This window comes from Tasmannia lanceolata, unplaced genomic scaffold (assembly GCF_043159265.1).
Source record: "Tasmannia lanceolata isolate RefF3 unplaced genomic scaffold, GAP_Taslan_0.1 ptg000013l, whole genome shotgun sequence".
Lineage (NCBI taxonomy): Eukaryota > Viridiplantae > Streptophyta > Magnoliopsida > Canellales > Winteraceae > Tasmannia > Tasmannia lanceolata.
Genome location: NW_027518690.1, coordinates 9,200,086 through 9,272,174, shown reverse-complemented (window position 1 = coordinate 9,272,174; position 72,089 = coordinate 9,200,086). Strand labels below are relative to the sequence as shown.

General features: G+C 38.3%; 1 protein-coding gene across 4 annotated transcripts; it reads left to right on the top strand.

The window, feature by feature from the left end:
• The first annotated feature begins 14,684 nt into the window (after positions 1-14,684).
• LOC143889724 (protein neprosin-like) lies at positions 14,685-46,163 on the top strand. 4 transcript variants are annotated; one of them, XM_077394036.1, is made up of 7 exons: positions 14,685-15,507; positions 18,514-18,575; positions 25,463-25,592; positions 43,668-43,817; positions 44,015-44,068; positions 44,182-44,319; positions 45,681-46,163. In XM_077394036.1, the coding sequence occupies exons 2-7, from the start codon at positions 18,571-18,573 to the stop codon at positions 46,056-46,058; spliced, it is 855 nt and encodes a 284-aa protein (XP_077250151.1). In that variant the 5' UTR covers positions 14,685-15,507; positions 18,514-18,570; the 3' UTR covers positions 46,059-46,163. The 4 variants fall into 4 exon arrangements, with proteins under 4 accessions (XP_077250151.1, XP_077250152.1, XP_077250150.1 ...); XM_077394037.1 differs by lacking the exon at positions 14,685-15,507 and adding an exon at positions 15,770-16,021; XM_077394034.1 differs by lacking the exons at positions 14,685-15,507; positions 18,514-18,575; positions 25,463-25,592 and adding exons at positions 39,854-40,139; positions 41,530-41,616; positions 41,761-41,982.
• The last annotated feature ends 25,926 nt before the right edge of the window (positions 46,164-72,089 follow it).

The window sequence follows — 72,089 nt, the reverse complement described above, 5'->3', positions numbered from 1 at the left end:
AAGACAAGAACTATAGAGAAAGACGGCTTTCACAACACCGGAAAATCCTCTTCTCAAATAGTGAAACCAAAGTTTACACTAGCCCAAGAACAACAACCAAAGTAGAAGAAGAACAATGCCCAAAAAAGATGTGCTTCAATATATGAGAGAACAACAAAACGTACAAGATAAAGAACACAAAAAGAAGAAAGTTTCAAGAGGAAAGCTTGCACACAAGAGAGCTTCAATGAAGCTTCAATGAAGGTCTAGGTGGTGGAGAATCTCTACAAAAGTGAAGTAATGAGAATAAGCTTGGTCAAGGAAAGTAAAGAGAAGTAATAGCTTTGGTAGGTGGTAGTGGGTATGGGAAAGTGGTGTCTTAAATGCTTAGGGAAGTAGTGGGTTTGGAGTTCCAAGTAAGGGTTTGAATTTGAAATAGGTAGGTAGTAGGAAAAGTTGTAGCAAACATGTGTGACTCACACATGTGCAAGTTAGGCAAAAAGACCAACATGCCCATGGACACAAAAGTACAATTTTGTCCTCACTACATCACTCAAAATAAAAATAAAATAAAGCTACCCAAAAAATACACTTTAAAATTTAACACTCCCCCTTAAAGTGATTTTTTGGAAACTACTACAAGCTTACCCCGAAGTAGCTGAAATGGTCCTTTGGAAAGTGACTTGGTAAAGATGTCGGCAATGTTCTCTTTGCTCCTCACTTCCGCTACACCAATTGTACCATCTAACACCTTTTCACGAATAAAATGATGCTTGATCTCAATATGCTTTGTTTTTGCATGACAAACCGGATTTGTGGCAAGTTTGAGTGCACTTTGGTTGTCACCAAGAATAGTCATCGCCTTGTGAATAGGTAAATGAACATCTTCAATTAACCGCCCCAACCAAACACATTCTTGAGACGCAAGAGCGGTGACCTTATATTCCGCTTCCGTTGTTGAAAGAGACACCGAATCTTGTTTCTTACTACACCAAGAAACCCCGCCGATTCACACAAAAACACATAACCGGAAGTAAATCTCCGATCATCCAAGTTCCCTCCATAATCGGCATCGGTAAATCCATTCAACATAAAATCAACTCCTCTCTTGTAAAGTAACCCAAAGTCAAGGGCAGAATTCACATACTTCAAAATCCTCTTTGCCGCCTCCAAGTGTGGTTTCCGTGGCGCTTGCATATAGCGATTAACAAGCCCAACGGAAAAAAAAATATCGGGTCTTGTGATAGTCAAGTAGATAAGACTACCCACAAGAGCACGATATGGCCGTGCATCCGGAAGAAGCTTGCCTTCTCCCCGCCTTACCTTTATGTTGGGATCAAGAGGAGTAGATGATCTTTTACTTTGATTCATCCCAAATCTTCCAACTAATTTCTCCGCATAGCCTTTTTGAGAAACTAGCACATCATCCTTCAAGATCTCCACCTCCAAGCCAAGAAAGTGACTTAGCTCTCCCAAGTCCTTCATCTCAAAACGAATAGATAGCTCCACCCTTAGCTTTGCAACCTCAACATCATTGTTGCCGGTAACTATCATGTCGTTGACGTAAAGAAGCACAATAACAAGCAAGCATTTGTCTTTCTTCACAAATAAACTAGAATCGGAGTTAGATACAAAATAACCACAAAATTGTAAGTATTCGACAATCTTACCATATGTGGACCCCGATCCGAGGACAAGTGCGAAGGACACGAGATCCTCTGCAATCCTCAAAGATCTCCATAATGTGAAGGAGAGCTCTACCAAGGAACTCTCGAAACGGTGCCACCCTCATAGCATAGCACGAGTGGCGATATAAAAAGAAAGAGATATGTCTTGATCCGGAGCCAAAGCTCGAAACCAAGACATACCCAAAATGAACTCAGAGTCGCCATCCATGGATAGGCCATGGAACCCCAAAGTCAACTCCTCTGTGCAATGGATAACCAGAAATATATATGGGCTCGTGCCTGATTATGAATGGGGAAGGTCCGAAGAACACCCCCAATTCGCCCTAGTGCGAACACTTGGTCTCTTATGCCATTTTTTATTAACTCCAAAGAATTTTGGGTGAAAATCATCTAAAATGGAAACAAAATATCTCCTGAAAGACGTCTACCTAATCATGCATGACCAGGGGATGAAATAATAAGCACATACCAAATAAATGGAAGAAGTGTCACCTAGTCACAACTAGGTTATGAGTGACATGCCTAATGGGTGTCTAAGTTCTGGTGGACAAACACATGCATGCTACAGCTAAAGGTATAAAGTCTGTACAAGAAAGTAAGAAAACATAGCAAAACACACAATCATAACAAATCCTAAGACTCTAATGATTAAGCCCGAGTCCTCGGATGGTCTGATGTTCATCTAAAGAAGCCTACGTATCCCCGCCTCCGCAAGAATCAGAGCAACGTAGTTCTTCGCGCCTATTCTAAGCTATGATGCCTAAGACACCTAGACCTCTATCCTAGACTCGATCTAAAAAACCGGACCAGTTATTAAAGTTTCTTGTACGATTATTTAAATTCCAGTGAATTGTGGATTTTAGGACACCCTATATGCCCTAACTAAATGCAGATTAGCCCTAAGCTAATGCAGGTGGTTCCTACAACCTATGTGTAACTAGGCTGTGTTTCCTAAGGAAAATAAAGGGTGGACTAACGTATCCTACTCTAGTCATCACTCGGCGATGTGGATCGCCGACTGACCGGACAGAGGCGTTCCTATAACTCTAGGACAGACCCTAACTCTAAAACAAGCACACAACAAACAAACAATCAAACACCCTATAAAAAAGAAACTCCTAACTCTAAAACTCTCTATCTAGGAGAAACTCCTAACTTTAGAGGAAGATCTTTTGAAAACAAGGTTTTAAAGGTTTTTGAAGAAGGTTTAAAATATTATTTATAAAAAGTTTGGCTGGACTTGGGATATAAATCCCAAGCTGCACTACGTACATCGTGGAAGAGGATCAAGCCAACGTAGTTCGAAGTCGAACACTCCTAACTACCATTAAAACTTAACACTTTAGATTTTTTTTAAAGTTTTCGAATGTTTTTTATGTTTTAAATTTCTAAAGTTTTTGAGTTTTAAGTATTTTAACATGTTTTTGGGATTTTTAAATGTTTCAAATGATTTTTAGATTTTAAAAGCTTTTCTAGAGCTTTTGGATTTTAAATTTCTGATTTCACCCTTTTGGTCAAAGACCTAAGGGAAAATGCGAAGCAACACCCTAGGGCCAAACCCTAGGGCCAACAGGGGAAACCCCTAAACCGAAAAAGCTAATGTCAAAGATACCGAAAACAATCTAAGGTTCTAAACAAACAAAGCTCTAGTGAGACTATGCCAGTCTCTAATAAAGAAGAGGTAACAACTCTTAAAGGAGAAATTCCTAACTAATAATGCCAAGGAGATGAACAAAAAAGTCTAAGGCTATCTAATAATACCATGAAAAGATGAATGAGTCAAAGACTCTCTGATAATATCGCTAAAGGACGAGTGAGTAAAAGACTCCATAACAAGGACAAATGAGTCAAAGACTCTCTAATAATACTGCTAAGCAGGACAACTGAGTCAAAGACTCCCTACTAAGGACAAATGAGTCAAAGACTCTCTAATAACTGTCTGAACAAGACAACTGAGTCAAAGACTCCCTAATAAGGACAAATGAGTCAAAGACTTTCTAATAACCACCTAAAGACAACTGAGTCAAAGACTCTCTAATAACACTACCTGAAGGATGGATGAGTCGACGACTCTCTAATAAAAACCACTAAAGAAGACAAATGAGCCAAAGGCTCTCTAATACTACAACTTAAAGGGAGAATGAGTCAAAGACTCTCTAAAATGAGCTGCTCTAATATAAGACTGGGTAAGCCTTCTAAAAATGGAAACCCTCTAAATGAGACAAGGCTTGTCTCCAAATAGGGGCTCCATAAATGAGGCAAGGCATGCCTCCTATGGGTACACTATCTGTCAAAATCAAGGCAACTTCCCTGAGGGTAGGCTCTAAATGAGGCTTAGTTCCAAAAGAGCATGGCCTAATGAGACAAAACATGTCTCCTAATGGAACTTGCTAATGAGACCACAATGGTCCCCTAAATGAGGAAAAATAATCTATCTAAAGGTGTCTAAAAGACTCGGAAAGTCCACCAAGTAAAGAGGGGAGACTCAACTCGGATTAAGCAAGTCTTCAAAGGATGGGCTTGGGCTAGCGCCTTCATCGCCCTTAAAGAGGAAGGGAGCATAAAATCAAAGTGATATTTTCAGATCATAACAACAAATCACGTGCTAAGCAAAGTATGAATCACAATTACTGGGTGTACAACTTATAAGAACAGTAGTTATACCATAATAGACAGCAAATATATGCTCTTTAGCTCAATCCAAATCGCAATTATAAAGCCTATAAAATATAGGGCAGCAGCTATGCAGCAGTCACGTACTTTTTAAAATCAAACAAAAATCACAATTATACAACATAGGACTATTGGGCAGCAGTTATGCACTTGCTGATAGCAGATATATGTCTTTTAACATCAACCAAGTCATTATTATAAAGCATAGAAACCATAATACACAGTTATGTATCTTTAACCTAGCCAAAATCACAACTGCCAAGTTTATGACCATATAAGACAGCAACTGTATTTTCCTTTGCTCGCCAAGTTTACAGATGAGGATACAACAACAAAATGCAATGCATCCCCTAGAGTGATATAACTTCCATTGTTTTCTTCTTCTCTTTTTTTTTTATTTTTTATAGCGATACAATGACCATATGGAATACTCAGGTTGAGCTTATTTAATCATGGCCAAACTAGTATCTTTTTCTATATGCTAGATAACAAAGGAGACAACTTGGAATTAATCAAATATCAAGACATTCAGTGAAGGAAGGATTCTCTTGCCATAAAACAGTATAAAAGTCTATTGTTTGTAAAATGAGCGATCCAAAGACAACATTCCAAAGAAAGAATCCAATCATATACTCTAGATACTTTCAACACAAACCTCTTCCTGTATCTATATAATGCATTTCATTGCAAAAATGAAATAACACTGCACTCTAATGCCTCCTGATTAAACACAAAGCCCATAATATACACATCAAAACATAAGGAATCAGCTAGTGCTATTACACATCTCTCTAAAATTCAATTTTCTGCACACTTATCAAGCTCCGTGAAGCTCTCTCTCAATACCTATTCTCTGCTCTTAACAATGACGCCAATAAGTGAGCCCAATGTCTAAGAAAAACATGTACACACGTATATTCATGTACATGGATCTATATAAAAAATTCACCTGCATATGTACAATAATACAATAAAACTGGAAATTGAATGAGCCGATTTTGTAAAATTTACCAGACAGAAATTGAACCATAAATGGAATTGGACCAATGATGGTGGATTAAAGTCGCTGTAAATCACCTTCTTTTTATAGCATATTTGAAATAAAACCACCCAACTTGATATAAAGCATCTCATAAATCCTAACTTACACATCCAGCCACGACACTATTTACTCCTAAGTTAACTTGAATAAAGGAGAAACTTCCTGAAAATGAATCATCACAGTTGAAAATACAGAAATGACACAACATTAGCATATCTATGGCTGTGGGGGGCATTCACCCACAGCCACATGTATTTTCGTAATCACATGTATTCTTTCTTATATGCATGGATACACACACTCACTCCCACAAGTACACATTCGTTTACTCGTGAATACACATATACAGCTGTTTATATTCACACACTCTTATGCATATATATGCACACGTAATGCCTTATATGCAGCTGCACACAGACTCAAACACAGTTTTTCATAATCTATGAAATTTATTTACAATATGCAAATCCAAAGCTGAACTAAAAGAATATGAGCTGAAAATTGAGCTAATAAGGCTGATCCTTGGACTGTATTGTGTACCAAATAAGGAGTAATTTTGGGGCTGCAATTGGTGCTGACAAAGAGTGATTTTCAGAATGCAGTTGGTGCAAAAACTAGGGTCAAGTTTTAAATGGAATTTAAACTATACCAGCACCCTCACGTCCATGCAATAGCGAATCCAATTAGCCTTAATTGCCAATGCTTTCCTTAAGTCAATCACAAAAATCTCCACAGACTTGACATTTTTCAATTAATACCAACAAGAAATATGCTGGCCGAACTATATATGCGAGACATGATAAATCCCATACCATTACACATTCGGCATCGAAACACCAACTGCTTGTTTTATGCTTTGGGATGGGCCGGTCAAATGAAGAACCATGGCCTTGAGTATCAGGCATTTTAATAAGCTCAATGATTTGGAGCATTTCATTTAAATAAGCATGTACGGGCAGAGGTCATGCTTTTGTAGTTGGGATCATAGTGCGATCTAGTTAACGAAGCTTAACTAATTCCACCATACCCATAAAAAAAAACTAATTCCACCGTATGATTTTATATAATCTTTTACTTTATTAAAGCTGAGTCATTGCTCCCCCCTCTCACTCAACAGTGTTGAGAAATCGGTCGAGCAAAATCTGATCCCATCTTTTTTTTTGAAATGGCAATAATAATATATAGCAAATTTAGGAGGCCGAGATGGACCACCCATATCTACAATAGGAAGCAAGAAAGAAACAGGAACAAAGAAAAAACAAAATACAGAGAAAACCCCTTTCAGGGAGGAAGGTGGTCGAACCACAGAATAGAACCACCGGAGACACCACGCTTAGCTAGCGCATCCGCCTTATCATTTGCCGATCTTCTAACATGTTGAAAGCCGATAGCGGACCCCGCAGTTAAGTCCTCAATCTCATCAAAAATGGAAAGAAATCTCCACGGAGGAGCCACCCCACCTTTCAACCAACGAATCACATTTAACGAATCTCCCTCAACAATGGTTTGATCCATCAACCTTCTATCAATATTCAAAATGCCAAAATGTGCCGCCCTTACTTTCGCATCCGAGGAATCAGACACACCAATAGAGCCGTAGTATGCCCACATAACATCCCCCTTATCATTGTGACAAACCCCTCCCACTCCTGCCGGACCCGGATTGCCGGAACTCGCACCATCGAAATTAACCTTATACATGTTTTGAGCAGGGGGCTTCCACCTATGCAAAATAAGATCTCTGCGCTCAACACTAAAGCACACCTCCCGCCAACCTTCCCAAAGATCAAAAGCCGATACAAACCGAAAGGATGGGAGGCATCTCACCCAAGATATAACCAAGGTGATGATCTTCAAGTAAATCCAATGAGGATTCATGGCTTTCCCCTCAAAGACTCTAGAGTTCCTCTCCTTCCATATAGACCACCACGTAGCAAGTAAACAAAAATTCCACAAGGTTTTTTCTTTTTCCTTCCAAGGAACCCCTCCCCATTGGTGCAAAAGTGACGGAATAGATTTTGGAAAAACCCAACAAATCCCAAATCTCATGAAGATGAATTGCCATATGAGCCTAGTGAACGAACAATGCATAAACAAGTGATCCACAGATTCCCCATCATGCAGACATAGTGGGCAATGATCAATAAGCCACATACCACGGTTTCTCAGAAAATTAATAGTTTGTATTCTATCACGACAAACCGCCCAACCAAAGATACAAACTCTAGGTGGGCAATGAAATTTCCATACCTTTGCCGAACATGAAGGGTTAGAAATGGGCATAATACTTTTATAGAAAGATTTAACCGAGAAAGTCCCAGAAGGTTCCTCAATCCAAAGCCTTTTATCCTCCCCATTCCTTTTAATGTAACAACCCTCAAGAAGGGCCCGCAGGCTAGAGATCAATTCCACCTCCCACTCAAAAAATGATCTTCTAAACCCAGGGTTCCACACAAGAACACCATCATTCCACTCAAAGCAATCGCTAACAAAAGCCTCCCTATTTGAAGCCATATTGAATAATCTTGGAAAACGACACTTAAAGGACACATCCCCACACCACACATCCTGCCAGAAAGATATTCTATCACCCCTATACACTCTAAATCTAACCTTTGACTTGAAAAGAGAAGAGATTTTTAGAATGTCTCTCCAAACCGACAACCCTTTTTTTTCAAACAAGTCCAAGGATTCCCATCTCCCCATATCACATCCATACTTACTTCTAATGACCTTGACCCACCAACGATCATGCTCATCCCCAAATCTCCATAACCATTTACCCAAGAGTGCATGATTAAAATCTCTAATTCTCCTGATACCCAAACCACCCAACTTAATGGGGACACAAACCTCCTCCCATTTGACCAAAGCAATTCCTCTCTTATCCTCATTCCCACCCCACAAAATCTGATCCCATCATGCACAAATAAAGGGAAAAGTAGAAATAAAAGCAAACCACAAGATAAAAACAGAGTTTTTACATGGTTCAGCCAAGATGCCTACATCCATGGGTGAGAAAAATATTTCAGTATAACAAACAAAATTACAAAAATTACAATGGGATTAACCCAAAACCCACAAACCGTAATCCTTTCCCTCTGCTTCTCAACCAATACCATGCTCAGAGAAACCCAACAGAATCTCTCTCTCTCTCTCTCTCTCTCTCTCTCTCTCTCTCTCTCTCTCATCCCAAGAGAACCCCCACACACCTGCGCACTAAGAGAAAACCCACCCTTTTCTCCCCTTTAGCAGCATTTTCCCTCCCACAATTAGGTCGGAAGATTTTGGGAGACTTTCATCTAAAGATTTCCCAAAAACCTAATGATAGATATGAAATTCTCTAGCTTTTTTTTTTTTTTTTAAATTGACATTTTATTGAATAGTGGTTGGGACAAGTTGTCCCCGCCATTATACAAAAGTGGGAACAAAGTCCAAGTACATTTCTAAAAGGAAATTTTCTAGCTTTTCGAAGTCCCTATCCCTCTCTCATCGAAGAACTCCAAGGCTAGCCTGACAACTCCATCTTTAGCGAAAACAGATCAGCCTCACTGTTGGTCACCCTCCAAACATGATGAAACCTGGCCCCAAATTCTGCTAATTTATCTGCCCTATAGTTGAATTTGAAAGAGAAGGTTTTGAACAATTGAAAAACCTATTTTTCATACCATGAAGAGACTTATCTTCTAGGCCATCGCAAAAGCTCTACCACCCCCTCAACACACTAACATTCGTATCCTCCAATTTGTTGCCTTCGAAATTCATCACGAAAGCCTCAAAAAATTAATAGCTTAAATAGATCTGTCCCTTGTGCTGGCTTAGCACTTTCATATTGAAAAACTCCCTCACTTGTGTGGAACAACTAGTTACTCCAAAAGCCCCCTCACGTGTGACCCCTCTTTTGGGTTTGGCCATTGCATGTGGAATTTTACTATCAAGGAGAGGACCTTTGGCTCTGATACCATGTGAAACAACCAGTTACTCTAAAATCTTAAGCTGCTGGAGAAGGCGTTATTTATTCTTTTATACTTTAAAAACTTGTAAGTTTTCCGTCTCATATTTTCTTTAGAAAAAATGAATACATGCGGCATCATATAATTGCTCCTTTATGCTATAAGAAGGAATTGATTCTACGGGCCCACCCACTCGATGTGTCAGTATAACTTTTATTCTTGGTTATTTATATATCACAAGACATTGACGATCAGTTAGCCCTAAATTCAAGATGTCAACATGGCCATTTCATTTGTGTCATTTGTGGGACAAATGGTGGAGACACAATAGCTTAAAGGGATTTTCCACTATTATAGAGTGACAATGAGTTGTATCTTGTGAATCATTCCTTCTGACTTCAGATATTGATTCTTTTATTTTAATTACTTTTTTGTTTAATGTTGTATTTCTGCCGTAGGATCCCGTGAGTAAAGATTGGTGGTTATTATATGAAAACGATAATAAACCACTTTCCTAGTGGAGGTTATCCTATCACTGATTCTTTCTTTTTGGGGGGACCTGGGGAAAATTGCTAGAATCGGTTGGATCGCTTCTTTGGAGGACTACCTATGTCCATGTCCGTATTTATTATATGAAAACGATAATAAAAAGGTGGGTTACTAGCCAACTGCTCTCTTCACTTCTACGTTCGCCAATTATGCTAGTGTTATTCAATGGGGAGAGGGAGTTTACAACCCTGGCAGTGAACCATGGCCTCAGATGGGGAGTGGCCATTTTGCAGATGAAGGATTTAAGTATGCAAGTTATGCTGGAAACTTGAAGATTATAAGGGAAGGTGGTGATTCTCGAGATGTCGACCCTGATCAGGTTTCCTTTGATGTTGATGCCCCCAAATGCTACACTATTAACCACTTTCCTAGTGGATGTTATCCTATCACTGATTCTTTCTGTTTTGGGGGACCCGGGGGAAATTGCTAGAATCGGTTGGATCGCTTCTTTGGAGGATTACCTATGTCCATGTCCGTATTTATACTCATGCATTCCGACATTTTAAGCAAATAATAACATGAGCTTTGTTACTATACTCGTCATTGCTTATTGTCATATTGGCCTCTTAGCGTGTAGTTAATGTTTAATATCAAAAGTTTAAATAGTAAAAATCAATAACCGTTATGTTACATCTTAGAAGACACTTATTGGGACCCCCTTCTGCCTCTTGTATGCGGTCTAATTAGTTGATTCAAACATAAACCCATAGATCCAAAAAGAAAATGTGTGATGTTTGTAATCCTTTATCTTAGGCGTGTGGGGTGTACATTGGGATAGGCCCAGGGTCATGTGATTACCTGACTGAGGTAATGGACATCTCAAAAAGAAAATGAAGAAGATAGCAGCTGTAACGGCCCGGATTTCGGATGCCAGAAGTCCGTCACATTAACCGAAATTCAACAATGAAGTGGAAATAAAATCCAACATTAAGGAAAAGTTCACTGTAAAATAAAATAAGGGCGCTGATATTTACAACCCCCACCTCCCCACCCCCCCCGGCTGGCTAACGTTAAACGTTAGGCTTTAACTTATATGTGTCACGTTTCCCACCATTTGACCTCTCTCTCTCTCTCTCTCTCTCTCTCTCTCTCTCTCTCTCTCTCTCTCCACACACACACACAAATAAAACTGTTGGTGGGCCCAACAGAAACCGTTGGGGGAATGGTGGGCCCATCTTTGAACAATTTAGGCCCCGCCCATACCAGACCATAGGATAATCCAAACCGTCCATTTGATGGGCCATAAACGTAAATAGGTTGCGTCCCAAATATCAATTCCATAGGCTGATCCTAGCCCTCTGACCTCTATAGATTGTAGGGTTGTGATCATCCTATGGAAATGATTTTTGGGGCACAACATATTTACATTGTGGCCCATCAAATGAATGGTTTGAATCATCCTATGGAGTTGGTCATAAAGTAACATTAAGGCCCATCCACAACATAGGACGATCCAAGCCATCCATGGTTTGGATAATCCTATGGAGTTGGTCGTACAGTAGCATTAACGCCCAATCGTAGGCCCCGACGATATTTTTTCAAATTGAAGCGTACCGTCCACAACATAGGATGATCCAAGCCGTCCATGGTTCAGATCATCCTATGGTGTGGTTCGTACAGTAACATTAAGGCCCAATTTAGGCCCCACCCATATTTTTGAAAATGAAGTGTACTGTCCAGACCATAGGATGATCTGAGCCATCCATTTGATGGGCCATAACGTAAATGGGTTGTGCCCCCCAAAATCATTTGCATAGGATGATCACAACCCTCCAATCTATAGAGGTTTCCATAATAAGCAATTTCTCTTTATATCTGAGGGCTAGGATCATCATATGGAAATGGTCTTGAGGGACACAACCTATGTACGATGTGGCCTATCAAATGGACCGCTTGGGTCATCCTATGGTCTGGACGGTACACTGTCATGTGGATTGGATTTGGGCACCAAGGAAGAGAATTTTGGGAGCCCATCACCTGTTCCTGTTGTGGAGAGAGAGAGGGGGGGTGGGAAACGTGCACTAAATGATTCAAGGGGGGTGGGGACACACTACGTCATTAAAAAAAAAAGGAAAAAAAAGGGGAATATAACATCCTTTTAGAGTTAGCCGTTAAAGCCTGACGTTTAACATTAGCCAGCCGTGAAGGGGGGGGGCGGTGGGGTTGGCTTCTATATTTTAGGGCTGGCAAACATTTAACGTTAGCCATCCCTAAAATAATCATAATCTCAACATGTCCACATGCAAATATAAAATAAGACAATCTCAAGTCTTACCGAACACAGAACTAGAAATTTAAAACAAATGCATAAAAGGAAACTAATCCTAAAATCACTATTACATCACTCCTTCTCTAGTTGACATCCTTGGCCTGTCCTCTTGAATGTGAGTAGCATCTGCATTTAAAAATGTATAAGGGATGAGTTTCGACCACAGAAACACAGCTGGGAAAAGAAACTTGTATGTTATTTAAAATCGTAACAAAAATAAACTAATAATACTCTAATTAATACTCTTATAAATATTGACATATACTAATACTTATTAAAATATGGAACATCAATACAAACAACACATCTTACATTGCATCTGCAAATATAGAAGGTATGAGTTTCAACAACAGAAACTCAGCTGGGAAAAGAAACTTGTATGCCATTTAAAATCGTAACAATAATAAACTAATAATATTCCTATTTATCTCCTTGTAAATATTAACATATACTAATACTTATTACTATATTGAACAGCATTACAAACAGCACATTTTATTGCATCTGAAAATATATAAGGGATGAGTTTCAAGTGCGGAAACCGAGCTGGGAAAAGAAACTTCTATGTCATGTGAAATCATAGAAAAAATAAACTAATAATATTCCAATTGATCTTTTTGTAAATATTAACATATACTGATACTTATTTAAATATGGAACAACATTACAAACAACACATTTTACATTGGATATTCTTTTATCAGTTTCACTTGGAATGCCATGATCCATGTATGCACCATTCCAGGGAAAGCCGATCATGAATAAAATCTTGTTTCGGTACTCTAAAGGCTATACGACGGTATGAACACGATACCAAGGCAAACCCATGGAAATACCCCTTATTTTATCAAAGAAAAAATAGACACTATGTAACTTTATCACATTGGAAAAGACTGATTGATGCTATGGACCTCGCCTTCCTTATGTCTCGGCTGGCCTGTACCAATATTTGCTTGATTTGCCATACTTCCCTCCCTCCTCGGATCCACCCCTCTAGTTGCATTCCTTGCCCCGCAATTGTAGAAACTCCATACAGTTGATCTTGTTCTTCCATTCTATCCTACTCATTGGTACTGGTCATTGATACTGGAAAAATCGTCTCATTTGTTCCAGATCATGATCTGAACGAGTCGCACATACACCCTAGTACATGTTCCTCGACGCTGAGGACATCCTCGAAGGGCAGGGGACTGAACCAACAATTGGGATAAGCACGAAAATGAAAGCTTCTATAAATACAGATACACCCAATACATCGAAACTCATTGCCCATGGATAAAGAAAGACCGTTTCAACATCAAAAACAACAAAAACTAGAGCAAACATGTAATAGCGAATTCGGAATTGTAACCAAGCATCCCCCATTGGTAAGCTTATTTAAAAAAAAAAAAACTTATGCAATATGTATCATATGAATATCACATCCCAATGCAACAATATGTACCTAGATGAGCTTAGTCTACAATGGTATGAATGCCAATACCCACCATTTGTACTACCTATGGGTGCAACTTGGGTCGGGCTCAACCCGAACCCGACGATTTGAACCCAATTTTTTGTCAGGTTGGGTTGATGGTAGGCCGGGTCGGGTTAGCATTAGGGTTGGGAACCCAAGTTTAATCCGAGTCGGGTTATGGTTGAGGCATTGGCAACCCAACCCGACAATCAACCCAAGATTTTTTATCTTTTTATCGCTTTTTATTGCTTTTAGTATAAGAATGAACAGTGCCGGAACCGAGTTTAGAAGCTTGATGGAGAAACATTCTGAAATGTACGAGAGGAAGAAGAAAAGAAGTTCTCTCCATCGTGATCAAAGATCATTCACGGCCTTTGATCAATTCCAAAGGTGGAGATGAACTAGAGGATAGTAAAAGGTGCGTTAAAGGACTGATGTTGACTTTGTGAAAAAATATGGAAGCAATTACAAACCCTAAAATGTTGGCGAAGAAGTCGAGGGCTATGTCAATACACGTGGATTTCTACAGATAAAAGATTAGAAACTTTGGTAGTGGTTTTCATAACTCCTTGTTTTTTATTTTTGCTTGGATTTTGCAGCAGCCGTTGGATTTGTTGTAATGTGTATCCCGGTTAGGGTTGAGTTATTCAGGGGGCGGGTTGGGTTCAGGTTGACTCTTGTCGGGTTCGGGTTGAAGTAGGAATGCATCAGGTTGGGTTTGGGTTGGCCTCGACCAGACTCAACCCGGTCTGAGTTACACCCCTAGTACTACCCTTTTTTTACGGCTCATCACGACAGTGGTATAAGGTGTTATGTCAATGTATACTTTCATTTTCCATGGTTTTATTCTCAACTTCGTAAGTTGGGACCAAGCATGCCAATGTATCCTTTCATTTTTTTATGGCTGAGGAATCTGTGTTTGTATATTCTATTGGTTCTGACTTGTTATGTCACTATACACAATGTGTACTTCTGTTGCTGACTTGTATACATAGATTTCCTTATCATGCTGTGTGATGCATGAGTAGTATTACAGTTGTGCATTTGACACTTAGTATACTTTGGTGGGGCCTTCGTGGCTTGTGCAGTATTCCAGTGCATGGGTTGCTTTGGGTGGGCTGTTGTAGCTAGTGTGGCATACCCGCATTTAGATGGCTCTATTATGAAGAATACAATAGATAACTGATCTTAAGAGAGTCCACTTTTGCTCTTTTCAGTTATGAGTCATCTCCTATGGTTTTGATTCTGTTTCATTTCCATTTCAGTTATATGAGTCATCGCCTATGAAAACCATGCATCGGGTGTGGCCCACCATTTTTGCCTCATGCTTTCGTAGAGTAGGCCCCGCAATCTCCACCGAGTACATGTATATATGGTGGGTCCACAATTTTACACGTCATTCTTTATTTTGATGGGGCTGGCCCATTTTTTAACACTGGTGCATGAGAATGCTTGCTTGTAGAGAAATGATATTCCCACACCCTTGATTCAAAACCTATCTTTGACTATCATGTGTGTTTTGGTTTTTCATAAGGTAATTTGTCTTTATAAGTGTAATGACATTTTGTTCTCTTTCATTGAGTCAGACAAAAAAAAATTAACATGGGTATTTTGGTCGCAGACGGATACCAAGACCTGATTTGCAAAATTCACTCAAACTTGATGACTCAATTTGCAAATTCTAAAAGGAAAAGACTCTATTTGCAAATAAAGCAAAGTAGAAGACTTCTTTTGCAAAAATCCCAAATAAAGCAAAGTAGGAGACTCTATTTAATTCAAGCTTTTGTTATCCTCTCCTCCCTCTCGTGTCGATCCCTCTTCCACCCTCGTTAACCATTGGGTAAAGCTAATAGTCCATGTGAAGAACATATTCATGGTAGCCAAACTAGCCCATAGAGGTATGTTTTTCAGTTCTAGAGTCGAATAGAAATATTTATTTGAGAGACACTGATCTGTTTCGTATTCCGAGTTGTCTCTGCCCATTGATTCGCAATTGTAATCTTCTTTCCACATGAACTGTTATATATTTTTTTTTTAAAAACGAGGAATGATAGAGGCAAGGGTGCCCTTGAATAAGGAGCCGGAAAAGGGCCATTGATTGGTTCCACATCATTAAGTGTAACTGATTTTATCTTTACAATTGATTTTAAAAAGTAACAGAAAATGATTTGGATCCAATCTAGGGCCCTTTTCTGGCTCCTTATGCAAGGGCGCCCTAGCCTCTATCATTCCTCCATAAGCAAATTCCAAAAATCTATCATATTTTGGGTGGAGTTTTTTGTTTCCTTGTCGTTAATTCAAGCTTTTGTTACCCTCTCCTCTCTCTCGTGTCTTTCACCCTCCTTAACCATTGGGTAAAGCTAATAGTCCATGTGAAAAACATATTCATGGTAGCCAAACTAGCCCATAGAGGTATGTTTTTCAGTTCTAGAGTCGGATAGAAATATTTATCTGAGAGACACTGATCTGTTTCGTAGTGCGAGTTGTCTTTGCCCATTGATTCCCAATTGTAATCTTCTTTGCACATGAACCGTTATCTTTTCTTTTTTTTTAAAAAAAAAAGAGGAATGATAGAGGCAACTAGGCAAGGGCACCCTCGAATAAAGGGCATGAAAAAACACATAAGTCGAGGGCTATGTCTAGTCAAATAAAAAAACACATAACTTGATAGCAGTTTATCCCTCCATCTTGCAGCAGCCGTTGGATTTGTTGTAATGTGTATCCCGGTTCAGAACATTGTTGTATGGGAGATGATTTTTGGGGACTATTTGTTCTTTGCGAAGTTGCAGAGATTTGATGGATGTTTCTCTTGGAAGGATTGGAAGGATTAAGAAATGCAAGGAGAGGATCTAGTTGGGTCAGGTCGGGTTAGGGTTGAGTTATTCAGGGGGCAGGTTGGGTTCAGGTTGACTCTTGTCGGGTTGAGGGTCGGGTTCGGGTTGAAGTAGGAATGCATCAGGTTGGGTTTGGGTTGGCCTCGACGAGACTCAACCCGGCCTGAGTTACACCCCTAGTACTACCCTTTTTTTACGGCTCATCACGACAGTGGTATAAGGTGTCATGTCAATGTATACTTTCATTTTCCATGGTTTTATTCTGAACTTCGTAAGTTGGGACCCGGCATGCCAATGTATCCTTTCATTTTTTATGGCTGAGGAATCTGTGTTTGTATATTCTATTGGTTCTGACTTGTTATGTCACTATACACAGTGCGTACTTCTGTTGCTGACTTGTACACATAGATTTCCTTATCATGCTGTGTGATGCATGAGTAGTATTACAGTTGTGCATTTGACACTTAGTATACTTTGGTGGGGCCTTCGTGGCTTGTGCAGTATTCCAGTATAAAGGGGATTATACTTTGGTTATCAAACTCTCAAAAGGGGATTATCAACCCTCTTTAACAATTTTTCAAAATTGTGTCCCCCGTTGACAATTCTAGTATTTTGGTGTCCCCAATTGGCAATTTTTCCTTCTATGAAAACCATGCATCGGGTGTGGCCCACCATTTTTGCCTCATGCTTTCGTAGAGTAGGTCCCGCAATCTCCACCGAGTACATGTATATATGGTGGGTCCACAATTTTACACGTCGTTCTTTATTTTGATGGGGCTGGCCCATTTTTTAACACTGGTGCATGAAAATGTTTGCTTGTAGAGAAATGATATTCCCACACCCTTGATTCAAAACCTATCTTAGACTATCAGTTCTAGAGTCGGATAGAAATATTTATCTGAGAGACACTGATCTGTTTCGCAGTTCGAGTTGTCTTTGCCCATTGATTCCCAATTGTAATCTTCTTTGCACATGAACGGTTATCTTTTCTTTTTAAAAAAAAAAAAAGAGGAATGATAGAGGGAAGGGCACCCTCGAATAAGGAGCCGAAGAGGGCCCTTGATTGGTTCCACATCATTAAGTGTAACTGATTTTACCTTTACAGTTGATTTTAAAAAGTAACCGAAAATGATATGGATCCAATCTAGGGCCCTTTTCTGGCTCCTTATGCAAGGGCGCCCTTGCCTCTATCATTCCTCCATAAGCAAATTCTACCTCTAATACACAGTTGTATACATTATTCAAATCGAAAATGAAATATTTCCTCACCCATGATTCATGGTGGCTCTTTGCCTTTGCTTGAACACTTTTCTCAATAACTTCTATAGTTCGTTATAATTCCAAAAATGCTCTCAAAAACTGATTTAAAAAGTGCTAAGCAAAGAGTAGGGTGTTATTATTGAAACAATTGAGTGGAAATAGGCTTCCTCGACTATTTAAAGAAGCATTTAGTTTCTCACTTTTGCTGCGGAGTTGCCAGCTTGCCAATGTATTTTTGTAAACAAATGCTTCTATCTATCTATTACTATATAGCAACTGAGAAAATAGTCGATTTTTTTGAATTTTTCGGATGCTCTATCCTTTTCTCTTTCCTGTGCTTTTACCGCCCACCCGAACTCTAAATAAAGAATTCCATTTTTATCCCTCTCCTGGATGAATGGCTGAGGCACATGTTTGCAATCTTAGGATTTCCTCAAACTCTAATTTTTATTTTATTCTGGTACTCTTTTTTTGGCCTTCGAGATGAAACATTTATGTGAATACTGTTCTTGCAATCTGATCAAATACACCTTAGCTCAATAAACTAAGTAAATGTCGTCTAATCTACCTCTAGCAAATTGTGTTTAGTATACCTAAGTGCAATTTTATATAATTTGTTCATGTTTTAAACCAATCCGGATGATCTTACAGAGCATGCTTTATATGGATACATTTAATAAAGGGCAGTGATAAATTTACCTCTTTGAAAGAATAATAACCCCTATTCCTTTCAAGGGTGTGAATTTATCACTGCCCTTAATAAATTTTTGGCCTTCTCCTTATTAATGCTCTCTTGTCCTCATTTCTCAGTAAACTTTCAGTAAAGAGAGAGAGAGAGAGGGAAGAAGAATAAGAAGAAGAAGAAGAATGGGGTACATATCTCTGCTTCTTTTTTCTTTCTTTTCATTAAATTTTGTTGTATGCGCTATTTTGCTTTGGATTTTCCATTTCTTTCCGTGTGAAAAGTTAACTGCTGATTTATTAATACATATGTGATTAAGCCATATGCTTTAATCTGCGATATTTTTTTCCCTTGTTCTGCATTCTGTAGTGTGTAACAGTTCCTCTTAGCATTGATAAGTTATACTTGTTTTTAGGGTAAATTCAACCAACCATCTGCTGTTATTATGTAGAATTAAGTAGGAAGGTGATAATCATAATCCTTTCTTCAAAGTTATGAGAAGAGTCATGGATCTGATAGAGGCCAATACGTTTTTTTTTTTTGGGCATTCAAACCATTTTCCAGATTTGAATATATCTAGTATTGCCCTTTTTGTTTTCCTCCCTCGTGCATCATCCCACTAGTTCTTGATTATATCTAATGAAGAGTAGAAAGAGGAATATTAATTGGCATCTAAACCTCAATCTTTAACCAAACCTGAGATGCAGGGAGTGAGAACTCCACCGATGACCATGGAAGTACCAAGCATGGTCACAAACAACAGAAAGTAATTTGTAAATTGACTACTTTCCAGTGCGGATTTCAATCGCGAAGCTCGACGGAGGCGGCCATTTGGAAATTCTAACCGGAAATTCGACACATCTCTATCTTCAGCTTGGTGGCTCAATAGCAGTCCCACCTTGGCGTAACGGCATATCCGTGAATATAAAGCAAATGTCCCCCCTACAAATTATTACAACGTATGACTTAACATTACAATAATATGAAATGAAAAAAAAAACAGAAAATTTCCATGAAAGATTTCTTATTCTTACCTTCGCCATTGTCATTTGCCTCCAGGATGATCAACACATATTTGACAACAGGGATCAAGGTGATGGTGTAGAATATCAATGATAGCGCACCCAAGATATCATCGTTGTGTTTGATTCCGTTGGGGAAGATGCCTGGGTAGGTATAAAGAGGAGAAGTGCCAATGTCTCCATAGACGACTCCGATGCTCTGAAAGGCGAGTTGCAAGATGGTTCCCCAGCCTAGTTGCTGTAAAAAAATCCAAAGACGTCGTGTATCACTTAACAGATGAAAACAAGGAATATGATAATGAAAAAAAAAAAACTTAAACAGATGATTTTACTAACTCCTAACTGCTGTATTATTCCTTGTTTTCTTCTGTCTTATCACTCTTCTCTATTATTCTTTTGGTTTAGTTTACGGTTTAGGGTTTAGGTATTTCTTAAACAGAAATATTGTCCCCAGAAGTCAAATAACTATGGCGGGTGATTTTAACAGTGGGATCATTCCAAATAGACCTGGCAAACGGGTGGACCGCCGGGTCACCCGTTTTTTTTCCCAAATTCAACTTTTCAAGGAAACCCCATCTGCAAAAACCCGTTTCTGAAATCCTAACCTGCAAAAAAAAAATGGAAATGGGTTCCACATTGCTTTCTAACACCCTAATCTACAAAAAAGAAACCCCATCAAAGCATAAAATCGAAACCCTAAAATCTATAAAATTCGACCTAAAACTAAGGAAAAATGAAAGACTTAAAATCACCCCTAACAGAGTAAACCCAAATAAAGATAAGGAGATGATGAATAGAGAAACCAAATAAGGATAACGAGATGATGAATAGAACCCAAGTAGCAAAAAAGAAAGAACACATATTTATTTTCTAGTGTACATGTTGTTTGCTTCATACGAGACATAATTTTTTCTCTTTGATAAATCAATTTCAATAAATTATAAATTAGTTTCAATTGTTTGAAAAGTAAATTATAAAACAATACAGGTTATTTACCCTAGCAGTAACATGTACTTTAAAAGGGGGTATGTAGATGACACTAAATATTCTCTTTTTGCCAGGAATAATTGGAAGGCCGATGAGGCCCCCGTCCCAAAATCGGTGATTATTACCCTATCAGTGATTGTGGCCCTGGCGCTTACGGTTGTGGTGGGATTCATTTTATACTACGTTATCGCTGAGTATCGGGATCGGCGTCGACTCATGGATGCTCTCGAGGATGCTATGAAAGAACTGCCGACGATTCAGTATTCACCAGAAACCATGCAAGACGATGAATGTCCCATTTGTTTGGAGAAATTTGAAGAAAGTAATACCAACCTTAAAAAGCTCTCATGCAACCACATTTTTCACTATGGTTGTATCTACAAGTGGATAGTATTACATACATCGTGCCCTACATGCCGTCATCCCGTCATCCCGTCAGTCAAATCTAAATGCATAGTATATTATACTCATTCTAAGTAAAAATAAGAAAATATATCAACTTTACGAGTAATGTAATTGCAATTTAAAGTGAATGCAATAATTTCAGTTTTAGTTTAACTAGCCTTCTTTTCCATTAGCTGATGTTGGCCAAACATTCAAACCATTTGAATGGTATATATATATGAGAGAGAGAGAGAGAGAGAGAGAGAGAGAGAGAGAGAGAGAGAGAGAGAGAGCTGGTTGGAAACGACAAAAACAAGAGGGTGATAGTAACAAACATCCACAACAATGTCATAATTTCCTTTTCAAAACTGAATAGAATGAAAGGAAAAGAGCAATAATTCATGGAATGAGCTGTTCTTCATAATCATTCATGATCGGATGATAGTTATGACGGGAGAACCAGACATGCTCGAAATAGGGATTCAAGAAGGCGACTATTGTACAAAAATTCAATCTAAGACACGGAAAGACCAAATGCCATAGGAGTCAAACAAGAACACAAATCGAAGACATTAGAGATTTATGTGGTTTGTCACCTTCTGTGACTAAGTTTTTGCTTTTGATTTTTCACTGTGCGAAGGTTAAAAAGTAGCCAAATGATCTACAACCAAAAACTTTAATATCTTAAAAAGTACACGAAGTTACGCGATTTTCATATTACAAAAATACCCATAGTCAATGCTTCCAGGCCTAGGGAGAAGAAAAGCTGTCACTATAGATGTGGGCCATATTGAAATCACGGTGAGCTATAGAAAATATTGCAGGATATAGAGTTGGAATGTGAATGATTTTTTCTACGACAAACACCACATGTTAGAATTTTGAGTTTTAAGAATATAAAAAAGAGATTCGCTAGGGGCCATCGCAGAAGGCATTTCGCTGAAGGACTGTTGCACGAGAGTGCAGCCATCTCAGATGAATTAAATGAATTAGAAAAAAAGCAAGGGCACCCGCACCCAGTTCTGTACCCTTATACTCGAGGTCAGCTAATGAAGAGGCCAATTGTCTTGCTTGAGTTGATCACCCTTCGCTAGGGATATACGTCTATTCACCTCTTTGATTGTGATTGTTGTATCATCTTTTTCTCCGTCCCTTATTCTCTAGCTTCTCTCAACCTCCTCGGTTGTGAGTCAGTATTAAATCATTAATAAAGTTGCATCATTTAAAAAATAGTTAGAGCCTAAAAATGTGAGGTATTTAGTAAAGAATTTTACATTTATAAGGTATTAAATAAAGGGCAACAGAAGATCCTTTACATTTATAAGGTTCTAAATAACCTTTTAAGGCCATACAAGTTTAATTCCCCATCACCTAAAGTCTTCATACACCCCTTTAAATTAGGCCTTTAAATTAGGCATGGCACCCATTCAATGTAGCACACCTAAGAGGAATGGTTTGCATTACCAAAGTGGTGGAACTCACACGAGACAAGCTGACATGGTGGAATTAAAGTTCCTCAATTTTGTGGGTGTCATTACCAAGCCACATAGGATGAATTAAATGAATAAGACAAAAAGTGAGCCTACGTGGCTGCTCTCTCATGCAACAGCTAGTCCCTAAAATGCCTTCTGCAGTGGTCTCTAGCAAATCCCTTATACGGACTCTAACGGTCTGATGGATCCGAACGTTAATGGCAAGGTTTTAAAATTATTTTTGCCGTAGACCTAGAGGTAGCCACAAAATCCGAAAATCCGACGGAGGGTCCTGGATCCGATCCGAATGTACGAATATAAGCTTTATATTTCACTAGTAAAAATGCACGTGCTATCTATTTAAAATTTAAATGATAGCATAAGAGGATCTTCTGCTGCTGAGAAATATCTTTTTTGAATGATTTGTAACATACCTTTTTTTCTGCTAAGCAAGGGAAGCTATGGCTGAAAGTAACAATTTGAAGATATTGAAGCCACTATCACAGTTCAAGTAACTGGATATATTGATATCATCACATAACTAAAGGCAGAATGACAAACCCATAGAAAAAAAAATGATGAGGTAAAAACGCAAGAGGAAGAAAACCATTCAAAAAGCATGACAAACAATTCAAGAGGTGAAAAAGATCCAACATTTAAGGTTTCCCAATCATTACAGACAAACCCATAAAAAAGAATAGTTTATAACCCGAAAGAAAGAAAAACAATTCAAAAAAGATAATAAGCAATTGAAGAGGGGAAAAGGAGCCAAGAGTTAAATTGCCCAAATCATCAGAAACTCATAAAAAAAGATGAATTGAAAACCCAAAAGTTAAGTTCCCAAGCTTTGGATCTTTCACTTCAAAGATTATGACCCATTATCAAGCTAAAGCGTCGATTTTTGTAGTTATTTATCTTATACACGGGATGTATGTTCGGCATGGAACCTAGACCACTTGGGTCGTCAGAAAGATGTTTTACAAGTTCAATGGTCTTGATTGCACATTTCCCCATATGCAATTCTAGAATTGATCATCACCCTGAGCTCTAGGCTGATGAGAATTGTAACATTTTTTAAAATAGTATATTGAAGCAATTGTAGTATCCAATTTATCATCCAAAATGTAGAAGGAATCAACATGCAAACTAAAATAAAAACTGATAGCCCAATACCTACGAATAGTTTGAAAGAAGAAGGCAGGCTCCTCTTTTCTTTAGCCCAAAATATGTCCATCTTTTTGAAATATATAGTCCTGGATCTATAAAATGATTGGCCTTGCTCTTTGATACCAGAAAGTACATAATGAAGAAAAGGTTGAATAATTTTTTCATGTCTTCAAGAGCAAAAAGAGACTCACAAACATTAATATTGTAGATTTACAATCACCTAACAAATGAATACGCTGACATGAATGAGCATGAAGGAAGTACAAGCTATGAGAAATTCCATGTCATTGTGTTCATATAAAAGGTCATATCAATGAAAGAAGGGGCGTGCAAATAATTATCTGGTGGTGGTGGTGATAAATCATAAATTAATAATTAAATTATCAACAAACAATGGAATCAATTACTAAAAAGGAGAAAAGAGAAAGGAAACTCTGTAAGTGAACTATAGCAACTAACCATTCAAAACAGAAATATATAGCAACTCAAATATAGTAGTTATTTTACAATGAAGAATTACTAAATAAATGTCAATCAATTTGGTCCCCTACAACAGCAAGTGGAAAAAAGTGGGATTCTAACACATTTAGGCCAAATTTGGAGAAGATGTACTCCAATGGAAACACATGTCCAATGAAGATCCATGACAAAAAGAAAAATAATAAAGCCAAATATCCGCACAACACAATTTATACATTCACATAGGCCCAAACCCATTATTCATAAAACCCATTATCCATTATACGTTCACATATTCCACAACCAACGTAATGTTGGAGCACGTCCTATAAATCACCCATGTAACGACATCTCATTAATGCATTACATATTGCAAATAGTGCAATCATCTGATTTTTAAGCATATATTTCTCTACCAAAAACTATCAAAAGAAATTCCTTTTGTTATTTACCTTCATGCAATACACATTGATGAATCTCAACTTATTTGCTGATAACCAAACAACTTGGAGATTTCAGACTAAATTTCTTCACATCTAATCAACTATAACTAAGCAAATAAATCAGAGAAACCAGAGTCTGTTGTATCTTTCTAACGCAATTGTCAGAAAAGTACAAACAAAATCAGCAAAAAATCTAATCCCAACCCAAACCCTAATGAAGAGAAATAAACACAAATGCAAACGGAAAGAAAATAAATAGAGATAAGCCTGATCTTGATTATTGCTACGAACCTCTTTTATCCTGAGAACCTTCGGTTGTGCTGCTATTCAGTTTGCTCTATTCCGAATTCAAGGAATTGAGATCTTTTTGCATAGCCTTCTCCCACTGTTCCTTATGCTTATGTGTCATAGCTTCTTTGAAGTTTTCAGGTTTAGCTTCTGTGAGAGTCACATTTTCTCACTTTTGGTGCAAGTGAGAAAATCTCAAAGCAATTTGTAACTAAGGCATATGATTTCTCCGAGTACCTAAAATAGAACCATTAATTGCTTAATAGATCATTCGCGGGGTTGCATTTGATTGGTAACCACCTGGTTATCTAACATCAGATGGACAGTCAAGATCCTTCACATATGGGGCCCACTATGTAATAGTGGGCGTAGCTTCATATAGAAGCTCCAGATCATGTTGATGTGTCTCCATCAAAGCTCTCCCATTTCCACTGCAATTAAAACAAAATGATAGAGGAGGAAGAGAGTGCAATGTTTGAAAATGATGTAAAATAGAAGAGAGAAAATGTGGAAATAAGAAATATTATGAAGGGAGGAAAAAGAGAGCGGGAGAGAGAGAGAGAGAGAGAGAGAGAGAGAGAGAGAGAGAGGAAGAAGAAGAAGAAGAAGAAGAAGAATTCATGAGGTAAGTTCTACTTATTGTTGGATTATAAGGGCCATTTGTCTTATCATGCTTGGTCCATGAACAAAGTTGCGAGGTAGGTTTTACTTTTTTTTCCTGTAGTTTTATTTCTATTGACATTTCTTAAATTTTCCTATTTGCTCCTTACCCTTAGGCACTGTTTGTTTGGTATTTTGACAACCGATAGGTCTTATGGCATTTGAGTGACTCCAAATATTGTTTTTTTTTACCAGGAATATCCCTTCTGAGTACCACCTCCCAAGTATCCCAGTAATGGTTGCGACAGCAATAATTATGTTTTTGGGGGTGTTCCTTATCTACTTTGCCGCTAAGTATTGGGATCGACTCATGAGCGCCTACAAGGTGATAAAATTGCCCACGATCCACTATTCAGCAGTAACAATGTGAGAAGTCGATTGTTCAATTTGTTTGGATAAATTTGAAGAAATACACAGGAAATAAAGACGGTGATTCTATTATATACTTGACTTAAGCTGTTTGATTTTGAAGGTCATTTAATTTTTGTCAGGGTCATCCAGGAAGACAAAAACATCATCCTCTCTTTGCAACTTGTAAATTTGATTTGGTTTTTTAGCTTATTCAATTTAGGTCTTGGGCCATCCAAGAAGACATGCATCTCAGGATCTTCAATTTGTGTTATGATCACGTCTACACTATATGGAAATCCCTGCACTTCCTGGATACAACCCAAATTAGCAAAATCTGAACAAGCCACCCCAAAATATAATTTCTAGACACCCAACAGTAAGAAAAGAAAAACCTATGAAAAGAAAAACCCATGTGAAACGAAACCCATTCCAAGTGTAATTCTGTTTTAAATCAAAAACAAAAAAATTAATTTTGTTATGTCAGTAGCCAAACATGATTCTGATTCCGGAATCAGAATGAGGATAAAAACAGAATCAAGAAAAAGAATAAAAATTAAGAAACGAAACTATAATTTTGCCAAATGCGCCCTTAATATTCCATGGAAAAAAATTCATGGCGGCCAAATATGGCCTGAAATATATAGTTTTTTTGCCTTGTTTTTCAGCCACTTATCTCTCTCCCTCTCTCTTCACTCATGCCTTCTCGAGCCTCTTCATCTCCTGCCCTCCCCATCTCTTGCAACTTTTTTTTTGATGTATGTGTGTGTATGGGGTGGATAAATAGAATACAAAAAAACGGAGCGATGCACGGAGCTGATGAGGCTCCAGTACAACACCCAAGAGATCCACATGGGATTGATTACAGAGGCATTAGGGGAAGGGAGGAGGCCAACACATGGTAGTGGTGGACCTGACGTTGGGGAGCCAGGGGGGGTCGCATCTTGCCGTCCCTCTGGCTAGGCACGAGACGGTGGCCCAGGATGAGTATAAGAGGTTGCGCTTAGACAAACATTTGAAGTTGGCGAGGAATCCTATACTGTGTTGCCTTCTCGAAATTGATGTTGGCAGCTTGGTGAAAGAAGAGCAAGAAGGGCTCGGATCTCCTTCCATAAGTCTTGAATGGCCCACGGAATTTAGCCTTTACCATATATGAGGTCAATTAAGACTTTGCTATCGAATCCTACAATTATCTTAGACATTTTGAATGCGGAGCAACATCTAAGCCCGTCTAAGAGGTGTGGATCCCGATCCCGAGATTGGTGAGAGACGAGCTCCCAATGGCCTCCAAGATCTCCACAAGTGAAGGAGAGCTCTACCAAGGAACTCTCGAAAGAGTACCTCTCACAGCATGAGTGGCGATGTATATGAGATACCTCTTGATTCGGGGACTAGCCCGGAACCAATACGTACCTAAAATAAAGAAGAGTCGTCATCTAGAGAAGTCGGCCCCGAAACCCAAAAGATACTATGTTGCAACGGATAACAAGAGATAAAAAAGGTTCGTGCCTGGTGACGAATGAGGAAGGTCCGGAGAGCACCCCCACCCGCCCGAGTGCAAGTACTCGGTCTCTTATGCCATTTTTATTAACTTTGAAGAATTTTGGGCAAAAATCATGTGAAATGGGAACAGGTATCCCCGAGAAGACGTCTACCTAAACATGCATGACTCGGGGTTTAATAAAGAAAAATAAACATCCAAGTCTTAACTCATCATATCTAATCTTAACTCATCACATCTAGGAAAGCAGTAATAAATGCATGAACAGCTACGACTAAACAGAACATAGCAGATATGATAAGCTGGAAACAGTAAAGCAATAAAGGAGCTACAACTAAGCAATATAATCAAGAAGTAATAAACTGGTAATCGGTAAAGAGCTACAACTAAGCATGTGATCAGGAGATAATAAACAAGCAAACAGTAAAGAACTACATCTAAGTATATGAGAGCTACAACCAAGCATGGGATCAAAATAAGTAAGCAGGTAAATGCAACAGCTAAGCATGTGAGTGATCAAATAAGGAAATGATCTCAGTCTGAAAGAAAACATACAGTCATAGTCCTATGTAAGAAACAGTGATGACCACAACCACAAACCCTAAAATATTAACAACAAACCCTAACACTCTAATTGTTTTTCAGGCCCAAATTTTTGGATGGTAGGAATCAAGGCTACGTAGTTTTCGCACCTATTCTAAACTACAATGCCTAACACATCTAAGACCGCTATCCTAGACTCGACTAGTTTTTAACAGCTTCTTGTGCGATTACTTAAATTCAAGCGAATTGTAGATTTTATGACACCCCATATGCCTTAACTAATGCAAGTTTAGCCCTAAGCTAATGCAAGTTGTTCCTATATCCTATGTGTAACTAGGCTGTGTGTCCTAAGGGAAACAATGGGATCAGTAGTACATCCTAATTTAGTCATCAGTCAACGAAGAGTATATCCAACTGACCGTACAAAGGCGTAAACAAACTCCTAGCTATGACAAACTCCTAACTCTAAAACACCCAAGACGTCTAGGACAGACTCCTAACTCTAGAGAAAGACTTTTCAAAAACGTTTGTAAAGATTGGATTGAATAATTTCTTTTTTGAAGATTTGACAATTTTTATTTTGAAAGGTTTGATTGGACTTGGGATAAAGATCCCACACTACCTACGTACCTCGTAGAAGATGATCAAGCCAACGTAGTTCGGAAACAGACTCTCCTAATGACTCATGTCTATTCAGATATTTTTGAATTTTATATTTCAATGTTTTTAGATTTTTAAATATTTTCAAGTGTTTTTGTTCTTTTGACAATGTTTTAACCCTTTTAGCTAAAGAGAACCTATAAGACCACATCCCATGATCCACAGCCTGGCGGAGTGTCAACGCTAAGGACAGAATCCCTAGAACTAAAGGGGAACTCCTATCTAAAGGACAGACTCCTATACTATGTAAGGGTAGGACAGACTCCTATCATCTATAGGCGTACGATAAACTCATGTATTCTGCAAGGGTTGGAAAAAATCCTATACTTTGCAAGGGTTGGACAGAATCCCATGACTTTATGAAAAGTAGGACAGAATCCTAACTCCTTATGACGGTAGGACTGATTTCTGAAAGACTGACTCTCTGGCTAAAGACAAACTCCTATGCTAAAGGGTAGACTCCTAGTCTAATGGCCGACTCCTAACCTATAAGCGCTAAAGGGAGTGCTAACTATACTAAAGCAAGTCTCCTAGAAGAAGAGGAGACAAAGGAGGGTGCTTGTGAGACTGGACAAGTCTCCTAGATACAAAGGTGGGCTCCAAGTATCCCTATCATTGCCCTTGCAATGATAAATAGGGATAAGAAAACTAAGATCTATGTTAGTCTTTAACTTAGTAGGGGCTCTAATAATGAGGCAAGACATGCTTCCTATGGGTTCACTCTCTAACACGACTAAGGTGACCTCCCTAAGGGTAGGCTCTAAATGAGGCTTGTCTGCAAAGGAGAATTACCTTGATGAAACATAGCTTGTCTCCTAGTGAGGGCTCTAGATGACTCTTTCATTGCCCTTGCAATGAATAGGCTACTAATGTCTATAGGTATCTAAAAAGCTGGGCTAGTCTGATAAATAAAGAGGGGAGTGCTACTAGGACCGAGCAAGTCCCCTAAGGATGGGGGCTTGGGATGACTCCTTCATTGCCCTTGCAATGATGTCCTGTCAAATGGAAACTAAAAAAACTATGATATTCTTATTAATAAAAACCAGTAGACTTCATGTCATTAATAGATATTGCACATACTAGCAATACTTATCATGATCATCTTTTATGAGATTATTAACAAAACGCATATCGTCAAGCCTTGGTCCCTTCTTAAAAATTTCGATATTAGTGGTTGAAGCTTGAACAGACATAATTATTGAAAAGAAAATTAAGTTTTTGTAGCATTAACTTCTTAAAATGCACAGTATATCCAAGATAAAGCAAGCTCTTACACCTATTACCCAAAACTTATATGATCAATATAAAAATAGATGATACTTAAAAACATCAGTGTGATCATCAGTTTCTTTTATCCCCTGAGAAATTAAACATGCAGACCAAAGTGCTCCCATCAAAAATAACATTTCCTTCTCAAAACTAAAAATTAGATATAAATAGAATTCATCAACTACTTTGTTCCCAAAAAAAAAATGATTAGAATGACGTTCGCACTGTTATACTACCATGAAGAGCAATTTATCTAAACAAATGTAACCCAAGGGTGAACATGAAGCTTTAGGTAGAAAAAAATTTATTACCATTGAAGTTACTGCTGGAAATAGTTTATTTCATGTGGGGGTCAAGACAAGTGAGATATTAACTAGGATAATAAGATACCTTGCTATAAAAAAACTGGAAGGGTTACTTTTATACCACTGAATAGGGTGAAGGCACCACAAATAAGTTTTCCATACACTTCTGACGTGATATCTCTATTAAAGAAACTGATATTCTCTCCCCATTATAAGTCAGCTTTTGCACAAGTGTTTGGTAGAACAGCAGTATGTTGAAACTTCTATGTGGCCATAAAGGTTACTCGAACTGATGGCTTAGATTATATCACTATGAAGGATGGTCAGGTGAGTAAGAAGGACAGCATAACAACGAGATATCATGATGATAAGCATCCCAAGCTGAAGTTTATGAGAGTTATTTGGCAGAATGCAAAGTCCATCAACACGAAGGGAGTGGAACTTGAGAAAATTAGAAATTCTCTTCAAAGTATAGATCAGAAAATTTACTCGACTGGTTAGAGAACAACAACGAATGGAAGCTCAGTAGAGCTATTACAAATCAGAGCTAGAACAGCTTAAACAAGATACATCTAATGCTAATGAGTGGAAGGTATACCTTTATAAAGCTCTAGAGAGAAGGGAAAATTGCTTGGGAATGCCCGTAATCAAATTGATTATCTAAATGCTGAAATGGCAATGAAATGAGCTACAAGACTATATGAACAGAAACTGAAACCAGAAAAGGAGACCTTGAGACCAATCTATCAACAAACCTTGTAATGTGACAATAAGAGTTGGAATTTTCTAGAAGATTTCTCAAATAACGGAAGGTTTTGTATAACTGTCAAAAGACTAATACACGCCAAAAATATACATGCTATTTTAAAAAAATCGAAACACAACAGCAATGATTTAGCCACTCCAACTCTACTGGTATTGGCATTCACCTGTTCAGGTGATTTCTCAATCTTTTCCTCTTTCATGGTTAATTTCTTTTTAAAAGAAACTTTTGATATTATTGCTGCTCATACCAGTTGACATAATGACTTATGTGTAGATAAAAAAAAATGGAGATCATGCACCAAACAGCCCCACAGTCAAGTTAATTTCTCACTATGTTGTACAAAAACAAACTGATGACAAAATCAAATACTGGTGAGTGATGACAACCTTAACTCAAATGAGAACCCTAAAATCATGAAGAAGCTTTTTAGAAATCCAAAACTGAAACCTGAACTCAAGTGGGATGGTTCAAATCATTAGGGAATAAACAAACAGGCTTAAAACAGAGAGTGATAGAAGGTCATCACAGAAGGAGTGAGCATCAAGATAATTGTATCAGGGAACATGAGAAGAAATAAGCTAACCAAATAAACCCCTATGAATGAGAAAAAAAATATTGACATAACCATATTCCATTATATACACAAACCTAATTAGGCTTTTAATGCTTAAATAACTGCCAAGGGAGTCAATATAGTTCTCTAGAAGCAACTACATTAGTATAATATTATTATCTAAACATAACCACTTACATCAAGAAATGAATCCTACAATCTGTGCATGTAATCACACCAACTCACTCTTTATAACCAAATAGATCAGGAGTAACCTCAATGACAACAGATAGATCGGTACACTTATCAAAACAGGGTAATCCCATGAGGCTTTAGCAAAGGAATAATTGAGCACGTTATTTAAGGAGCCATGTTACCATAACAAACATTGAGATGCTATAACCTTAGCATAACTTGGGACAACGTAAGAGAATAGAATAACAATGTGTCACCTAAAAGAATGTCTAGAAAACATAATCCAAACCCTTTTGAGTTAATTGATACGGAACATTTTGAAAATAATGCATATATTCTGTTAACTGAACCTGACACAAGTGTCTAATGAAAAAAGATGCGTATATCACATGAAAGCTTCAAATACACATATATCAGTAGGAACTCTAAAAACATAGGAATTAATGACCACTAGCCATGTATTAATGATAAACTATAAGAAGCTAAATTACAGGTGAGTTAAATGATTGTCCTAAAGACAATGACCTAAATAATAGACGTAAAACATATGTATTCATCCACTTATGCAATAGTCATTTGAAAATACAGATGATCCATAAGCTTGGGGGCTTTAAAACCTTCCTAAAAAAATCAGAATTTAAACCAAAGAAGCAGGGGAATCTAAGGGTTATATAGGAAAATGAACTAAAGGACAAACAAAATGTTCCTTTTCTTCTTCTTTTTTAAACAAAGACACCAAAACATTGGATCAATAGAAATTTGAACAAATTAGACCAGAGAAGCCGGATTCGCACCTATACTTGGGGATTCGCGATTCCCCGAATCGCGAATCGGAATCGTAATTCGATTTGATTCCCCGATTCTGGGGAATCCCGAATCCATTCCATCGGAATCGCGAATCGTCATTGGGGAATCGCGATTCTAGAAAGTTAAATACGCGTTTTATGAAAATGAAATCCACGGTTTTTAGTCATTTGGATTCGGGAATCACATAATTTAAAATCGCGATTCCCATAAGATCAAATCCGGTATTTTAGTGATGGGAATCACGAATCCCAACTTTTTGTCGTGAAATTACATTTATAGCCTTTTTTTAACAGTAAGGGTGATATTTTAAGTGGGATTATTTTTGTAATTTCAACTTAAAACCTATAAAAGCTAAAAAAAACCCTAAAAAACGAAAAAACCGAAAACCCTCTTCTCCTCCTCCTCCTCCTCACAGCCGCTCCTCTCCCCCTTTCCTCTCTCACCGCCGCCCCTCTCTCTCACTGCGATTCCCGCCGGCAAGAAGAAGAAAAAGAAGAAGAAGAAGAAAAAGAAGAAGAAGAAGAAGAAAAAGGAAAGGTATGTATATATTTTTTTCTATTTTTTTTTTAAATACTAAAAAAAAGGGATGGGTTTCTGTGTTGATGGTTTCTGTGAGAAACCGATGTCACACAGTTTCTGTGAAATGCGACTCATGTATTTTGATTTTGATTTTGATTTTTGATGAGGGCACTCCTCAGTCCTCACGGCATGGCCCGCACCACAGGATAATCCAAACCGTGGATTATCCTCACGGTTTGGAACTTTGGATAATCCATGATTTTTTATTTTTTGTATTTTTATTAAAAAGTATGGCATGGCCCGCACCACAGGATAATCCAAACCGTCCATTAGATGGGCCACGGCCTAAAAAAGTATTTTTGCCCCAAAAATAATTTCCATAGGTTGATCCTAACCCTCTATAGATTAGAGGGTTAGGATCAACTCTCAAACCCTCCGATCTGAATGTTTGAGAGTTGATCCTAACCCTCTATAGATTGGAGGGTTAGGATCAAACTTATTTCAATTGTTGCAAAAGCAAGCAACATTAGAAAGAGGGTCCTTTGCTATTCAAATTTAACGAGGTATTTATCTCTGTCTATTGCTGGTCCTTTTCTGAAAGTTATTATGGTGAAAATCAGAAAATCACAAATGCCTGCATTCATCTGATCATCTCATCTCTAAGATATATAAAAAATATAGGAAAATCAAGTATAAACCTCCAGTTACCAAGTGTATCCCACACAGATTGGTTATAACTTGGTGTTTACTTTATACTTTATACCGATCAACCTTTGGAAATGATTTTTGGGGCCCAACCTATTTAGGCCGTGGCCCATCTAATGGACGGTTTGGACTTTGGATCATCCTGTAGTGCAGGCCATACCATACTTTTAAATTTTTAATAAAGTGAGGACTGAGGACTGAGGAGTGCCCGCATCAAAATACAGTAGTGCTGATATATATTATTCAAATATTTTACAATTTGATTTTGTCAGGAGGCAATTGAGGAAAGATGGACGAGACTGTCGACCAAGAATTTCAAGGCCAAGGTGTAGGTGATGATGACATAGTTTTTGAAGGGGACCTAGAATACAACTATGATGAAGAATGTGTGGAAGAAGATTATGACGAGGACATAGTGTTGACTCCGAACGCAAGGTCAGCGACAGTTTTATGGTCACACGTAGTCAAAGGAAAGAAAGCTAGCGAAGGACATGGGGGAACCAAAAAGTGGAAATGTAAGCATTGTAAGAAGGTTTACACTAGGACTTATACAAGGGTGCACGCACACCTTGTGAAAGCACCAAGAGGTCAAGGTCAAGGAATAGCATATTGCAGTGCAGTTGCAAAAGACAAACAATTATAAGACCACATCAGAAGCCAAGTCCAAAGAGCAGAGAATTTACCTGGGAGACTGCCACTGAAGAAATCACGGTTAGACATGGTTGGCAAGTCTTCCAGCTCCGGTGCGACTTCTTCAAGTAAGGTTGGTGAATCACCACTTGGCAAGTCTTTTAGAGCAAAGGATAGAGACGATGTTGATCATAAGGTGCTAAGATTTTTGGCCGCCAATGGGATTCCCTTTAACGTCCTCCGATCTCCATATTTTCAAGAGATGATAACTGCCGCCAATTGTGTGCCTGGATACAAGTTGCCTTCTTATGAGAAAGCAAGAACAACTTTATTGGACCATGAGAAAGATAATGTAACAAAAGATCTAGGTGTTGTGAGAGAAAAATGGCCTGAACATGGGCTATCTATTGTCTTTGATGGATGGACAAACGTGAAGAACAAAGCCCTGATCAATGTACTAGCATTGAATATGTTCGGTTCAATGTTTCTCTATGCGCACGACTTCTCTGCCGTGGAGAAATCAGGGAAAAACATTGCAAAGTTTTTGTTGAATGCTATTGAAGAAGTAGGGCCTTTTAATGTTGTGCAAGTGCTGACAGATAATGCAGCCAATTGCAAGCTTGCTGGGACAGAGGTTAATAAAGTTTATCCCCACATATTTTGGTCTCCTTGTGTGGTTCACACATTAAATCTGATATTCAAAGACTTGACCAAGCATAAACACCTAGGTTGGATTGGAGAGACTTACCGTTCCTGCAAGGATGTCGTCAAATATATTACCAATCATTCGCAGGCTCTTGCTATATTTAGTAGCAATTCGAGGTTTGAGTTGCTGAAAGTTGCGAAGACTAGATTTGCAACTCATTATACTACACTTAAGAGACTTCTTGATGTAAGGGAGGCGTTGTTGATGTAAGGGAGACACTTAAGAGACTTCTTGCTATATTAACAGATGCTTGGAAAGATTGGTTGAATGCTTGCACCGACAAAGTGATGATAGAGAGGGGCGAGATGACAACTAGTTGTGTAGTCTCTGATGAATTTTGGACGAACATAAAATTGGCATTATTAATTACGAAGCCCGTCTATAAAATGATTAAGTTCACTGACCAGGAAGGATGTCTGATATCAGAAGTGTACGAAGGCATGGACAGTATGTTAGGACAAATAAAAGATAACTTGAAAGATGTGCCTGACATGTACAATCATATTCATGGTATTGTGGTGGGACGATGGGGGAAGATGAATGTTCGAATGCATGCCTTGGCTCATGTACTCACTCCAAAATATTATGACCCTGCATATCTCAATATTCCAGCACCAGGCGGAGGTAAACGAGTCACCCCAGGTATGTAATTGTTTTTCATATTGTGAATTTTCATAATGTAATTGTATTTATCTTCATTTATGTTATCGACTGATCGATTATTCAATTTTATTTTCAGATAAAGACCCTGAAATCATGGATGCTGTATATGAAGCCATTAGGGATCTCTCCCCTGATGATGAGATGAGTGGTATGATTAGACGTCAGTTATATGATTTCATAGGAAGGGTTGGAAGGTTTTCCAGTAAATTTGCCAGGGATGATGCGAAAGATCCCAATATGTGTGTGACCAAATGGTGGAACTTTCATGGAAGTCATGTATCAGAGTTACAATCAGTGGCCATCAAAATTCTCTCACAGCCTATCAGCACATCTTCTGCAGAGAGAGTATGGAGCACATATAGCTTCATTCACAATGTAAAGCGTAATCGCTTAAATTCACATCGTGCTGATACTCTTGTGTGCATCAACTCAAATCTTCGACTCCTATCCAGGTTTAAAGTTTGTTTCGTTTTTGCATGCAATAATTGTTTTTTATTATTTATGTCAGATTATTTATTTAATTTCGAATCTATTATTTAGATTTAATGCGGCTGCATACAAAGAAGGACCAAATAGAAAATGGGACATCAACCCAGAGCTCCCACTTATGGATGAATCCTCTATCAGAATGGAGGATATGCGATGGCAGGATCCCGATGATGATTTCCTTAGACCTTCTACATTTCGTGCGTCATCTCAGTCATTACTTTCTAGTCCTTCACTCACTATTCGTGACTTAGATGACAATGACGAAGCTGCAGGATCTGGGACTCCAAGAGTGGTCAGTAGCTCGGAACTTGAAATTGGACGACCATCCAACACTCAAGGTCGTATTACTAGTTTCCTGGGGCGTGGAGAACGTACAAGGGGAGGTACAAAATCTTTAACACTTGCAATTTCCCAGTGAAGATATTAGTCTTATAAATATTAATTCATTTATTTAAACTTTTCCTTTACAGAAAATGTAGAAGGAAGAGGAGAAGGAAGAGGACGAGATGATCATGCTTATTCGAAGGGAAAGAGAAAAGCCTAACTTTATTTCTTTTTTTTAAATACTTGAGAAATTCTGTAATAATTTTGATATTTCGCTTTTTGGAAACTAAATTTTTTGTTTAATGGTGGAGTCCTGGTCCCTGGATTCCTGGCTCCTGAATGAAAAACTGTTATAATTTCAGTATTTGGAGAATGATGTTTATGTTTAATGGTGTACAGTTGAATGCTTAGATTTTCATTTTCAGGTATTTTTCCTTAAATTTTATCTTTTATTAATTTTTTATCGCTCTCCGACGACTCCCCGATGAATCCCCGGCGAATCTCCGGCGACTCCCCGGCGAATCTCCGGCGAAAAATCGAATCCCGCTCCCAACCATCCCCGGAACCTTCGAATCCCGCTTTCGATTCCCGAATCGAATCCCGATTTCGAATCCCGCGCTGCCAACCTTGAATTAGACTCATCATGAATTCCCTAAAGAAATCAGTAATGTGTAATACTAATGGAAGTATTCGAAGTGTCTCTGTGCATCTATGATACATGCAGCTGAAATGACAGAAGCAACTCAATTTAATGCATTCCTCAAGGAATAGTATGATTAATGTAACCTCAATTTAATGCATTCCTCAATTTAATCCAAGCCCTCAACCCGAACCCGAAGTCAACCCAAACCCGAACCCGAACCCGACCCGAACTCAACCCAACCCGACTTTTTCCCGGGTTGAACCCAACGGGTTTGGGTTGAGCCCACCCAAGTTGCACCCCTAATTACACTATACAACAACCTACACTCGTTCGCTAGGCAGATCCCAACGGATTTTAATGAAATATTAGAGGGACCTACCTAGGATCCTAACATACCACAAGATGAAATTTGGGACACTAATACACTAGTTTAAAAGGTTTTCATTTAAAAACAAAAATTTAGGGTTCGGTCAAAATTGGGTGTCTACAATAGGGCATGGGTTTCGACCATCATGCTAGTGCCTACTTCATAATAGAATGAGAATGAAAGAAGGATTTTAGCTCTGTGATTGAGGATGACTCCCCATCTCTCGCAACTTGGTAAAATAGTATTTCATGGAAAAAATTCATGATTGCCAAAAACAGCCCAAGTTGAATATTTTTCTTTCATATTTTGGTCTTATGGCATTTGAGTGACTCCAAATATTTTTTTTGGCCAGGGATTTCAAAGATCATGCGGACAATATTCCTTATGAGTCCCACCTCGCAGGTATCCAGTAATGGTTGCGACGGCAATAATTATGTTTTTGGGGGTGTTCTTTATCTACTTTGCCGCTAAGTATCGGGATCGACTCGTGGGTGCCTATAAGGTGATAAAATTGCCCACGATCCAGTATTCAATTGTAACAGTGCGAGAAGTTGAGTGTTTAATTTATTTAGATAAATTTGAAGAAATACGGAAATAAAGATGGTAAATCTATTATATACTTTAAGTTAAGTTGTTTGATTTTGAAGGTCATTCAATTTTTGTTAGAGTCATCCAAGAAGACAAGAACATCATCCTCCCTTTGCAACTTGTAAATTTGATTTGTTATTTTAGCTTATTCAATTTACGTCATGGGCCTCCAAGAAGACATGCATCTCAGGATCTTCAATTTGTGTTATGGTCACGTCTACACTATATGGAAATCCCTACACGTTCTAGAAACTTGAAAAATATTTTCAATGAATAGATCATTTTAATACATTTGGGAGAAAAAAAAAAGTGAAATAGAAAATTGGGTATATGTGAATACTATTAAAAAACCCCATGTGTTGCACAGGACAATAGAGAAAAAGATAAGATAATTGTTAATTTGAAGAAGCATTAAAATTATTGACGATAGAGAAATGAAAACCTGTCTTAATTACATATTTATTAAAACCTGGTAAAATAGAAAAATAAAGCAATATTGGGCATTGGTTGTAATCTAACTACGATATATAAAGGCGGAAACGTGGGTTAAGTTCTTCCACCCTTTGCCAAAAATCCCATCTATATCCCACCTGTATTATGCCTATTCTCTTTAATAATAAGTTATGATATTAACTACTTTCTTTAGGGTAAAATCGTAATCTAAATCTAACATAGGAAAAGTACCGACACAGACAGTGACGAAAAAAAATACCAAGAAGAGGTAAAGACATATGACAATGACGAAACAACTACATTATATTACTTATGCAGGACACTTGCAAAATATTGACGGATTCCGGGCACCTCAAGAGGAACAACAATTATGGAAATAAAGATGGTAAATCTATTCTTCTACCATGTTCTCTCCTGAGGTACCTCCACACGTAGATCTTATAGATCTGGAATGAAGCCCTCTAGACCTTGTTGAAATTTGCATATCCGGTTGCTATTCCAGATAAGATCAGCAATATCAATGATCGTTGTGTCCTTGTTCATCGCTGAAATATGATTGAATGTTTCTCGTTTTCCATGCTTCTCACACAAACCCTAGAAATCTTAAGCTTCTTCTCCTCCACTAAGTTGTAAGGACATTTTATTTTCCTTCATCTTTCTTTTCTTTTTATCAAAAGTTGCAGAGCCTTAATCTGGGAAAATTTCAAACTAGAAATCTATGCTCATTATAGACATTTCTATGTTAGAAAGTTAGAATATTGGATGAGATAATTGATTCTAAGGGAAACCGATTTTATCTATTTTTATTTCAATCTTAAAGCGAAAAAGTCGAAACGAAATTTTGGCGTTTCCCGCAAGAAATGAAATCGCAATATCGAGGTCATACCTTCTTCCATCGAACCTTGCTCTTCGCCCAAATCAAATATTCTCCAAAGGGAGACGAGATGAAGAACGAGGACAAATGGCTTGCAATTCAAGCTAAAACTTCCTTCTTGAATTGAATAAAGAAAAAGACAAAATTTCCCTCCAAAGTCTTTTTTTACTCTTCTTGCTTGCCTTAATAATTATTGATTTCTCCACAATTATTAATTAAAATGGGTTTTTTGTTTTTGGCAGCAGAACCCATGGAATAAATCTATGTAGCAACCTCATTCTCGCTTTGTGCCTACATAGCAATTCCATCGAGTGGTAGACTTATTTTCTAATACTCAATGTGCTCTAATATTTTATATAAAATGATGACACTGGCAATATAAAATATAAGTGCCCTAGGGTGTGGCAACCGTTAAAGAATTAACTTAGTTTCTACCCGGGGCCACAACCTTTAGTGTAAAAAGTGAATCATAAATACATTATTACTATAGGGCTTGCCCAACGAAGAAAAGGGGGGCGAATTTATTCCTTCCCTTTTTTATTATGTTGTATACTTTTCTTCCATTAAATGTATCCATATCCATTCTGATAGTACTTAATGGATATGGATATGGATACATTTAATGGAAGATAAGCACCTGCGTCACCTTTCACAACTCTTTCCCCACGTAAGCCGTAATAGTAATTGAGAAATCTCTCCTGAAGATTTACTTTCCTAAATAAGCCTTACTCTTAAATCCTCACAGCACCAAATACCTACTAAATTATATAAACAAAAAGGTTGGGAGGAATTCCATTGAGAAAAATAGGGATTTTGTTCTTTGTGAGAGGAGTTTCTTAATAGTTAGGGTATGGGTTTCAAGGAAATGTTGCAGCTCATTTTTCTATTTTCTTTTGTTCTCATTGGCTATGGAGTGGAAGGAGGAAGAAATAGCTCATCTAAAGTAGCAGTGAAGACTATTAAGGTTTGGTTAATATTTTCTTTGCTTTTGGGATAGCTAAGAAAAACCATCCCATGGTTATCTAAACCGTTCATCTGGTAATTGATATATATATATATATATATATATATATGGGAAATGTGTGCGTACTCGGTCGAGTAGATAAGCTTATCTACTCGGTCGGGTTAAAAACAGTGGGGGCCCACATTTTTGGGGTGATCCAAACCATTCATTTGAAAGGCCCTTACCTAGATAGGGTGTCCACAAAAAATCAGCCCCATAGTATCATCCTAACCCATCCAACACTGGAGGGAAAAATAGGAAAAAATGGACAAACACAGCTTGTCCACAAATCTGCCCATTTTTCCCTCCACTGTTAGATGGGTTAGGATGATCCTATGGGGCTGATTTTTTGTGGACACCCTATCTAGGTAAGGGCCTTTCAAATGAATGGTTTGGATCACCCCAAAAATGTGGGCCCCACTTTTTTAACCCGACCGAGTAGATAAGCTTATCTACTAGACCGAGTACGCACACCTTTCCCTATATATATATATGAAAAGGTTTCTGAGCTCGAGCTCAGAAATCACCACTCCCATAGTTGTTTGACTTATCCAACCCATTCATTTTATAGGTTATGATTATGGTTATGGTTATGGTAAGGATTATAGGTTATGGTTAACATTATGATTTGTGGTGGTTTAGAATGGATAGCTAGAAAATGGGCTTCTATAGATTGAATGGTTAGGATTATGGTATGTAGATGGTTTGTTAGGAACACCTTATCTATGTGAGGTCCTATAGAATGAATGGGTTGGATGACTGAAATAACATGGAGATGGTGGATTTATAGAGCTCTAGCCTAGGCTGAGCTAGAGCTCAGAAATCTCGATATATATGAGGAAAGTGGAGCTACACCGCCGGTGTAGCTAACTTAGCTACACCGCCGGCTTAAAATACAATGGGCCCACATTGTTTTGGTGATCCAAAGAATTCATTTGATTGGCCCTCACATAGATAGGGTGTCCACCAAAAATCAACTCCATAGGATCATCCCAACCCTACGATTTGTGGAGGCAAAAATGAACGTGTAAAAACCTTCACAAATTTGTCCATTTTTGCCTCCACCGTTTGAAGGGTTGGGATGATCCTATGGAGCTGATTTTTGGTGGACACCCTATCTATGTGAGAGCCAATCAAATGAATGGTTTGGATCACCAAAACAATGTAGGCCCATTGTATTTTAAGCCGGCGGTGTAGCTTCACTTTCCTCTCTCTCTCTCTCTCTCTCTCTCTCTCTATATATATATATATATATATATATATATATATATATAGAGAGAGAGAGAGAGAGAGAGAGAGATTGTATTGGTACGATGATATCGAAATTGATGGATATTTGTATTTTTTTCAGGCTGAATATGGGCAGATCTTTGATTGTGTTGATATCAACAAACAACCTGCTTTTGATCATCCGTTATTAAGGAATCATAAGATCAAGGTCGTTTCTTATATTTTTTTGTAGTTTTTGTTTTACAGTTTCAAGTGATATGTTATATGTGAGACTAGGTGTTCATTTCCAAATAGAACATATTCTTTCATTACAATGTAAATATAGGGATGAAAATTTTACATTGCGATGCAGATGAGTCCAAGTTCTCTTCCAAAAGTGATTGAGGTCAAAGAACATTCTTCAATAGCCGTATCTTTAGGGATAGAGCTCATGGACGGAGGGTGCCCTCTAGGAACAGTTCCTATCAGAAGGATTGAAAAGGAAGCCCTAACTAGGGCTAAATCTGCCACAAATTTTGGAAAACAATATTCTTCAAATGCTGAGACTCTTTCAAATGATCAACCCAATAATCGTGTACGTCACATTTCGTCTCATATAATTTTATTATAAACTTTTTTATGAATCGGATAATTTGTTTTTATGAGAGTTCAATCATTATTCAAATAATTGGAAACATGATTTGGAATTGAGGTAATTATGTGTGGCCTACTCGCTCAATACTCAATATAAACTCGAGTGCATGTTTCTATCAAAGCTTGGATATTTTAAAATTTGTGTACATTTTCTATAAAATCTTATTAAAAATTTGTATGTATTACCCAAGAAAATAAGTGACCTCAATTTTTTTTAAGTTCAGTCAATATGGATGATTTATAAGTCAACTTTCCGATTCTTCTTACTACATAATAAGTTTCTATTATTTTTGTTGTGAGGAAGATGAACCTATTTCTAGAAAATTTAGCTGCTAGAAAGACACGGATGCAAGCCTCCCCTAGGCTTCTTGGACTAAGGATCGGGAGAGTGATAGACACACACTCAATCGCTCAATAATTTGGATATAGGGAAGCAGATTTGCGCAAGTTCAGTAAAATTAGCTTATCTCCTTCGATATGGGGTGGAATGACCTGATTCCAAAGCCAAAATTTCAAGGACTCAAAGATCAATAACTTTGGTGAAGAAACTTTTCTCAGAAAAGAACTGCAAATTACTCGAAAGTATGCTGGAAGTGGGATGTCCAGCAAAGATTACATTCAGGGTAAAGATAACAACTTCAATGCATACTCTTCTAGGTTGCCAAGGAAGAGTGGTAACATCAATTCTTCTAGATTGATGGTTACAACTCTTCAAGGATACAAACAATAGGGGAAAGCTCCTAATCTTCAAGGAAGGAGTGAAACTCTTCTAGGTTTCAAGGTTGAACTCTACAAGGTTCAAGGGAAAATGCTCCTGGCAAATTTTCATCAATATTGAGCTAAAAACATCACTAAAGATGTTTGCTGGACTTTTATAGAGAAAATACAATAGAAAAGACATTCAAGATAGCCCACTAACTATTTTAAGGACTTACGTTCATCATTAATAGCTTAGGAATTCAAAACACATTAATTAGTCAAAGTCCTACAGAAACAATCTACTAAAATGGTCATAACTTTCCAACTACTTGGCCAAATGAAGACCATAAATATCCGTCGGAAACATAACTCAAAGATCTACAACTTCTTAGTTTAACATTTTCCATGACTCATCCATCTAAGGTCTAAATTCGTGCTTCAAAACCGACCAGAATCATTATGACGAGAATGCAACTAGATGAGGCCCGAATTAGCATGTCCATGATCTTGGGCTTGAGATGGCCTTTATGCTTGGTGGATTCAACTTGGGCTTGGTCCTTATGTTGGGCTTGAACGTGGGCCGATCTTCTCACTTGCTTGGGATGGTTCATGTGAGCTTCAAATTTCTCAGCCGCATGGGTGTGGGCTGCATCAGACACCCTTATTTCATGTAGTTCTATAACACTCCTCCCTTTTGCACAAATAAAATTCAATGAAATTCAATAAGAAGTTTTCAATGACAAGAATATCCTTTTTCTTTATTAAATGAAAAATATAGTCATATTTTAATAAATGTGGAAACATTAAGATGATTGTTTTGCTTAATCCTAAAACAAACATGTGTAGTATATAGATTATTTTGTTATATAATGCCTCTGTGTATAAATAAAAGGTTATTGACTCACAAATTTTATTTATTACTCACAGTTTGCAACGCAAATGTCATACAAGGGAAAATTTTACGGAACAAGAGCAGACCTCAATGTATGGGAGCCAACAGTTATAGGCAACCAAACTAGTTATACTTATATGGCTGTTACAGATGTGTTGCAGGTTGGAATATTGGTTGGATGGGCGGTAAGTTATCTAATTCAACCTTCATCTGCTAATATCTAATACTTGATCTGTGATCTGCATCATTCTCATATGGTCCTTTATGCGTTTGGTGGTTTTCTTAACAAATAACACGACCGATGTTGTGGGATCAATTGCATTAATTAGGTAAGACGACTAATAATATTGTATTCTTATTTTCAAGTTTTTAAAATGTGTAGGTAGATCATAAAATATACAATGACTTTCGCCCTCATTTAAGTACGACCTGGAAGGTATGTTTGAAAAGTAACTTAATCTTGTGTCATCCAAATTAATATAAATTTGTTATTAGAATGCTACTGATTTCATCTTTGTTTTTTTTTTTTCCGGTTTACCTACACCACAGAATGGTAAAACAGAATGCGAAGATATTCTCTGCCCAGGTTTCGTACAAGTTTCTCCGGACATACCGCTAGGAGCTGCTTTTAAAACGATTTCATCCTATAATGGAACCCAATATTCCTTAATACTCGCTGTATACAAGGTAATTTTGAATTCCTTTACCTTCAATCAGAAAGGATGCATTTTTCAGAAAAAAAATAAGAAGAAGAGTGGGACTTGTAACTAGAGTTAATTGTTAAATTACATATGTTATATTTTTCTTTGGAAAAATATGAGCATGCAGATTTAGGTCTCACTTGATGAAACTATAAGTGCAAGTAGGTATTACTTCTTCAAACATATTTATCTTCTAGGCTTCCCAAAATATCTCTCTCTCTCTCTCTCTCTCTCTCTCTCTCTCTCTCTCACACACACACACACACACACACACACACACACCAAAATTCTTATCCTCCAATTTGTTGCCTTTGAAATTTATCAGGAAAGGCTACAAAAATTTAAGGCTTAAACAGAATTGTCCCATGTGTTGGCTTTTTGTATTTGACCCATCCATAGCAAGCACTTTCATATCACAAGATTCCCAAACTTGTACATTTTCCCTCTCATATTTCCTTTAGAAAAAATGAGTGCATGCAACATCATATAATTGCCCCTTTATGCTGTAAGAAGGAATTGATTCTACGGGCCCACCCACTTGACATGTCAGTATAACTATTACTCTTGGTTACTTATATCTCACAAGACACTGTGGTATCGTGCAACCTGAGCATCCCTCTATATGCGCCATCTCCCATGTTGTTTGACTCATCAAACATGTTCATTCTATAGGACCCAACGAAGGTAAGGTGTCCGTATGAAATAATCTCCATAGGATCGTGGTATCTGTTGATTTCTGGATTGAGTTTTAGAATGGACGGCTAGAAAGTGGGCTTCTACCGATCGAGTGGTTAGGATGATTGTATGGAGATGGGTTGTTAGGAACACCCTATCTATAGTGGCTTGCTCAGGCAAAGCCAGGCTAAGCCATAGCGAGGTTCTTTGGAATGAATGGGTTGGACGAGTCCAACAACATGGAGATGGTGTGTTTATAGTGGCTTGCTCAGGCTAAGCCATAGCTCATAAACCTCCCCCCCCCCCCCCACCCCCCCACACACACACACATATATATATATGTATGGAATTTGCTAGTGTCCATCACTGAAGCCATTTCGTGGATGGGCTGTTGCATGTGAGAGCAGCAACTTAGGCTCACTTTTCAGCAGATTTTTCCTTCATTCATGAGGTGGCTAATTTCAATGCAACAGCCCATCCTCAAAATGCCTTCTGTGATGGACGCTAGCAAATCCGTGTGTGTGCGCGCGCGCGCGTATGGGAACAACTTAAAGGGATTTTCCACTATTTTAGAGTGAAGGGAGTTGTATCTTGTGAATCATTCCTTCTGACTTTAGATATTGATTCTTTTATTTTAATTACTTTTTGTTTAATGTTGTTATTTAATCGTAGGATCCCGTGACCAAAGATTGGTGGTTATTATTTGGAAACGATAATAAGAAGGTGGGTTACTGGCCAAATGTTCTCTTCTCTTCCACGTTCACTGATCATGCTACTATTGTTCAATGGGGTGGGGGAGTTACCAACGCTGGCATTGAACCATGGCCTCAGATGGGGAGTGGCCATTTTGCAGATGAAGGATTTAAGCATGCAAGTTATGTGGGACAAATGAAGTATATACTGGAAAATGGTGATACTCAAGATGTCGACCATTATCGGCTTTCCAGTGCTGTTGATGCCCCCAAATGCTATACTCTTAAACCCATTGATAGTAAGAGTTATCCTACCGTTCATTCTTTCTTTTTTGGGGGACCAGGGGGAAATTGCTAGAATCAGTTGGATCGCTTCTTTGGAGGACTACCTATGTCCATGTCGGTATTTATACTTATGTACTCCCAACATTTTAAGCAAATAATAACATGAGTTTAGTTACTATACTCGTACTTGCTTATATATTTTAAGCAAATAATTTTTCTTCACTTAAATTTCCATTGATGAATCAGTCCATGTTGGTATTTATACTATGTACTCGCGACATTTTAAGCAAATAATAACATGAGTTTAGTTACTATACTCTGCCTCGTGTATGCAGTCTAATTAGTTGATTTAAACGTCAACCATAATTTTAGCCAAGTGCTGAATACTTAAATCAAATGATCATAACCCCTTAGATCCACCAACCCTTGTTTAGGGTTCTACCAAGAAAAATCTCTTCTACGAATTTTTGTAGTCCTTTGTCTTAGGTGCGTGGGATGTGCAATTGGGATAGGCCCAAGGGCATGTTGTTACCTGGGGTATGGAGAGCTCAGAAAGAAAATGGGGAAGATAGCAGCTGTAATGGCCTGGATTTTAAAGGCCCAAAGCTCGGCCCGTTAACCGAAATACAACAATGAAGCGGAAATGAAATCCAACATTAAAGTTAAGTCCACCATAAGATAATATAATCATAATCTCAACATGTCCACAGGCAAATATAAAATAAGATAATCCCAAGTCTTACCTAACAAAGAACTAGCTAGAAATTGAAAACAAATGGATAAAAGGAAACTAATCCTAAAATCACTAATCCCAAGTCTTACCTAAATTCTCACATGTGCTACGCGTATGTAATCTGGTCCGTTGATATGATACATGTCCGGCCATTTGCCATTTTTGGTTTCATGATTGCTATTTTTACTTCTCTCTCATCGAGGAGACCGAAATCACAGAGAAATTGTAAGTTTTCTTCATTATGCTCATCCCAAATACAGTAAGATGATGCAAGATGATGGTTCTTAGCCTCTTACCACACACCCTTACATGTGCCATGTGTATGTAATCTGGTCCGTTGTTATGAAACATGTCTGGCCCATTTACCATTTGTGGCATCATATTTGCTATTTTTACTTCTTTCTCATTGATCGAGTAGCATCATCTAGTCAATCTGATCCCAATTGAGCAAGACTGCAAGAGGACAATGAAGAAGAGAGTCCACAACTAGAGGAATCAAATAAACCATGGCAGGAAGTTTCCAAGAAAACTAGGTCAAAACGCTCTCAAAGAGCCCAACATACTCCTATCAAATTAGCTGATTATGTGACTCAGGAATATTAAGCATTTCTATCTCTAGGCTTAGTGCTCACCTATCTTGAATTTTCGATCTCCCTCTCTTGTATGTTACGAGTTAGGGATGGTTTATTGTACCCATAATTGTATCATCTTTCTCTTTATCAAATAAACAAGTAAGGGCCCCAGCAAACCCCAGCTTACCCATCAAAATAATAATAATAATGAAAAAGGAAATTACAGAGAAGTAAGAGTAACTGTTCTCAGTAGCCAGATCGACCAAGCCTTGTTTAGGGTTCTACCAAGAAAAACAAAATAATCTATTAATTTTTGTGGTCCTTTATCTTAGGCACGGGATGTATGATTGGAATAGGCCCAAGGACATGTGGTTGCCTGACATAAGGGGGAGTGCAAAAAAATGAAGAATATAGCAGCCTTTAAAAATTAAGGAAAACTCAAAATATACTTTAAAAAATATAATTTGGGCATTGTAATTGTAAGTGGACAAAGGAGAGGAGACCAATAACTGGAAATTACTAGAAGCAATAAAATTTACCCAAAATAGTAAATAATTTTTCTTCACTTAAATTTTCATTGATCATATTTCACTTAAATACCAATTTCTTGTTAAACCTACACTCAAAACCAAAATATAAAAAATTTACCACTTCTCTCTCCTCGAGCTATGCACAGCAACTATTTCTTGTTTACGTTCTTACTTTCTCAAACAGAATAAATCAGAGGGTCGGTTCCAAGGATGGGGACGTAGTGGAGCTCGTCGTCATGGAAGATGGTGGAAAAAATTGTAGGGAATCTAACCGGGTAGAACTCAACCCTAAAAACTAGGTGTTAGAGGGAGGGTCCCCAATCTCTTATAACCCATCCCCATCCATTTGACTTATCCGATTTGGGACTATTTGCTTTTGAATGGAACCCCAACAATCTCCCCCTCTACGTAGAAGCAACGTGGACAATCTCGCCCCTCACGCGGTGACAACATGGGAACCATGAGATACTACACTGGGGTTTCCGAGATCTTCCCCGAGGACATTCCCTCTGACACCATTTGCTAGGGAATTTAACCAAGTAGAACTCACCCCTAAAAGCTAGTTGTTGGAGGGAGGGTGCCCATTCCCTTATAACCCATCCCCATCCATTTCACTTATCCGATGTGGGACTATTTGCTTTTGCGTGGAACTCCAACAAAAATTTGGCCAGTGAAAACAATCCTAATATCCTTAATATGTATTTTCCACTTATCTTAAACTTAAGCCCTAATTGTATACCATGAAAGTCGGACCTAGGACACTCTGATGGACAGTTCGAGTGAAGATAGATCATGACCCAGACATAGAAAATAGGATCCGATAAGGGATCTGAACAGATCATCGTGACCAAGGCATAGGTAGATCTGATTCGAAGTTGATCCATTGACACTCTAATAGTAGAAGAATTTTTATGGGATACTTCTCTGATCAAGTTGTTTCAACTAGGTATTTATATATGTTCAAAAATTTTCCAAGAATTTTTACCTGACTCTATTATAAAGAATACATCATATAACTGATTACTAAGAAAGTCATCTCTTTTTCTCTTCTCTGGTCTCAATTCGGTTTTGTTTGCCGCTTCGTTTTGGGCAATGGAAAGCATCGTTTTGGTGTTCTGGCTACTTCCACGATTTGTTTTAGAAATGATGATATAAGGAGAATTTTTTTTTTAAAATCTAAAAATGTTGCTCGAAACATATAAGAAATCGTTATATGAACCAAAATTAGTAGAAGCACATTCTATTACTAAAAACATTAAATTTATTACAAATATCAATAAAAGAAAGAAAATTAATAGGGTTTATATAGGGTTTTTAATGTTTGGGGGAAGGTGGTGTAGATGAAAAATATCCTTCTAACAATTTTAATACAGTAAAAAAAGGGCTTAAATGGGTCGAAACATAACGAAATTCTGGCCAAAACGGAATAGAGAGTGTTTTTGTTCCATTTTTCAGAATGGAATGAAATGTTTCAGCAAAAATGAAATGAAATTGACACCTTAGGTCCCCCTAGTTTTTCCTCTTGTTCAATTAGGCTTTGATCGAATCACATTTAGTCTAAATTTTAAAATGGGGAGATGAAAAATATCCTTCTAACAATTTTAATACAGTAAAAAAAGGGGCTGAAATGGGTTGAAACGTAACAAAATTCTGCCCAAAATGGAATAGCGTGTTTCTGTTCCAGTTTTGAGAATGGAACGAAATGTTTCAGCCAAAATGAAATGAAATTGACACCTTAGGTCCCCGTGGTTTTTCCTCTTGTTCTATTAGGCTTTGATCGAATCACATGTAGTCTAAATTTTAAAAGTTTAACAAGAATCACACATTTTATTACCATCAGATAAAATTTGATCCATCAAATTGTTTAGGTCTTGGTTTATGACTACATTAATTTTGTGACTTTATAGGTTATGTTTGGCAACCATGAATTATTTTTTTCATGATAAATTAGTTTCTCAAGAGGTGAGACGAGGGTAGGCCTGGTGGGAGAAGGAGAACTAGTAGAGGTGAAAAGTGGCTAAAAAATAAGGAAAATAATCTATCATGTTTTGGGTGGATTTTTTTGTTTCCGTGTGGGGGGATGAGAAATACCCTTCTAACAATTTTAATAGTGAAAAGGGCTGAAATGGGTCGAAACGTAATGAAATTCTGGCCAAAACGGAAAAGATAGTGTTTTTGTTCCATTTTTCAGAATGGAACGAAATGTTTCAGCCAAAATGAAATGAAATTACACCTTAGGTCCCCGTGGTTTTTCCTCTTATTCTATTAGGCTTTGATCGAAACACATGTAGTCTAAATTTTAAAAGTTTAACAAGAATCACGCATTTTATTACCATCTGATAAAATTTGATCCACCAAATTCTTCAGGTCTTGGTTCCTACGGTAATTTTGTGAATTTATAGGTCATGTTTGGCAAGATTTCAAACTCTTGCCTTACCCTGGGAAGATTTCCATAGCTAGTAAGCAAATTTCACCTATCGGAGAATTCTAAGCAAAAATCAGATGAAAGGGTGCCCCCATGCATTGGTTGCTATCACCGATATGCGTTTATTGCTCTTTGAGTTTTAGATTTTTCATTTATGTTACAAATAAAATACAATTTGGTGATAGCAACCAAGGTTTTAAATTTCGGTTTCGGGAGTAATTTCGAACCAAGCCGAAACCAAAACTTTTGCTGAAATCCCAAAATTTCAAGCGAATTTGGTAAAGACAAAGGAAATCAAATCCCCATTTTTGGGCCAAAATTTCGGCCAAAATTTCAGTAATTTCAGCTGAAATTTGGGAAAGGATTAAAAAAATAATATAATTTTTTAAATTTCGTAGAAATTGATGAAATTTCTGAAATTTCGGCCGAAATTTGGGACATTTCGCCGATTTCGGTTTCAGAACGTTTCGGTTTTGGGTTCAAGTTATTTAAAAGTACAGGTCGACTAGTGAATAACGTTGCCGGACAGCGAAGTAATCGCTTAACGCACGGCGGTAAATTTAATAACGTTGTCGTTTCCTTTCATTGGCAACGACGGGTGGAGGAACATTGCAAGTATATTCTTAATAACATTGTTGTTTCTGAGTTTAGGGTTTCCATTCGTTGGAACGACAGGCCGACACGATATATTCTTAATAACGTTGTTGTTTATGAGTTTAGGGTTTCCGTTCGTCGGTAATGACCGGCTGAGGAATGTTGCCGGTATATTCTTAATAGCGTTGTTGTTTTTGAGTTTAGGGTTTTCGTTTGTTGGCAATGACTGGCCGAGAAACGTTGCTGGTATATTCTTAGTAACGTTGTCGTTTCCGAGTTTACGTTCATTGGTAACGACGGGCCTATGCAGTGTAGAAGCTTAAATGGATCTGTATGATAGAGAGGTTGCTAATAGGGTTTCCTTGATAACGTGGCAGTTTGTAATAATGTGAGGGTGAGGGTTAGAAGCTTAAATGGATCTGTAAGAGAGAGAGGTTGCTAATAGGGTTTCCTTGATAATGTGGTAGTTCGTAATAATGTGAGGGTGAGGGTGCTTAATAATAGGATTTCCTTGATAACATGGCCGGTATACTAATATAAAATTTCAGCAGAGAAAGAGACTTAAGAAATAATAAAATATTCAAATCTAGAAAGAGAATAATTGATGTTGGACTCTGATGGTGTCAGGAAGGGCTATAGGGTCTTTTGCCCTCCACCTTTTTAAGATTGGTGCATCTTTTGATGATATGAGCAAAGGTGCCCTTTTCACATAGATAAGTTTTGCAGCTATCCACTTTTCGTATTTTTCTCAAAGCTAGCCATTAAGGGGAGGGTGCCCGAATCCTTTTAAGCCCATCCACTTCCACTCACTTATTCGATGTGGATTAATTTCTTTCAAGTGAAACCCCCCAACAATCTCCGCCTCCACGTGGAAGCACCGTGGACAATCTCACCCCTCCATGCGGAGGCAAGGTGGGAACTACAAGATCTCCCCCAAGGGATTTTTCCGTGCTCGGAGGCTTACCAGGGTTACCGAGATCTTCCCCGAGGGATATTTCCATCCTCGGAGTCTACACCGGGGTTACCACATATCTGGCTCTGATACCACTGTCTTGGAGCTTGCTTCAACCCGTACAAACTCTTCTTCAACCTACAAACAATGTGCTGTTTGCCCTTTACATGAAGTCCTTCTGGCTGTTTCATGTAGATTTCTTCAATCAAGTCTCCATGTAGGAAAGCTGTCTTGACATCTAGTTGTTCAATTTCTAAGTCTAGACTAGCAGCTAGACTTAGGATAGTGCGAATAGAGGACATATTCACCACGGGAGAAAAGATTTCATCAAAATCAATACCTTTTTCCTGCCTAAATCCTTTCACAACTTGCCTTGCTTTCTACTTCATATTCTTCTTGTCATCTTGATTATTCACTTTGAATACCCACTTGTTCTTCAAAGCTTTTCGACTCTTTGCAGTTCAACCAACTCATGGGTTTTGTTCTTATGCAAGGAATTGATCCCTTTTTGCATAGCCTTATGCCACTGTTCCTTATGCTTATGTGTCATAGCTTCTTTGAAGTTTTCAGGTTTAGCTTATGTGAGAATCACATACTCTGATGATGGATATCTTGTTGACGCCTTTCTTTCCCTTTCTATGAGAGACATATCTTGATGATGGACATTGCGACTTCTATGCAACTTCTTGGCCTTGGAATCCCACAACTTGTACCCAAATTCATCATCACCATAACCCAAAAATACACATTAGGTTGCCTTGTCATCCAGCTTGCTTCGATTCTCCTTAGGTACACGCATAAAGGCCTTGCATCCAAACACTCGTAAGTGTAAGTAGGACACATCTTTGTCTGCCCATACTCTTTCGCACCTCTCCTAATGGCGATGAAGGAGATCGATTTATCAAGTAGCACGTTGTACACATGGCTTCACCTCAAAACTCCTTAGGTAGCCCAACAAATGAAAGCATGCTTCTAATTCTATCCACTATTGTGCGGTTCATTCTTTCTGCAACACCATTGTGCTATGGCGTGTAAGGGACGGTCTTCTCATGTCTAATGCCATGCTTCACACAATAATCCTTGTACTTTCTTAAGGTGTACTCGCTGCCATTATCCGAGCAGAGATATTTCAATGCCTTTGACGTTTGCCCCTCAACGATAACATGAAACCTCTGAAAGATTTCAAACACTTAATCTTTGTTATTCATAGGATAGGTCCAAACTTTCCTGGATGCATCATAAAAAAAAAAGAAACAAAATACAATGCACCACTAAGAGTTTTCACAGTCATAGGGCCACATACATCAGAATAAACTAAATCAAGGATGCTAGTTTTCTGGTTAGCATTAGAATACAAAAGAAACCCTGTATTCTTTTTCTTAATAAAGCTTGTAAAGTTTGTTATAATTCTAAGAAAGGGCTTTGTTAGGCAATTTCGGGAAATCCATTTTGCATAAGAGAACAACAACCTCGGATGAATTAATAAACAAGACAAATTATGCCAAAAAGTTAGTCTATGTGGGTTTTCTCTGGTGCAAAAGTAAGCCCCCAAAAGGCATTCCACTAAATTGCCGTGCAAATTCTCTAAACAACCTATTTAAAAGCATTTTGCAACTAAAGGCATATGATTTTTCCGAGTACCTAAAATAGAACCATTAATTGCTTAATAGATCATTCACGGTGTTGAATTTGATTGCTAACCACCTGGTTATCTAACGTCAGATGAACTGTCAAGATCCTTTATATATGGGGCCCACTATGTAATAGTGGGCATAGCTTCATATAGAAGCTCCAGATCATGTTGATGTGTCTCCATCGAAGCTCTCCCATTTTCACTGCAATTAAAACAAAACGATAGAGGAGGAAGAAGAGAGTGCAATGTTTGAAAATGATGCAAATCAGAAGAAAGAAAAAGTGGAAATAAGAAATATTATAAAGGGGGACAGAAGAGAGCGGGATAGACTAGAAGAGAGAGAAGAAGAAGAAGAGGAAGAAGAAGAATTCACGAGGTATGTTTTAGTTATTGTTGGATTATAAGGGCCATTTGTCTTATCATACTTGGTCCATGAACAAAGTCATAAGGTATGTTTTACTTTTTTTTCCTGTAGTTTTATTTCTATTGACATTTCTTAAATTTTCCTCTTTGCTACTTGAAAGAAAAAGAGGTCCGTGCTGTTATAAGGCCTCTAAACTCCTCCCTCAGGACACCGTTGCGTTGCCATGGGGACGGGGCAGCCCGACTTCCATAGGTCCTTGGTTCAACCTCCTAATGAGGCGAAGCGGTAGCGAAGCTCAGGTGGTGATGCAAGTGCGCTGTGATAGCCCCCTCTTGGGCACTATTTGTTTGGTATTTTGACAATCGATTGGTCATACATTATTTGAGTGACTCCAAATATTGTTTTTTTTTTAGGAAAATTCCTTTTGAGTACCACCTCCTAAGCATCCCAGTAATGGTTGCGACCGCAATAATTATGTTTTTTGGGGTGTTCCTTAATCTACTTTGCTGCTAAGTATCGGGATTGACTCATTAGTGCTTACAAGGTGATAAAATTGCCCACGATCCAGTACTCAGCAGTAACAGTGCGAGAGGTCGAGTGTTCAATTTGTTTGGAGAATTTTGAAGAAATTCACAGGAAATAAAGATGGTGATTCTATTATATACTTCAAGTTAAGCTGTTTGATTTTGAAGGTCATTCAATTTTTGTTAGGGTCGTCCACGAAGACAAGAACATCATCCTCTCTTTGCAACTTGTAAATTTGATTTATTTTTTTAGCTTATTCAATTTAGGTCTTGGGCCATCCAAGAAGACAGGCATCTCAGGATCTTCAATTTGTGTTATTGTCACGTCTACACTATATGGAAATCCATGCACGTCCTAGAAACATGAAAAATATTTTCAATGAATAGATCATTTTAATACATTTGGGAGAAAAAAAGCAAAATAGAACAATGGGTATAGAGAAAAAGATAAGATAAATAGAAAAAAAGAAATGAAAACCTGTCATTATTGCATATTGATTAAAACATGGTAAAATAGAAAAATAAAGCAACATTTGGCATTGGTTGTAATCTTATTTAAAATGATTAAAGAATGGGCATCGTTCTCAATATTGTCACTCACTGTAAACCGTTTCATTCAGTGGGAGATACTAAGAAATAAAACCAAAAGAATAGAGAGATCAGGGAGAGAGGGACAGAGAAATCAGGTACAGAGGGAGAGAGAGAAAAAAGGGGGAGAAGAAGAAGAAGAAGAAGTATGGGGTAAGTGAAACATTTTCAAGCTAGAAATCTATGCTCATTATAGACATTTCTATGTTAGAAAGTTAAAATAATGCATGAGATAATTCAATATCGAGGTCATACCCTCCTTTCGTTATAACACTTTCTTCCATCGAACCTTGCTCATCTCCAAAGAGCAGCACATCTAAATCACCGGAATTGCCGATCAAAATCGCTGGAATTCCCAAGCCAAATTTGGGTGTGTTTTGTTCTCAAACCCTTTTTCACTTTCGATGGGATAGAACTTCATTGTGCAAACCGAGCATAGTTCTAATCTTGAAACTGTAGCTTCGACATTGAACAATTGCGATGATTCCCTTCTTTATGGCGCTAAATTTTCTTTACAAAACAAAGATCTAAATAGACTTGGACTAACAGAGGAAGACATAAGCAAAACCCAATGAAAACGCCATGGAATTGATTACAACAAGAGAGAAACTCATCATCATTGAGAAGACTTGTCTCTAATCTAAATTTTAGCCAATTCACACTATTTTCAGTAGTGATCTTCATGAAACCTATCAATTTCCATCAGCAGTAACACTTGAGGGCAGATATGCACAATCATGGCATTTTCTCTGCGGATTCATTAACGGAGTCTTCTTGATCTAGCAAGCAGATGCAAAATCGATCCCCTTCGGATGATGACATTTTTCGATTCCAAAGGGAGACGAGATGAAGAACGAGAAGGACAAATGGCTTGCAATTAAAGCTAAAACTTCCTTCTTGAATTGAATAAAGAAAAAGACAAAATTTCCCTAACTCAGGAATTTCCCTTCAAAGTCTTTTTTTACACTTCTTGCTTGCCTTAATAATTATTGATTTCTCCACAATTATTAATTAAAAGGATTTCTCCACAGGATCCGTTCTACCCCAGTCAATTTTTATTCCTTCACCTGCCATACTTAGGCCAAAAATTTGTGCTACATCGCTTACTTTAAAGGCGAGTATCACACCACCTGTTCTAAAGGCCCTGCATTCTTTTTGCCAACACCGTACCAAAATGTTCATAAGTTTTTTATGGAGTTTGACACCTTCTAGATTGACTAAGTGTCCAAATGGGCTTCTTTTTATCAAATCTTGATGCTCTTTCCTAAGTACTAAGGACTGCATGCAATCATGGAAATGGGAAGGACAACATCTAGATGAAATATAAAGTGCATGCACAGAATTACATCATCGTAAAAGCGTACACACTTAAAAAACATTGGTAATGAATGAATAAATATACGGGTAGAGCTCAGAGTCACTCACCATGATGTCAGCCTAGCGTTACTTACTCCGCCCTTCTCTGCAGAAACATAACCATTGCAGTATGTGAGCAGATGTTTTCAACCACCAAATGTTAGATTTGAAGCACATATAAATTTAAACCACTACTAACCTTATAATTTTAAACCACTAAAATAGATTTCAACCACAATTTCAACCAATTTCAACCAGTATAACAAAATTCAACCACTATGTCAACACATCTCAACCACTACAACAGATTTCAAACACTAATTCCTCACTACAAAGAAGATACAAAGAACAACTAAAACATATTTCAACCAAAATTCAACCAAGTTTCAACCCAATTTCCTTTTCAAACAATATGTACACACTAAAGATTTCAACTACTATTTCAACAAATTTCAACCCCATTTCCATTTCAAACAATAAATACGCACTACAGATTTCAACTTATATTGCAACAAATTTCAGCACCATTTCCATTTCAAACAATAAGTACATACTACATATTTCAACTACTATTTCAACAAATTTCAACCACTCAAGTAGTTTTCAACCACTAATTCAACCGATTTCCACCACTAAAAAACAGTTCAACCACTATTTCAACACATTTCAACCACTAGAAAAGTTTTCAACCACTAATTCAACCAATTTCCACAACTGAAAAAAGAGTTCACCCACTATTCCAACCAATTTCAACCACTACACCAGTTTTCCACCACTAATTCAATCAATTTCCACCACTAAAAAAGAGTTCAACCCCTTCTGCAACCAATTTCAACCAGTAAAAGAGAATTTACCTACTATTTCAACACATCTCAACCACTAATTCCTCACTACAAACCAGTAATTGAACTCAATCTCCACCCAAACAAAACCATAAAGGAATAGTACTCGAAATTGGATTTCCAAAACCCTAAGTACTCAAAATTGATTTTGCAAAACAATAACAAAACCCTAAAATAGCAGTAGAAATTATTTCACCAAAACCCTAACATGATAGTGGTTGAAATGGGTTTCAAAACCCTAACAAAACCCCATGAAATTACTTCACAAAAACCCTAACAAACCCTAACAAAACCCTAACATGATAGTGGAAGATGAGAAAAGAAATGTGAAGAAAACCTAAAAAAATGGGTTTTGCATCTGTTAACTGTCTAAAAAACTGTGAGAAGAAAACCTACTTCAAGTTCCTTCACCGGCCTGCAAAAACCGGTTCAACGGTGTGATTGAAGCTTTTGCGGAGTGCAGGATTCACCGGCGTGCATCAACGAGGTGGCGAAGAGGTTTTCTTCTCCGTCGAATGGGCTTTACCGGCGTGCCGAAGAGGTTTTCTTCTCCGTCGATTCACCGGCGGGGTGTAGACACCCCATTTTGACCAAACCCTTGAAATCGAATAGAAATTCCGAGGTTAATAGCTAGAGTTTCCTAAATACAGGTCCCGAAAATTCATGGAAGCATGTTCAAGTGTGAAGAGAAACCTGAGTTTCGTTGACCCATCCTACTCATTAGTGAGTGCAGAGCCCTCAAAGCATGGTTGTTATTCCAAGAGGTGTGCCCTCAAATTTCAGAAGAATCAAATGAGAAAGGGCAGAGCCGAGTTTGTGTTATTATCAAATTGGGGTTGAATTGATATCATTTCCCTTGTCTAAGACAGAAGAGGGGTAATTCATCCAAAAGGGAGGGCTGATTATAGTAAAAATGAACCTAATATACCATGGGGGGCTGTCCAAATGAGAAGAAAAGGGGTGCGAATTTGTCATTCCCCATTATAAAAATTCCCACCGAATTACGACTTCGAGGAGGGGGGTCCTCATTTTCTTTGGAAAAGAAAAAAAAAAACCCTAGCCACAATCAAGAAAAAGCAGAGAGAAGGAGAGGAAGAGAGGGTATTGTAGAGAGGAAACAACAGAGAAGAGGCTTGAGCTCCATCGGCCACCATTTTCTCCGGCCAATTTTCTCCCCCTTGCCACCATCTTCCATAGCCAGCACCATCTCCATTGATTCCGGCAAGCTTGCCAGAATCCGACCACCAAACCATCTTCACCATTGATCCGGTCACATCCTCCATCCAACCCTATCTCTAACCCTCTTCTCCATCACCACCATAGCATCCCCATTTATTCCGGCAAGCTTGCCGGAATCCAATCACCCCAACCTCATCTTCTCCGGCAAGGCATTGCCGTATTACGACCCTACTTCCAGCCGAAATCCGGCCAAACCACTCTAGCAGCCCCCATCCTCACTCATCTCCTTCCTCCACTTCACCTCCATCTCCCGCCATGGCATCCAGCTGAGCCACCCACTTCTATCTCCTTCTTCTCCTTCCTCGGTGGGGGTTCTCGCCGGAATCCGACCACCTCTCTTAATCACAGCAGCCACCTCTTTATCATTTCAAACCCTTTTCTCATTTACCCAAACCCATCATCTTCTCCCTTTAACCCCTGCAAATCCATTTTCTCTGCTACTATTTTCGACCATCCTCTCCAATTTCTAGCAATCCATTCCGACGGCAATTCCATCCCGACAATTTCAGATCGGAGGTCATGAAGAAGGGAAGAGCGTCATCGTCGCATAGATCTGATTCTTGTCTCTGATCGTCACCATTTCAACAGGTAATCTTATCACCCTCTCTACAGATCATGTTTGAAAAAGAATTTTATTCATCATTAGGGCCTGTTTGGATGCCGAGAAAATCTTGATTTGGACCTCTCACATCCGTAGCCCATTGGCATGGTGATCTGGATCCAGATCAGATCTCTTGATCTAAATCTCTCATATTGCGGCCCATTTGGCTTTGTGATTTGGATCTGGATCAGATCTTTGATCTTGTGGACCCCGATCTGAAAGGGAGTAGAGGTGAGGGAACTAGTCCCCACACCATCCTCTAGATCATCCACGTGTGAAGGAGAGCTCTGCCAAGGAACTCTCATAACGGATGCCACCCTCATAGCATAGCACGAGTGGCGATATAAAAAGAAAGAGATATGTCTTGCTCCGGAACCGAGGTTCGAAACCGAGACATACCTAAAATAAACTCAGAGTCGCCATCCATGGATATGCCATGGAACCCTAAAATCAAATCCTCTGTGCAATGGATAACCAGAAATATATATGGGTTCGTGCCTGATTACGAATGGGGAAGGTCTGAAGAGCACAACCAATTCGTCCGAGTGCAAGCACTTGGTCTCTTATGCCATTTTCATTAACTCCAAAGAAGTTTGGGTAAAAATCATGTGAAATGGGAACAATCCTCAGGAATCGTCTACCTAAGCATGCATTTCCTGAGGATAGAGAAATAAGCATACATAAAATGAAATGAAAGATGTGCTACCTAAGCAAAGCTAGGTTATAAGTGACATGCCTAATGGGTGTCTAAGTTTCTGGTGGACACGCACATGCAAGCTACAGCTAAAGGTATAGTACCAGTACAAGAAAGTAAGAAAACACATCAAAACATACCATAATAACATAGCAAATCCTAAGACTCTAAATGATTAGCCCGAGTCCTCGGATGGTCTGGTGTTCATCCAAAGAAGCCTACGTATCCCCGCCTCCGCGAGAATCAAGGCAACGTAGTTCTTCGCGCCTATTCTAAACTAGGATGCCTAAGACACCTAGACCTCTATCCTGGACTCGATCTAAAAGACCGGACTAGTTATTAAAGCTTCTTGAGCAATTATTTAAATTTCAATGAATTATAGATTTTAGGACACCCTATATGCCCTAACTAAATGCAGGTTAGCCCTAGGCTAATGCAGGTGGTTCCTACAACCTATGTGTAACTAGGCTGTGTTTTCTAAGGAAAACAAAGGGTGGACTAGCGTGTCCTACTCTAGTCATCACTCGGCGATGTGGATCGCCGACTGACCGGACGGAGGCGCTCCTATAACTCTAGGACAGACCCCTAACTCTAAAACAAGCACACAACAAACAAACAATCAAACACCTATCAAAAGAAAACCCTAACTCTAAAACTCTCTATCTAGGAGAAACTCCTAACTCTAGAGGAAGATCTTTTGAAAAGAGGGTTTTAAAGGTTTGCTTATTCAAAAAGATTTAAAATGTTATTTACAAAAGTTTGGCTGGACTTGGGATATAAATCCCGAGCTGCACTACGTACCTCGTGGGAGAGGATCAAGCCAACGTAGTTCAAAACGAACTCCCCTAATTGCTAATTCTAAAACACTCAACACTTTAGGCTTTTTTTTAAGGTTTTTTCAAATGTTTTTTATGTTTTAAATTTCTAATGTTTTTTGAGTTTTAAAATATTCAATGTTTTTTGGATTTTAAAACTTTTCCAATGTTTTTGAAGTTTAAAGAGTTTTCACCCTTTTGGTCAAAGACCTAAGGGAAAATACAAAGCAAAACCCTAGGGCCAAACCCTAGGGCTAACAGGGGAAACCCCTAAACCAGGTAAAATAAAGCCAAAGACGAGTGAATGATCTAAGATCACAAATAAGAAAATCTCTAATGAGACTGTGCTAGTCTCTAATAAAGAAGAACGGCGACAGCACTAAGGAGAAACTCCCAACTAATAACAATATCAAAAGCGAGGATAAATGAGTCAAAGACTCTCTAAAAATACTAACAAAAGAACGAATGAGTCAAAGACTCTCTAATAACGCTGTCAAAGGACGAGTGAAACAAAGACTCTCTAACAATACCATCCAAAGGACGAGTGAGCCAAAGGCTCTCTAATACTACAACCTAAAGGAGAAATGAATCAAAGACTCTCTAATACTACCACTAAAAAAGATAAATGAGTCAAAGACTCTCTAACACTCTAATAAAGGGGGACAAATAAGACATAGCATGTCTTTTAGCTCGAAAGAGAGACAAACAGAGGAGGTTCTATAAATGAGGCACTGTATGCCTCCAATGGGAAAAGGCGGGCTCTAAGCAACGAGGCTTGCTCCCAGAGGAGAGCTGCCTAACGAGACAAAGCGTATCTCCTATAATGGAACTCGCTAATAAGACCACAATGGTCTCCTAAATGAGGAAGAGAAACTACCATCTAATGGTTTCTAAAAGACTAGAGAAGTCTCTAAATAAAAGAGAGGAAGCTCTACTAAGACTGAGCAAGTCCCCTAAGGATGGGCTTGGGCTATCGCCTTCATCGCCCTAGCAATGATAGCAAGGCAACTGAGGGTAAATCCCTGGTTCTGATCATATAACAAATTCCAAAGGGACATTACTGATAAAAAATGATAGTATAGCCGCAAAAGAAACAAAGCCTCTGTTATGACAACAAATACCCAATAATAAAACTGAGGGCCCAAACCACAAAAGACATAAAGCTTCCATGATGACAAATATCGGTAATAAGAGATGATATTTTGAACCACAAAAGAAATTGAATCTCTACTATACACCTTGACATCAAATATCAATGGTACAAAATGATAGTCCGAACCACAAGAGGAACAGTCTCCATGACAATGAATGCTATTACAGTTCTGCTCTTGAAGTAACAGGGTATTAGAGGATCAAAATAAAGTATATGCAACCATCAAACATGTTCATGCTTAAATCGGATCTCACCATAATCACTACGTGAATAATGCATCAAAGTAGATGAGCCAGATACTTGGAAACAATAGCCATGTAACTTACACAAGCTACTACTTCAAAACCTTCACTGTGATAACCTTTCGATTCTTAGAAGAAATCATCAGTGCAACTCAATTCTGATAAAATTTCAAACACCTCTTAAAGTATGGATCCAAGGGAAATTAGTACACACCACGAAGTCAAAGTAAGATCATGAAATCAGGCCTCTAATTACCACTTCTTCATGGCAATCACTAAGCTCAAGACAACAAAAACTAAGACAGAACCTCAACAAAACCTTGATTCAGAAATTATTCCTCAAGTGAAAATGAACATGACACAGCACTATTAAACTATGAAGCTTAGATTGCAATATAGAATAGATATGCGAAAGGGATTTACCTTTTTGGCTGTGCAATGTAGCAAAGATGCTTACCGGAATTAATGGGATTCTCGCCGGAGAAAAATAGAGGTGCCGAATTTAAAGATCCCCGGGGATGACGATAATGGTAGAGCCTAAGGGCTGCCAACCTTCCTCCAACCCCTTCTCTCTCTATGATCTGCTTCTCCTTCTCCCTCACCTCCCTCTCTCTACAATTTTTAGAAAAGAAAATCTATTAATCAGAGGAGAAGGTGGAGTTCGGATTTGGTAATGGCAATGATCAAAAATTGCAGAGATTTACCAAATCCGGCGAATCAATATCCGGATCTGATGGACTCCTTGTAAAAACAAAGATCGAGGTCAGATTCGTAAGGAAATGGCTGACCGACAAGGTGAGGGAGATGACCGGATTTCCATGGTGTTCGGTCGGATTTCTTAGGAAGTACGTTAGATCTAGGGTTTAGAACTTGAAAGAAGGTAAAACGAGGGTTTGATGGGAGAGATTAAGGTTTGAATGAAGTAAAAGAAGAGGAAAATGATAACAATGAAGCAGATCAGAGGTAGCAAATAGGGGTGTAAACGAGCCGAGCCGAGCCGAGCTTCGCCAGGCTTGGCTCGGCTCGTTAAGCTCAAAGGTTAGGCTCGGGCTTGGCTCGGGCTCGAACCAGGCTCGGCTCGGTCAGGCTCGGCTAGGCTTGCGAGCCGCTCGCGAGCCTTATCGAGCTTGGCTGGTTGGGTTATTTTAAAAAGAAAAAGGTGTCTCGCAAAGGTCGCTAGCAAAAAGAAAAAACTGGTTGGGTTATTTTAAAAAGAAAAAGGTGTCTGGCAAAGGTCGCTAGCAAAAAAGAAAAAAAGTAATCATTACGGGAAAAAGTAAAATAGCTTAAGGGTGTAAAGTTTTAAATGAAAAATTACGAACAAAAGTTGGAAAGTTATGACAATTATCAAAAAAATACCAACAAAAGTTTGGAAGTTATGACAATTACGGAAAAAAGTCATGATTATGCTCCAGTTGTTTCCTACTGTTCCTACTGTATTATATTTAAATTATATTTATTACTATTCTTTTATGTTTCCTACTGACAATTACGGAAAAAAGTTAATATTCTTTTATATGAGCCTTAACGAGCCGAGCCGAGCCGAGCCTGGCCTAAATCGGGCTCGGCTCGTTAAGCTTAACGAGCCTGGCAAGCCGGCTCGGCTCGGCTCGTTAAGGATTCGAGCCGAGCTCGAGCCGAGCTTTTTTCGAGCCGAGCTCGAGCGAGCTTCCGAGCCCGAGCCAAATTTGACACCCCTAGTAGCAAATGACCGGCCGGAGAAGATGAACGCGAGATCCCCTTTCTCTCTCTCTCTCTGTTAGAAAATGAAGATCATCTCCCCTCTCCCTCTCTCTGAAGCTTTTTCTTCTCAGATCTGAGATTTCAGATCTCAGATCTGAGATTTCTCTGCTGGCCGAAGCTCCGGGGAGCGAGGTCGGAGAAGAAAATCCGCTCATCCCTCTTCCTCCCTCTCTCTCTCTCTCTGTTTCTCTGTTTTTCGGATCTAAAAACAAAATCAGATCTGGAAAACATACATGAAAGGAAATCAAGGTTTTAATGGAGTGGAGCAGCTCTAATGGAGATGAGAGATTGAAAAATAATAGAAATAGAGGCGGCAAAAGATGGTGGCCGGCCGGAGTTAAGACGGATCATCGGAGAAGATGATCAGCTTCTTTGCTCCTCTCTCCCTTTCTTTCTCTCGGATTTTTCACGAAAAAAAAAAAATAAAAAAAAATCCATAGTCCCCCTTTTTTCTTCCCTTATAAAATGGTATGTTTACCCCTTCCCCCAAATCTCACCTGGACAACCCCCTTCTTTGACCACAAAATCCGGTTTTTCGATCTCCTTGGGTCACCCCCTGGTACGGATAATATATCCCCCTTTTCATTTACACTACAATTCTTACATGGTTCGTCCTATTCATCAGACCTTCACGGATTTAAACGAAATTTTGCAAGAACCCTGGTGGGACCCTAACCTAACCTGTGATGCAATTTGGGATCCTAGCTTGGTGGTCGGATGGGGTTTCACACAAACACAGCGAACTTGGGTCATGTCAAAATGGGGTGTCTACAGATCTTAATTTCTTTGCAGCCCTTTTTTGCACTTTGATGTGAATCCGAATCAAACTCTTTGATTTGAATTTATCATATATGCGGCCCATTTTTACACTATGATTTGGATGCTGATTTGATCTTTGAATGTAAGATGAAAATATAAGATTATGCGATGAATGGATTGTGAAGTGATGTATGCATAATTGATGTAGGAAATCAGATGATACAAGTATCATCTGATTTCACAGGAGACCCCATGTCGAGGGTTTGATTGTCTGAACTATGAACTATGTGATCTCATTCGCTCTGTATATTTTCAAAGTACCTGTAGTTTTCTCAAAATTGATGTTGCTATGTATTTGTTGGTTATCTTCTTTGAAGGTTACTCATCAGTCTTCATTGTTTCTTCTTAAAAATATGAGTTCAATATTTCGATGATTGGAATGGTTTGGTTTCTTTATCACGGTTTCTTTGTGTGGATTTCCTTAAATACATTGCAAACTTTGACTGCTTGATTTAGATTGAGACCTTAGTCATCATTCTCTAAGGACAAACCTGAGTAGAGAGTTGCCAGTATTTTCATTTAGCTTTGGGATTTGCATTTTCTTTGATTTGATGATAATTCCATGTTAGATTTCGTGATTTGATCTTACAGCCCCTGTGGTTTCATTTCTTATCTTTTAGGCTGAATCCAAATTCCATTTTCTTTTGATGTCAAATGGCAAGTAACAGATTTTATGCGTGCCAAATGATTCGAGTGATCACTAGGGCTTTGTTGTCGGATATTTAACAAGTGAATCTAGATACACGAGTTATTGTTCTCCCATTCGAGACTTTCTTAGGAAATTTTTTTTTTTGGAGCATTTCTGCAAGGAGGTTTTTATACAAATTTCATGAGTTATTGGTCAACATTCTTCCCAAAGACAATTTTGTCAATATCTTTATGCCAAGGCCCTTTCCTTATTTAGTTTCAATGAGATTGTTGTCTCTCTATCCCAAAGTAGCTTACGACAGAATTTAATTGCCATCTTGTCATTTCAGCTCCATTTCAGTTTTTCATTTCTCTGATGTGCATATATCTGATACAAAGGATATGATTTAGATCCCATCCTACCATTGCATCAATTTGGGAAATTTGCATGAGTATACTAATTCACGCAAGTCTAGGGTTTTATTTCTTCGTGTTACATTCTTACCTTGATCTTCAAGTCTAAATGGATATGATTGAGCGTGTCTTTTGGGTTTAGTAATGACGGAATGATTCTTAAGCCAAAACCCCTTCCCTTCCCATCTTTTCCTTAGGATTTTCGCAGGGTGTGGGGTTTCTCCTTCCGTGTTCGTTCACTTCGCGTTCCTCGTGATCCTTTCCGTGCTTCGGGATTCTATTGATTTTAGGAGCGCACCTTTCGAGTTTTAGGCAACGACGGACGGCAACCTCCTGAGTCGCCTCCCCACCATATAGCTTTTTCCCCTCTTTTATCGTAGTAGACTTTCTTAGTCTCTAGACCCCCTTTAGATATTAGATGGTAGTTCCTCCCTTCATTGCAAGGGCAATGAAAGAGATATCTGGAGCCCCCACTAGGAGACATGCTTTGTATCATTAAGGTGTTTCTCCCTCGGGGCCAAGCCTTATTGTTTACAGCCTCCCCCTTTGAGAGTCTGTATTAGTCTGGTAAAGAGTTTACCCACAAGACGCATGCCTGGCCTCATTTATAGGAGTCCGCCCATAGGAGACAAGCCTTGTCTCGTTTAGAGAGTTTCCCTTTAGGAGGCTTACCTAGCCTCATGTTAGAACCCTCCTTTCTAGAGCGAGCCTTTGACTCATTTGCCCTCCCTTATAGAGCAATAGAGAGTCTTGGACTCATTTGCTTCCCATTTAGAGTTGGTTATTCTTTATGTTAGGGGTTCGCCCCGTAACTTTATGGTTGCCTGTTAGATAGGAGTTTCCCCATTAGGGCTGTTAGCACTTTTCTTTGCTAAAGACTATCTTAGTCATATAGAATCTTCAGTGCTAGGGATCTTAGATTGTTTTCGCTGCTCCTGGAGCACTTGTTTCCGTGTTGTGGTTCGTCTCTTTGAGACGCTTGTTGTTTGTTCGGGGTTTCTCCTTTAGATTTAGGGCTTTGCCCTAGTTTGTGGTTATGCTTGCGTGTTCCCTTGAAGGGTGAAAACATCTAAATATCCAAAAGCATTGGAATACTTTAAAATCCAAAAACATTAGAAATTTGAAACTCAAAAATATTTGAAAACTTTAAAAATATCAAAAACATTTGAAAAATATTAAAACTCTTAAATCATTTGGAGAAGTTAAGTTTTCGTGGGCGTAGTTAGGAAGTTTCATTCGAACTACGTTGGCTTGATCCTCTTCCACGAGGTACGTAGTGCAGCTTGAGATCTTTATCCCAAGTCCAGCCAAACTTTGTAAATAGAGTTTGTAAATCTTTCAAAAATTATTCAAACAACTTGTTTTCAAAAAGATCTTCCTCTAGAGTTTGGAGTTTGTCCTAGAAAGAGAGTTTTAGAGTTAGGAGTTTGTCTTTGATGTGTTATGTGTTTTGTTTGTATTGTGTTAGAGTTAGGAGTTTGTTACCCCTCCGTCCGGTCTGGTGGCGATCCACATCGCCGACTAATGACTAGAATATGATGCGTTCGTCCGCCCATTGTTTTCCTTAGGACACACAGCTTAGTTACACATAGGTTGTAGGAACCACCTGCATTAGCTTAGGGCTAACCTGCATTTAGTTAGGGCATATAGGGTGTCCTAAAATCTACAATTCACTGGAATTTAAATAATCGCATAAGAAGCTTTAATAACCAGTCTGGTCTTCTAGGTCGAGTCTAGGATAGATGTCTAGATGTCTTAGGCATCAAAGCTTAGAATAGGTGTGAAGAACTACGTTGCCTTGATTCTCGTGGAGGCGGGGATACGTAGGCTTCTTTGGATGAACATCAGACCATCCAAGGACTCGGGCTAAATCGTTTAGAGTCTTAGGATTTGTTGTGTTGTTATATTGTATATTTTGTTGTATTTTCTTACTTTCTTGTGCAGACCTATACCTTTAGCTGTAACATGTATGTGTTTGTTCACCAGAACTTAGACACCAGTTAGGCATGTCACTCATAACATAGTTGTCATTAGGTGACACATCTTTTATTTTATTTTGTGTGTGCTTATTATTTTATCCCCTGGTCATGCATGATTAGGTAGACATCTTTCCGGGGATATTTTGTTCCCATTTCACATATTTTTGCCCAAAATTCTTTGGAGTTAATGAAAATGACATAAGAGACCAAGTGCTTGCACTCGGACGAATTGAGGGTGCTCTTCGGACCTTCTTCATTCGTAATCAGGCACGAGCCCATATATATTTATGGTTATCCATTGCACAGAGGATTTGATTTTGGGGTTCCATGGCCTATCCATGGATGGAGACTCTGAGTTTATTTTAGGTACCTCTTGGTTTAGGGATTTATCCTTGGATCAAGAGGTATCTCATTTATCGCCACTCGTGCTATGCTATGAATGTGGTATCCGTTTCGAGAGTTCCTTGGCAGAGCTCTCCTTCACGTGTGGATGATCCAGAGGCTGTTGGGGGACTTGTTTCTCAGCATTTCTCGGATCGGGGTCCACACGGGGCGATGCATTTTTTCGTCGAAGGGAAAGAACCAAAGGAGAGAGAAACGTAAGATTCAAAACCAAAGTAAAAGTAAAAAGACTATTTGTTTATTCGAATGGGGTGAAGGGCAATTCGGTCCTCAAAATAGGGTGAACAGTGAAAAGCACTTCATTTTGGTCCTTCTCAACTTCCCATTGCTTTTTGAATAATAGTCCAAAAAATGGCTTTTTTGTCATTTTCCCTTATTAATTAAAATGGTTTTTTTTTTGTTTTCAGCAGCAGAACCCATTGAATAAATCTGTAGCAACCTCATTCTCGTTGTGTGCCTACATAGCAATTCCATTGGGTGGTGGACTTATTTTCTAATACTAAACGTGCTCTAATATTTTATATAAAATAATGACACTGGGGATATAAAATATAAGTGCCCTAGGGTGTGGCAACCGTTAAAGAATTAACTTAGTTTCAACCCGGGGCCACAACCTTTAGTGTAAAAAGTGAATCATATATACATTATTACTATAGGGCTTGCCCAACGAAGAAAAGGGGGGCGAATTTATTTCTTCCCTTTTTTATTATGTTGTATACTTTTCTTCCATTAAATGTATCCGTATCCATTCTGATAGTACTTAATGGATATGGATACATTTAAAGGAAGAAAAGCACCTGAGTCACCTTTCGCAACTCTTTCCCCAAGTAAGCCGTAATAGTAGTTGAGAAATCTCTCCTCAAGATTTACTTTCCTAAATAAACATTACTCTTAAATCCTCACAGCACCAAATACAACGGATTTCAGTACTATGAAAGTATATAAACACAAAGGTTGGGAGGAATTCCATAGAGAAAAGGATTTTGTTCTTTGTGAGAGGAGTTTCTTCATAGTTAGGGTATGGGTTTCAAGGAAATGTTGCAGCTCCTTTTTCTATTTTCTTTTGTTCTCATTGGCTATGGAATGGAAGGAGGAAGAAATAGCTTATCTAAAGTAGCAGTGAAGACTATTAAGGTTTGGTTAATATTTTCTTTGCTTTTGGGATAGCTAAGAAAAACTGTCCCATGGTTATCTAAATCGTTCATCTGGTAATTGATATATATATATATATATATATATATATATATATAGGGAAAAGTGATTATGAGCGACCCCTCATATAAGCTTATATGAGGTGACGGTTAGAAACACGTTGGGCCCACATTTTTGGGGTGATCCAAACCATTCATTTGATAGGCACTGACATAGATAGGGTGTCCCCAAAAAACCAACTCCATAGGATCATCCCAACCCTTTGAACTGTGGAGGTGAAAATGAGAAAAAATGGGCAAATTTATAATACCCATTTTCACCTATGGAGCTAAGCTTTTACGGACACCCTATCTATGTCACGGCCTATCAAAAGAATGGTTTGAATCACCCCAAAAACGTGAGCCCACCGTGTTTCTAGTTGTCACCTCAAATAAGCTTATATGAGGGGCCACTCATAATCACTTTCCCCCATATATATATATATATATATGGGGAGTGGCCATTTTGCTACTATTGTTCAATGGGGTGGGGGAGTTTCCAACGCTGGCATGGAACCATGGCCTCAGATGGGGAGTGGCCATTTTGCAGATGAAGGATTTAAGCATGCAAGTTATGTGGGACAAATGAAGTATATACAGGAAAATGGTGATACTCAAGATGTCGACCATTTTCGGCTTTCCGTTCAAGAATCTGCCCCCAAATGCTATACTGTTAAACCCATTGATAGTGAGAGTTATCCTACCGTTCATTCTTTCTTTTTTGGGGGACCAGGGGGAAATTGCTAGAATCAGTTGGATCGCTTCTTTGGAGGACTACCTATGTCCATGTCGGTATTTATACTTATGTACTCCCGACATTTTAAGCAAATAATAACATGAGTTTAGTTACTATACTCGTCCTTGCTTATAGTCATATTGGCGTCTAATTATCCGTGTAGTTAATATTTAATATCAAAAGTTTAAAAGTTAAGAATAAATAACTGAATACTTAGATCAAATGATCATAGCCCCTTAGATCCACCAACCCTTGTTTAGGGTTCTACCAAGAAAAATCTCTTCTATGAATTTTTGTAGTCCTTTATCTTAGGTGCGTGGGATGTGCAATTGGGATAGGCCCAAGGGCATGTTGTTACCTGGGGTATGGAGAGCTCCAAAAGAAAATGGAGAAGATAGCAGCTGTAATGGCCTGGATTTCAAAGGCCCAAAGCCCGGCCCGTTAACCGAAATACAACAATGAAGCGGAAATGAAATCCAACATTAAAGTAAAGTCCACCATAAGATAATATAATCATAATCTCAACATGTCCACAGGCAAATATAAAATAAGATAATCCCAAGTCTTACCTAACAAAGAACTAGCTAGAAATTGAAAACAAATGGATAAAAGGAAACCAATCCTAAAATCACTAATCCCAAGTCTTACCTAAATTCTCACAAGTGCTACGCGTACGTAATCTGGTCCGTTGATATGATACATGTCCGGCCCATTTACCATTCGTGGCATCATATTTGCTATTTTTACTTCTTTCTCATCGGGTAGCATCATCTAGTCAATCTTATCCCAATTGAGCAAGACTGCAAGAGAACAATGAAGAAGAGAGTCCACAACTAGAGGAATCAAATAAACCATGGCAGGAAGTTCCCAAGAAAACTAGGCCAAGACGCTCTCAAACAGCCCAACATACTCCTATCAAATTAGCTGATTATGTGACTCATGAATATTAAGCATTTCTATCTCTAGGCTTAGTGCTCACCTATCTTGAATTTTCGATCTCCCTCTCTCTAATGTTACGAGTTAGGGGTGGTTTAATGTACCCATAATTGTATCATCTTTCTCTTTATCAAATAAACAAGTAAGGGCCCCACCAAACCCCAGCTTACCCATCAAAACAATAATAATAATTATAATAATGATAGAGGAAATTGCAGAGAAGTAAGAGTAACTGTTCTCAGTAGCCAGATCGACCAAGCCTTGTTTAGGGTTCTACAAAGAAAAAACAAAATAATCTATTAATTTTTGTCGTCCTTTATCTTACGCACGGGATGTATGATTGGAATAGGCCCAAGGACATGTGGTTGCCTGACATAAGGGGGAGTGCAAAAAAATAAAGAATATAGCAGCCTTCAATCAATAGCAACAGAATGAATAAATAAGAAAAATTAAGGCAAACTCAAAATATACTCTAAAAATATAATCTGGGCATTGTAATTGTAAGTGGGCAAAGGAGAGGAGACCAATAACTGGAAATTACTAGAAGCAATAAAATTTACCCAAAATTGTAAATAATTTTTCTTCACTTAAATTTCCATTGATCATATTTCACTTAAATACCACTTTCTTGTTAAACCTACACTCAAAACTAGACTTGGCAAAACTGACCCGTGCCCGCGGGTCCACCCGGCCCACCCGCAAATTTGCGGGCGCGGGTTGGAATTTTCATGACCTGTGAAAGTCGACCCGCGGGCATGGCTTTAAATTTCAACCGAAATCCGAAATTTCGGATACCGGTGGGAACCGAAACCGAAAATTTCCGAAATTCAATTTTTCGACATTTCGGACCGAAATTTCGGATTTCGGTCCTAAATTTCTGTAATTTCGGTCCGAAATTTCGGTTTAATGACATTATTTATTAAAAAAAAAAAAGAGATTTATTAAAAAAAAAAAAAGAGTTACAAAATTTCGGTCCAGAATTTGGAACCAAATTACCAAATTTCGGTTTTTGGAGGGGACCGAAACGGTTACCGAAACCGAAATTTTAAACCATGCCCGTGGGTCACCCAACCCGCCAAAACATGGGTCGGGTCGGGTTAACCCGCTGGTTAACTGGAGGTTTTGTTTAATTTTTTATTTATTTAAAAAGATGAAAAACCAAAGGTCAAGATCAAAAGATCAAAAGCCAAAACAAAGGGTGTTAGGGTTTTCTCTTTTACGCCTTTTTAGACTTAGGGAGTTAGGGTTTCTCATTTCTGTAACAGAAGAGAAGTGAGGAAGAGAAACTGAAGAAGACACCTTCGATCCAGCCACCATCCGAGCCGCCGGCTATTATATCTACCTCCGACCAACCTCCTTGCCGCCGGCCAACACCATTACCGCGGGCCCCCTCCTCACCAC

What these genes read in the sequence shown, in the direction of transcription:
- LOC143889724 (XM_077394034.1), top strand. Translation starts at nt 40,026, where the DNA reads ATGGGTTTCAAGGAAATGTTGCAGCTCATTTTTCTATTTTCTTTTGTT. An exon ending in TAGCAGTGAAGACTATTAAG is followed by an intron (nt 40,140 to 41,529) that starts GTTTGGTTAATA and finishes TATTTTTTTCAG; the next exon opens with GCTGAATATGGGCAGATCTT. An exon ending in GAATATTGGTTGGATGGGCG is followed by an intron (nt 43,818 to 44,014) that starts GTAAGTTATCTA and finishes TAAAATGTGTAG; the next exon opens with GTAGATCATAAAATATACAA.